The 70,541-nt window shown below is 40.5% G+C and overlaps 5 protein-coding genes across 9 annotated transcripts in view; 1 reads left to right on the top strand and 4 right to left on the bottom strand.

Annotated features, from left to right (window-relative positions):
• sla1a (Src like adaptor 1a) overlaps positions 1-501 on the bottom strand; it is a 5,926-nt gene extending 5,425 nt beyond the window's left edge. Inside the window, exon 1 of the mRNA XM_005932928.3 lies at positions 311-501. The gene's annotated coding sequence lies outside the window, so the exon portion shown is untranslated. The remainder of the gene's footprint in view (positions 1-310) is intronic.
• Positions 502-17,480: 16,979 nt separating this feature from the next.
• On the top strand, positions 17,481-24,368 carry ccn4a (cellular communication network factor 4a). Its single transcript, XM_005932925.3, has 5 exons — positions 17,481-18,091; positions 20,699-20,987; positions 21,961-22,215; positions 23,256-23,449; positions 23,536-24,368. Exons 1-5 carry the CDS (start codon positions 18,044-18,046, stop codon positions 23,833-23,835), a joined length of 1,086 nt encoding a protein of 361 aa, XP_005932987.1. The 5' UTR covers positions 17,481-18,043; the 3' UTR covers positions 23,836-24,368.
• On the bottom strand, positions 24,316-37,851 carry ndrg1a (N-myc downstream regulated 1a). Of its 3 annotated transcripts, XM_005932926.3 has the most exons (16): positions 37,692-37,851; positions 33,713-33,787; positions 33,167-33,202; positions 30,638-30,743; positions 30,109-30,229; positions 29,752-29,814; positions 29,588-29,648; positions 29,039-29,125; positions 28,855-28,911; positions 28,611-28,714; positions 28,334-28,390; positions 28,188-28,239; positions 27,747-27,794; positions 27,304-27,339; positions 26,910-26,961; positions 24,316-25,730 (listed from the first exon to the last, which is right to left on the bottom strand). In XM_005932926.3, the coding sequence occupies exons 2-16, from the start codon at positions 33,767-33,769 to the stop codon at positions 25,471-25,473; spliced, it is 1,197 nt and encodes a 398-aa protein (XP_005932988.1). In that variant the 5' UTR covers positions 33,770-33,787; positions 37,692-37,851; the 3' UTR covers positions 24,316-25,470. The 3 variants fall into 3 exon arrangements, with proteins under 3 accessions (XP_005932988.1, XP_005932989.1, XP_014192492.1); XM_005932927.3 differs by lacking the exons at positions 33,167-33,202; positions 33,713-33,787; positions 37,692-37,851 and adding an exon at positions 31,266-31,865; XM_014337006.2 differs by lacking the exons at positions 33,167-33,202; positions 33,713-33,787; positions 37,692-37,851 and adding an exon at positions 31,272-31,865.
• An 11,316-nt stretch (positions 37,852-49,167) lies between these two features.
• On the bottom strand, positions 49,168-52,900 carry si:rp71-45k5.2 (uncharacterized protein LOC560783 homolog). Of its 2 annotated transcripts, none has more exons than XM_005932924.3 (4): positions 52,756-52,900; positions 51,755-51,983; positions 51,554-51,646; positions 49,168-51,471 (listed from the first exon to the last, which is right to left on the bottom strand). In XM_005932924.3, the coding sequence occupies exons 2-4, from the start codon at positions 51,947-51,949 to the stop codon at positions 50,857-50,859; spliced, it is 903 nt and encodes a 300-aa protein (XP_005932986.1). In that variant the 5' UTR covers positions 51,950-51,983; positions 52,756-52,900; the 3' UTR covers positions 49,168-50,856. The 2 variants fall into 2 exon arrangements, with proteins under 2 accessions (XP_005932986.1, XP_042081148.1); XM_042225214.1 differs by having other exon boundaries at positions 52,524-52,899.
• Positions 52,901-63,408: 10,508 nt separating this feature from the next.
• LOC102314483 (catenin beta-1) overlaps positions 63,409-70,541 on the bottom strand; it is a 10,988-nt gene continuing 3,855 nt past the window's right edge. For both annotated transcript variants that reach the window (XM_005932922.3, XM_042225183.1), the window contains exons 6-17: positions 68,883-69,084; positions 68,625-68,769; positions 68,362-68,465; positions 68,103-68,237; positions 67,786-67,989; positions 67,468-67,626; positions 67,240-67,359; positions 66,725-66,875; positions 66,512-66,633; positions 66,306-66,366; positions 64,475-64,670; positions 63,409-64,373 (exon numbers count right to left, since the gene is read on the bottom strand). In XM_005932922.3, coding sequence (XP_005932984.1) covers positions 64,480-64,670; positions 66,306-66,366; positions 66,512-66,633; positions 66,725-66,875; positions 67,240-67,359; positions 67,468-67,626; positions 67,786-67,989; positions 68,103-68,237; positions 68,362-68,465; positions 68,625-68,769; positions 68,883-69,084 — 1,594 coding nt within the window. In that variant the 3' untranslated portion in view covers positions 63,409-64,373; positions 64,475-64,479. The remainder of the gene's footprint in view (positions 64,374-64,474; positions 64,671-66,305; positions 66,367-66,511; positions 66,634-66,724; positions 66,876-67,239; positions 67,360-67,467; positions 67,627-67,785; positions 67,990-68,102; positions 68,238-68,361; positions 68,466-68,624; positions 68,770-68,882; positions 69,085-70,541) is intronic.

Genomic DNA, 70,541 nt, shown 5'->3' with positions numbered 1-70,541 from the left:
GAGCTATATCTCAACTGACACGTTTGTTGCAAAATGGGGAAGCTGAGGCTAGATGTTATCGAACCTATTTTTCCATTGCAGCACCGAGCTTTGTGTACTAACTAACAGACTGTGAATTTAGATATTGCCACATCATATACCTAAACTTCAAATGATCTTACATAACGCATATTATGATTAATCCATGAAAGCATTTCGACAGATCCTGCCTGTATTTATAAGTCACAGTATGTAGCAAGACAGCTGGCTAGTATGAAGAAGCGACAGGTCCGCTTGAGCAGATGCAGCTCAGCAAAGTGTGAACACTTACTTGCAAAATTTGTGGCTCGTTGTTTCCGATGGCATCAAGGCCAGCGAGAGAGATGATGACCCAAACAGGGCATCGCGGCAGCAGCAGAATCTGGAACTAGAACGGCACCATCTTCACAAGAGTTTACAGGAATGACATGTCACCCACTGGGGTGACAGCTCTGCATCTGACTGCAAACTCACTTCCTGTAATGAAATGAGGAAGAGAGCAGGCAAGAGTGTTGTTGAGAAACACGGTGAAACATGCAAGAAGAGACTTCACAACAGCCTCGCTGTTAGGGAAACCAAAAGCGCCGCTGGGGTTTTTTGTTGTTGACATTTTGAATTTATAGGTGGGCTTTCTTTCATAATGTTTTGGTTTCACAAAGTCAGTGCTGATCGCCAATAGTGAGTGTGCTTTTCCCCCAAAATAACGATGACAGTAATAATCTGTTCAAATCATTCAAGCCCCATGGGGAACTTTCAAACTTGGTTAGGTAAAACCAGTAGTATTCAAAATGCTAAAATCATATCAGTGTAGTTCTCTTTTTGAAAACCCCTCAAGGGAAGATTAAGAATACTTTGACAGAATCAGCAAAACTACCCTTATTGTTCGTAGACTGTGGGAATTAAGTATCCAGAGAGAAACATCTGACTGTTAGGCAACACTGCTTTTACAACAACTGTCCATTTTTTCAAATCATATACAAAGTTTATAATAGCCTATAGCTTATATTCCATGTTACATGGAAAAAAAAAAAAAAAAAAAAAAAAAAAAAAAATATTTATTATATTATATATATATATATTTATTATAAGTTATATATATATATTATAATATAATATATATATATATTAAAATACACACAAGCTTCTCTGGAGTCATAGCAACACTTGTGACATCACTGCTTTTTCTTGCAGTCTCGAGGTGTTTGTCTCAGGCAGGAACTCATATTACCCTGTATGTTGAAAAGCGGCACTGAAGATGTGTTACAATGGTACCAAACATCCCAATGTGACAAACTGGGAACGTGAGGCTGCGGTAATGTATCCTTTTATTTCTGATCCCACAAATGGAACATGTGGGGTACCACAAAAATGCCAAAAAGTGCTTGGCAGGCCCCCGGCACTGGCAGAGCCCAGTATGTGTCTCCTATGTGCCTTAATTCAACCAACTAACTCTGGACAGCTATTTATAATCTCAGCTAATGTTTAAAAATGTAGTACAAAATATGGTTATGTAACTGTATTTTTCATATTAAAACCTGGATTATTATTCTTCAAAACTACGCTTTAGTGAAATCTTTAAAAGACTGAGTTAGTCTTTCCTTTTGGTTTTTGGTGGAAAGGGGGATAAGGTTAGCTCTGAGTGATAAAATTCCTAAGAGGAAGTACACAGAGTCATGCATCACATCATGTACCAACTGAACTGCGACTAAACCATGCTTTACGCAGTTCTGTTCTGTGTAGCAGCAGATACTGTGGCTTGGTGGCTACCGTGAGACTCCAGGACTCTAACAGCTGTGGTTGCCAGGAAGGAAGTCTCCACCAGCTTAGAATGAAAATAAATACCAGGTAGTTTGTGTGCTGACCAAATTTACTTTTATCTTTAGAATTTTTAGCACTTCTATGTAGGTTTTTTTTTTTTTTTAGCTTTCACAGGACAGTTATCTGTTATGCCATCTCTGTCCTATTCAGGCATTAACAGTCATATGTGGATGACTAAATAGAGAAGAAGGTTTAGCAGTGTGACATGCATCACATTTCACACTAAGCTAACTATAGCTGTACTATTAGAGTGTTTCCCGCTGTAAATGTGGCAGGGCGTAAAGTAGTGTAAAGAAATGTTGAAAAAGTTGGAAAAGTGATACTGATATGAAATGTTAGTTTAAAAAACAATTTGTATGAATGAAGCTGAAAAAGATGTAAGTAGTAAAAGATGTAAGTAGTAAAAGATGTATGTAGTATTAGAGCACACAAAGGTAATCGATAATTCTGTAAAGCCTGGAACATTTTCTTTTTTCTTTCATTACACAGACTTTCTACTTCTTCAGGTCCTGGTTGCTGTCTCTTGCAGTGCCAGGGCGATGTGTGTTTTTGAGTGAATCATACTTTCATCAGACATTACACACGTGAACCAGCGGGGCTGTCCACATTAGCCTCACTTCAATGAGCCTCTTTGTTACTTAAAGATCAGATATTTATTTCCCCTCTTCTTTAAGGCAATTCATTCTCCATCACATGTCATCCTTTTGAGATCTTTCTAGACTAAGTATTTGTTTACTTGGTCATTTAGACTAACAACAGTGTGTGGGCTAGTGCAGTTATTTAAAAACATAGGAAATGAAATTATAAGTGGGCATTACACCACCAAACGCTGTTATTGTTTCCATTACTTGTAAAACAATGACTTGAAACCCAGTCCTGTTTTTACTGAGATCTGCGTTCTATGATCTCTTATACATTGTTCTTTATTATTTATCCATACATCCAACCATTTATCTTCTCCTGCTTACCCAGTTACCAGTGGAGGAAATATACATAGATGGTGAAACACTTCATATGTATTGCAGGTGCTGCAGTTTAAGCAGAGAAGTCCAGGTTTTCCCCTCCATGGCGACTTCTTCCATCCCACTCAGGAGCACATAAAGGTCAGTTAAAATTCCAAGACAACTGCCTTGGTTCAGTTGGCTCGGGAAAATATTTCCTTTATTATACATTTCTTAAATAAAAAGACCTATTTCAAGATGTTGTCTGTGAAGTCATAAATATATCCTGTAGATCATTCATCGGATAATCCATTGTTTTACATTTATGTCTGTGAAGGTTCTCAGTCATCCAGGTCATTGCCTAGAACTGAAGAAGCTTCTCGGATGAGAGGTGAAATGTCTTAAAGCAACTTAAAGAAGTCCAGACGTTTTACATTTATCTGATTCAGCGTCATGGTGGAGGGGGATGGAACCTATCCCAGCTGTCAAGGGGCAAGAAGCAGGGTACATCCAGGACAGGTCACTGGTCTGATAGCACTCACATTTAGTGTCAGTTTAAAATCACTAATTAGTCTAAACCCACTAACTGCATGACTTTAGGAGGAACCCAGAGAACCCACACAGACACAAGGAGAACATATAAACTTCACACAGAAAGACCTTGGCCAGATGTTGGAGTCGAACCCTCCCCTCACCCGCCTGCTGTGAGGAAATAGTACTAACTACTGTGCAACCATTCTACACAGCTGTAAAGGCATATTTCCTAAAATATGCATATCAGCCCATCAGTACCCTTAGATCTGGGTCGTATAAAAAAACATGTCTTTATTCAAAAGCTGCATACAGCTGCTGTATGTAGAGGTGTCACACTGGCTGTGTTATTATCTTTTGCTGCCAGTCAGTTTCCCATCTTTGATAAAAGTAAAATAGTTTTCAAGTGATTGATGCACCAGTGCTGGTGCATAACGCGTGTTGGGGAAGTTGTGAGGTTTCGCTTTGAAGATGGTCGATGATTTGTAAGCACTGTTTTTATGGGGGTTTGGGGGAGAGAGTAACACCGTTTTTTTTTCCTACTCCGACTCTCATAAAGACAAAAGCTGTCTGTCTGTGGCTGACGCTGGCCTCTGCTGCCAGAGGCTACTGTGCTGCAGTCTGGATGTGTTTGAACATTTCAAGGAGAATTGACCGCCACGCCCTCTTTCTAAAGTTACTAAATTACTAGCTGTGAGGAATTCCCATCATATTTTTTTTCCTCTAAATCAAGACACACTCGGATGCCTTGAACCTCTTCTGTAATGAATCGCTCCACAGTTCCTCTTTTTCCTAAAAAACAATACACATTCCTCTTGTTTGGACACCGAGACTTGGTCTTTATGTGGTCGCTGTGTTCTCCCACAGTAATAAGCAGTATCTAAATACAGAAGCAAAACTGACCCCACTGGACTCTAAACCACAGAACTGACAGGAACGGGCGTGAACTGCTTACATTTGCTTCTGAATATATCTGAACATTTTTAATGTTTTTTGAGAACAGTTTTTATCCACAGGCTTTATATGTTTGTAGCACTTTTACGTTTTAAAAAACAAAATCCAAAATATGCGTGCAAAAAAAGCTAAAATCCTTCAGCAGTTAACCTGTTATTATTAATATAATGTAGTCACTGTATGTGGGTCATTCAGGCATCTGGAGCATCTTATCCACTAAACCGTCTGTGGGAGTAATCGTCCCTCCCTGCTTCTCCCATCTATTAATGCATTCCTCTGAACTTCCAATGATATTCCTTTGAATTTTGGCAGCAGTGTTATTTCTATTTGCTAATTTAACAAATCAAAACAATCGTATTGACCAAGAGTTTTCCCCAAAGTCTGTTTCAGCAGACCCGTTTTGGGGATTTTAATGGCAACATAATTGGACAAAATTGCATGCAGAAATGTGTTTTTGCAAACCACTGTATCATTATCATGGACTTTGTGACGAAAGAGGGCACAGAACTGAAAAGTCGCCCACTGTATAATCTCTCCTGGCTGCCAGTGAAGCAGAAACAGACTTCCACAGAGAATTAACAACAACAACGTTTTAGACATGAATGCCTCGCCGGTCCTTAAACATTAAGTCCAGTCAGCTACAATAAATGAAGCTTGACATGACGCCATAGGAAAGTATTACTCATGACAATTACATCACTAACATTACTATGAACTGTGACCACTATAAAGACAAAACGCTACTGGGAAATGTGGATGGCATTGTGTTAAGCAGAACTGTGGCTACCTTTTTACCTTTTGTCAAAATAACTGTATTATCTGAACTCAAATACTAAAACCAGTTTTACTGCAGGGTCAGCAAAGGCAGTTTTATTGGGGTTGGTTTCACATGCCTGTGTATGCGCACTATGTCTGTCTGTACAATGTATGCATGTGCATGCAAACCTGCTTGCCATCCAGTTTCCATGTCAGCACTGCCTATATCTAGTGATAAAAGCATGCAACTTGTGATGGCGTGTGATAGCACAGCTGATATCCTGTTTAATTTTACATTATCAGCAAGTGTTTGTTGATTTGTGAAACTGCATTTTCACTTATTTCTTATAGGGTGCCAGTTACAATTTTCCTTTCTTTTTGTTATATGTGCCGTATATATACAGTAAATACTTTGTGCATAGTTAAATGTTTATATAGTAAATGTGGTCAAAGTGTCAAATAATGAAGCCAGTGTATTTAAAATCATCCAAAAGCTTCTAGTTCAGATCCAAAGGTTCAGCTTTCATCATTTGACTTATATTGATATCTAGGAAATAGCCAGAAAACACAGCTGCTGCTGTAAATGTCATGAAAAACATTAAACTTATAAATTGAATACGTAATTTGTAAGTATTCTATTCGTTTTTTGTACCTAGGTCTAAATACATGATGACACATATCACAGATCGTAACTCCAGGCTGCTTCTTATGAAAATCTCGTCTCATTCTTTGTTACCTGAATATTTCATTCAGGTTATTTTCTTGAAGTTTCACAACGATTTTACAGGCTGAGTGAAACATGCTTCTGTTAACACTCACAAGCTACCAGGTTACCTGCTTGTTCATATCTCATGAGCCAATCACTTGGCAGCACCTGGGTACATTTAGGCACCCAGAGTCAGTCAAGGTGACCTGCTGAAGTTCAAACCTAGCTTTAGAATGGGAAAGAATGAATTTAAATGTGGCGTGTTTGTTGGTGTCAGACAGGCTCGTCTGAGTATTTCAGAAACTGATGATCTGCTGGGATTTTCCAACACAATTTTTCCTCAGAATTTTCTGAAAAAGAGAAAATACCCAGTGAGCAGCAGTTCTCTGGAAGAACATTTCTTGTTGATGCCAGAGGTCAGAGGAGACTGTTTCCAACTGAAAGAAAGGCAACAGTAACTTAAATAACCACTCATTATGAGAAAGGTAAACAGGGCTGAAACAGAAGACCATCTCTGAAGGCACAGCATGTCGACCCTTGAAGCAGATGGGTCACAGCGGTAGAAGACCACACCAGGTGCCACTCCTCCCAGTGAAGAACAGGAAACTGAGGCTATAAGTTGCTTGTCTGAGGAGTCTTAACTCCTGCAATAATGTTTAGGTGGCAGGGTCATAGTTTGACATATACAACATGAAAGCATGGATCCATTCTGTCTAGTGTCATCATCAGGCTGCTGTTTTTGGTATAATTATGTAGAGGATGTTTTTCTTGGCACACTTTCAGTCGCTTGGAACCAACTGAGCATCTTTTAAACACCATGGCCTACCTGTGCATTTTTGCTGACCGTGGTGGCTGCTTCCAATATAGTAGTGAGCACGAAGCTACTTAAATACCCTCCACAGTCACGAAATCTAAATCCAACAGAGCACCTTTGGACTGGTGGAACAGGAGGTGGAACTGGATGTGCAGCCAAAACATTTGCAGGACCTGTGTGATGCTATCATGTAAATATGGACCAACATCTCTGAGGTAAGTTTCCAGCAGCTTTTTGAATCTGTGCCATAAAGAATTAATACAGTTCTGAGGGCAAAACGTGGTCCAACTCAGCACTAGGAAAGTGTCGGTAATAAAGTGTCTGGTGAGTTTCTGTCTGAGTATAACAAGTAAAGTGATCAGCATAAAATCTCTTCAAGACAGTAAGGGTATCCAAGGTTTTCCAGGACAGATGTGACATTGTGCAAGCAAGTATGAGGTGCGGTCTTGCTGTAATCGTGCTATTAAATTAACAGTTCCACCTGCACTCTAATCCCTAAAGCTGTGCTCTGCAAATAGTAAAAGTGTTCCATCATTTAAGCTCTTTAAGCTCTGTAACCAGTGCTTCCATTAGGGTCACCTGTGTATTTTTATGTCAGCCACACCCTCCAGTTTCATGTGCACACTCACACATGCACACAGTGAGGATAATGCCAGTCTTCACGTGCAGGGTTGGGTAACTATTGGTTACTTTGCCAGCCAGCCCTGTCAAGCCCATAATGAGAGTCTGCATCAGTGGACTCACTCACTCCCTTCAGCAACGCAGATGGGAGTTTACAGTTTATCGCTGCATCATCATCTGTTACCCACTTATTACAGGGCTGTGGGCTGTTTTCGTGCCGCATGTCTTCGCTGTGCACCTGCAAAAGTATGTCCACCCACTGAAGGCACACTGCTGTTTCCAAGACATCTAAATCCCTAAAAGCCCCAGAGCCAGATCTGATGTGCAGCATGTGTTTAGTAACTTGAAACATATACTGAGTGATGTACAAATGTGTGGAATGTAATAATTGAGCAGATTTTGTCATCTAAGCGCTGTGATCTTTGCTATCTTGGGGTATATTTTTCGAGAGTGATGTTTGTAAAGACAAATAATAACAGTGAAATCACTGGTGGAAAGTGATCTTACTAGTTCAAGTAAAGAGAAGGAATATGAATGAACACAAACAGACACTGAGTCTTTTGGGGTTATGTTGAGTAGCAAATAAGTAGCTGATGATTGTACTTTTGAAGGAAAAGTTAAGCCAAGTGAGAGTTACATAATACAGGAAGCCCTCAAAATGTTTTTTCCACTGGCTGCTTTACAGATCATTGAGGACCTGCTGGTACTTCAGGCTGATTATTGGCTTTATTACTTTTCTGAGAAACAGTCCTCAGTGGAGCAGTGAAAATTTACTACCAACAGTTCTTTAATTTACACTCTACTTACTGTGCAGCCATGACTGTTAAAGCTTATCAGCCTATTAGAATATAGACCACATATGAACGCACAACACTGGTGTGCTTGATGTTAGACAGACTGTGATGCTTGGCACAAAGCAGACTAATATATGCATGAAATAAAAGTCTTTGTAACACTCAAGCCTTTGTAGACACAACCTAACAGTCTGCATTCTTTAAAGTGAATCTATACAGCTCTGGACAAAACATAATCCTATCTTAGAAATAAAAGGACACACATGTTTTCAGAAGGCTACATCCGTATTTCATATTGGTATGTTCAGTAGTTTGCCGTCGCTAATATTAGATACCGAGAAATCGAGAAAATTGCTATGTAGCTGACATTACTGAATTAGTTCTGCTTTTTAGAGTTTCTAACAGTATCCTGTTATTGCCACATGCTGGTTAGCTAATTGTGAACAGTTAAAAAGTTGCCTTTGCGCCCAATATAAAAGACCATTAGATGCCATCTGAATATGAAGCCGCGACTGACCAACGCACACTTGCATTATTTAATCAGAGCACAGGGTTGTATTGTATCTGTTATAATTATGTTCCTCAAGTTTTTTATTCAGCCTCCAAAATGAGGTATCTTTAGAGTTAGGTTTTGCAACATTAAACAGATGAGAAAGATGGCCGTGGTATTTTCAGTAATAAACAAAAACACTTGAGATGGTACTTCGGGGAGGGTCTGCCCTCAGGTCACAACTGTATGCAGACATTGTGTGCAGCTATTAACCGCTGTGCAGGAACATATTACATGGCTCTGTGTTGACACTCCTGAAGAGACGTCCACTTTTTGTTGTTTTCCACCCTGTGTGTAATTGGACCTCATTCCTTCCCATTACCAGCTTTACAGACCAGAATAGGGTAGAGGAAAAAATAGACTGGTGCTGTGTAATGCTCTGTCTTAAAAGGATCCAAAAAAAGAATCGCTGTTGTACCATCGCGGCTTTAACTGATCCCTGCAGGTTTTCGGTTGTGACTGCAGACAGATGTTGAAAGCGTGGTTTGAGTTGTGGTGGGTTTTCTGGGGATGTGCTCAGCTTTAAATCGTGTTTACGACTTCACTTTGCTTTTGAGAAAATCCATTCACCTCACGACGGTTCCAAGATTCCTCTAACCTTTTGAATTTCTCTAAACCCTTGCAATGAGGTTTTACAGGTTTTAAACCCTTTCAAATGTTAGACCCAGTGCATGGTGTCATTTCAACAGTAACACAATGCATTTCCATTTTAAGCCATTCATTATTCAGAAACCATTAGTTTGATAGGGTCAGAGTGAGTGGTAAATAGCCAAATAAATGTGAATTACTGAATCCACAGCATTTTATAGCCCATTTGGTGTTAGCTGAACTCTGTGTGCGCGCGCGTGTGTGTACACACATAGGAGGTATCAATAGATCGACATCTGGTGAAAAATCTAAGCAAAGGCCTGATCTCTATAACCAGCACAGAAAAAATGAGGACTTCAAAATCACATATCCCGAGGCCAGCCAGCCCTTTTGAGATAAGGGATCAGTCAGGATTAACACTCCAAGACAAAGCATTCCAAGGGCGGGCTTGGCCCATACGTTAAGAAATGCCAAGACTTCAACAAAATGTTCATTTATGACCAAGGCATATCCCAAAACAGCATCATGTTTGTGTTTTTCAAGCATAGAAGTCAAAGTCTGCACAGAGCTAAAGGAAACATAAGCCAGTGTTTGGTTTGAATTGCAGCCAAAGTCATAGTGAGCTGAAATGTGTATGCCTCACTGGGCTGCTTATTGCTGATCTACACACAGATACTATAAAAGACGACTTTTGTTTAAAGTGGTGATCTTGAGAGCAGTCGGCATCATAAAGCATCCTAAATCCACCTCTCGCCGGCCAAAAACCAAACAAATGAACAAAGCACTGCAGCAGCTGGGTGCAGGCACATTGTCTCACAAACCTACAGTGCAACGAGAAAGTATTCACCCCCTTCCTGATTTCGTAGTTTTTTTCTATACTTGTCACACTGACATGTTTCAGATCGTCAAACAAATTCTTCGGAAAACTAGCCACACCCAGGCCTGATTACTACCAGAGCTGGTGAATCAAGATATCACTTAAACAGAACCCGTGTGACAAAGCGAAGCAAGCTAAAAGATCTCAGCACATCATGACACAATTTAAAGAAACAGCTAAGAAATAAAGTCACTGACTGAGTCAGTGTATATACTGATTGATTTTGCGCACATTCATGCATTCATATGTTCATACATTCAGTTGCACATAAACACTCTTGGGACCACTATGTATTGCTTATAGGTTGGCAAAATATCCACAAGATGTAAACAGAGAGCATGTTTGGGCTTGGATTTGAGACAAATACAAGGTTGAATGGATGTGTGAAATTGCATCATACACTGACTGCATCCATCCCTTTAAACCTTATTTGCTTTCAAGTTGCTCTGTATTTTTAGGCTTTAACAAGTCAGTGTTAAGAAGACAAATACGTTTTTAAAACATTGTTGAAAACATTAGTCTAACATCCCATTTCATCTGTCGCCATCTTGTTTTTAAGGGTGAGCTGACTTAAATTAAAGCATCTCTCGCCAAAGCAACGTGTGAATCACAAGGAAGCTGCACCCCAGAGTATGCCCTTCTTTATCTTTTTTTTCACACTAAATGAGACCATAATTTACAAAATGAGTGTCGTGCTGCATTGAAGGAGAAGACTTGAAATGAACATTTGAGATCGTAAACTCGTGAAGAAAACGTTTAAATCAAGAAGAGAAGTAGGATTGTTTTACCGCAGACTGTTATGCAACCAGATGACCTGCCTCCTGCTGGATATTATGAAGAACGCATGTTTCAAGGTCTGCATTAACTAGCTTCACTTTTTATACCACGTCCACCTTGTGCTTACAGTCTCATAGCCATTTTCCACTAGTACCTACTCAGCTAGACATGATCAGTCTTGCTGGTTTTCCTTTACAGTCAAGAACCACCTGATGTGCACAGGGTCGTTATAACAATGCGGTCGAAAGTCCCATGACATCATTTTAAAAATGGCGGGTTTTGATTTTGGGAAGGAGTCTTTCATGACTCATTGAGTGACGCCACTGACTAGCCAATCAGTGGCATGCAGTCTACTGACATCATGTTTTCGGATCGCCTGAGATCACTTGGAAGCCCAGCCGAGTAGGTACTAAAAAAATCTCCTTGAAAAGCATTCAGTTCATCCAAAATGCTACAGCAAGAGTACTGACAGGGACTAGAAAGAGAGAGCATATTTCTCCTACATTGGCTTCCCTTGATTGGCCCCCTGTTAAATCCAGAATTGAATTCAAAATCCTCCTTCTCACATTGAAGATCTTGAATAATCAGGCCCCATCTTATCTTAATGACCTTGTAGTATCATATCACCCCATCAGAGCACTTCGCTGTCGCACTGCAGGCTTACCTGTTGTTCCTAGAGTATTTAAAAGTAGAATGGGAGGGAGAGCCTTCAGTTTTTAGGCCCCTCTTCTGTGGGAGCAGCTTCCAGTTTGGATTCAGGAGACAGAGACTATCTCTACTTTTAAGATTAGGCTTAAATTGTTCCTTTTTGCTTAAGCATATAGTTAGGGCTGGACCAGGTGACCCTGAATCCTCCCTTAGTTATGCTGCAATAGATGAAGGCTGCTGGGGGATTTCCATGATGCATTAACTATTTCTTCTTCAGTCACCTTTTTCACTCACTGTGTGTTCATAGACCTCTCTGCATTGTTATTAATCTCTGTCTCTCTTCCACAGCATGCCTTTTATTCTGTCTTCCTTCTCTCACCCCAGCTGGTCACATCAGATGGCCGCCCCTCCCTGAGCCTGGTTCTGCCGGAGGTTTCTTCCTGTTAAAAGGGAGTTTTTCCTTCCCACTGTCGCCAAAGTGCTTGCTCATATGGGGTCATATGATTGATGGTTTTTCTCTGTATGTATTATTGTAGGGTCTACCTTCCAATATAAAGCACCTTGAGGCGACTGTTGTTGTGATTTGGCGCTGTATAAATAAAACTGAATTGAATAAAAAAGTACCTGATGGTTCACCTAATGGAAAACCCTAAAAACAGAGGTGAGCCGTGCCGTGCCGAGACAACCCCAATGGAAAAGGGCTAAATGTGATGAACATATACTTAAGTGAGAAGATGAAAAACAATCAACAATCAATAAAATAAAATCTTAAAATGGGTCTCAAACCTGAGAGCTACAAATTTTTTCTCTTTTTGTTTCCATGCAGCATGTCGATTATTATAATATGTTGAATAATCTGTTATAGTCTAACTGGGTAGTTACAACATTAAGATTTTTGATAGTGCTTCAGTAGAGTGATAAGTCTGCTCTCGCTGGGTGAAACTGTGGAAGTAAACTGCTAGAAATCAGCGATCAAAATTAAAAGCCTTTAGTATAAATAATTTTAACCTTAAGGAAATTTGTATAAAAGCCCAGTTACACGAGTGGAAATGCAGCGTGTGTTTGCACATACAGGCTAGCATTTCACTATTCATCTGAAGTCAATTATACGGAGTCAGCAGCACTGGATTGAAATCTAAAATCAAAGATGCTTTTGGCACAGCTGTGACTTAATAGCCTATCCACTTAACAACAAAAACAGGCCTGAATGGAAAGTCAGCTTTCATATAAATGTCTGTATTCATCATTTTAATTCACTAAAGACAGTATCATTTATAAAGTTGTGCAATCTGACGAGAATAAGACCAGTGTGTGCAATTCACCCATTAAATTAAGAGTTAATTAGCTGAATTGGATGTGGAATAATTTGAGCTTAGTTTCGATTTGACCAGTACACATGTGCTGCTGGTTTTTCTTGGAAGGTCAACAGCCGTCAATTATCCCGCATTAGCCGGTAAACAGTGTTCACAAATGCCTCCATCGTGAGCAATCGTTGCCTATTAAACTGCCCCAACCTTATGTGAGACTCTTGGAGCTCAGCAGATGTTTTCCTCAGTCCAGCAGTCTCAGACCACAGCTATATAAAGACAGTATAATTACTGGACCAGTCTGAGCATGGCGTGCCATGCCCTTTTTCTGGCAAACACACACACATATACACAAATCCCCTGTACACTTTAAGCAAGACCTACATATGGTTCACAAAATTCAAGCTACGTGATATTGGCTTGCTGTAGGGATCAGTTTTAGGGCCTTGATAACAAATTGAAGTGACATCCACTGCTGCTAGCCGCTGCTGTTTCTGTTGGTTCTCTCGATTTTTGTAACCTGGCACCTTGTACGATCATGTTGGTTTGCGATATATCGATGCAGAAGCTCAGAGACTCACACTTTACAGGGGAGATGTTGCAACAGTTTGAAAAGATGAGACATTGTGGAAAATTCCTTCTGCTCATATACCAGTGCTGATGTGTCAGTGCTGCCTGATACCTGTCGCTCAGGAGAATACTGCAGCGAGTGTGTGCAGCATGCAAAGCGACGATTGCGGTGGGTATGCTGGGGCCCTTATCGCTCACTATTTCCCAGGGTAGGGGATGTTGAGAGCAACGAGAGAGGAAACATAAGTGCAGCAAGCGGTGCTATGGGCCAAAAACCAAACTGACTGGAAACTACGCTGATAAATTCAGTCGGGCTTCAGTCCAGGTGTTCTCATTTCAAAGCACCTTGTGACTGGTTCTTTTCTTTAAAAGCTTTATATAAATAACTTGTGCTTAGTTACTTTTACTTATAGTGCTAGGTGGTTATCGTGACAGCTTCAGGTGATAATCGTACATATTGCACCTTTGAAGTGCCAGCGGAAAGAAAAACAAAATCTCAGCCTGTTGTTTAAAAAGCACATTTGTTCAGAATGATCATCTCTTTTTTCTTATTTGATTTTATTTATTGCTGCTAAAGTTACTCTAACTTTAATGACCTCTTAACCTTTTTTTTGAAAGTGCAGTCTGTATGTCTTTGATTTTGAGGCCAGTAGCTACAAAGGAAAATGTTCCCACACATGTACTGTACCACGAAAGAACTTTTTTATGCATCACCTTAGCGGTGTCTGTTCGCCTCGAGGTGTTGTAAACTCATTCTCCCGTTCTAAGGAGGATTACCGACTCCACTTGACTTTGAAGCTGTAAGATTTCCAAAACATGGTTTGACCTCAAGGCTTCTCTGGGAGTTGAGGGGATTTTAATGAGGGGATTTTCGGTTTGACCAGCTATGCAGGACTTGAGTGGTAGATGGTCAGTTTCTATAATCAGGTCATCTGTCACACTTTTTTTTTACCTGAACTACCTCACCCACATGACACTTGGGGTAGTAATAGAGGGCATAATGTGGGTCAGCAATAGTTTAATGCAATTTGTGTTCGGAGATGTTTCTGTCAAGGATTTCAATACACAATGACACAAACTGAGACTGAATTTGTATGAATGGCTGACAGAAATGTGTCTGCATGTTGGGATTAAAGCAATAATGCCACATTTGGATTACATTAAAGACTTGAAACACTAGGAAACAGCTTGACTTGCTCTGAAGCCTTTAAGGCGGTGACGTCCACTTATAAAGCTTTTAAAGCAGCTCTTTCTTCAGTTATTTATCCTTATTAAGGCAAAGCTCTTGGCAAAAATACACATATCACATTTTTAGAATTGTACAGTTTTATAAATGCAGGTTTGATCTGGGTGTGGCTCACAAATAAAGGCTGTTACTTGTAAAATGTTTGAGATCCCCCGCCTCTTAGCACCATCTGAGTCATTGAACACCTATAATTCAAGTGAGCCGAGAACACGGAGCTACATTGAAAACAGAGCAGCCGTCACCTCAGACCTGGTTTTCATTTTTAGCTATTTCTGTTCAATTGACCTCAACATGCAAAAATAAGTAGCACACTACTGAGCTCATACTACTCAAACATCTAATTATTCTTGCTGTTGGTCCGTTTATAGGTTAGTTACCATATCAGAACCGAAAATAGAAGACAAATGCAAACATGAAACATGAGAGCACGAACAAGCTACGGCTCGTTTTCTTTCTCTGAATTGTTTCAGAAGAGGTTTTGCATTGTTCAAAGAGAAAGCTGGAACACTGAGTAAAATGGAAATATTAACAAATCGTTTAGACCCTAAAGGTGGCATTGTGGTTGTATCACAGCAAGAAGGTTCTTGGTTTGTAGGGAGGTTAGGTTAACTGGTAATTTTAAACTGGCTGTAGGTGTAGATGTGAGTGTGAATGGCTGTAAATGTCTTCCTGTGTTATCACTGCGTTAGTGATAGACTTCTAACCCTATCCAGGATACACTCTGCCACTAGCACAGCGTCTGTTGAGATAAAGTCATGTGAAAGTGAAAGACGCCTTTTCAGATCTAAGGTTTCCTTATTAGGACATTAAGAACTTATGTCCTAGAGTAACACATGAAATTTTACACTGTCATTATACAGTGAGAAAGACTATTCATAACTAGAAAATACTGAAGACAGCTGTCAGTCGTCCCAGCAAATTCATCTCAAGGTCAGAGCGTGTCACGCTAAGAGAAGCTCCAACGCACCTAAAATCTACATGTTTAATGTTAAACTTCATCACAGTACGATTAGAAAACGCCTGAACAAGTTTTGCTTGCTTGCAAGTGTTTGCAGAGGAAAGCATCTTCTCTCTTAAAAGAACCTGGCAGCAGTGCTTACGTTTGCAAAACTACTTCTGAGCAAACCACAACACTTCTGGAGCAACGTCCTTTGGACAGACCAGACCAAAGTGGAGACCAAGTGTTTGGTCATAATGCACAGTGCTGCATTAAGCAAAAGACAAACACAGAACATCAGTACAAAGATCAAGACATAAACGGTGAAGCACGGTGGTGGACGGGTGATAATTCGGGCACCTTGCTGTCACTGAATCAACCATGAAAAGAATCAAAGTGTTGCAATGACCCTGTCATAGTGCAGACCTCAACCCAATTGCTCAAACGCTGATGCGAGACCTTGACAGAGCTGCGCATAAACAAATGCCCACAAACCTCAAAAACTGAAGCAACGTTGTAAAGAACAACTGACCAAAATTATTTCTCAATGATTTGAGAGACTGTCGAAGTCACACTGGAAATGATTACTTTAACTTATTGCTGAGAAAAGTGGTTCTACGAGGTCCTGAATCATGCCACACACTTTGTCACACACTGCTTCTTCATCGTCTTTTTTGTTCAATAAATAACATCATATATAATAAAGTTTGTATTTAAATAATTTCGAAACCTGAGAGGGACCAGAGGATTATTTTGTTTTATTAACCATGGAATTGAAAGAGGGTGCACGTTCTTTCCTCACATGACTGTAGCCTCAGTAGCTTTGCTATAGTTCACTGATAGAAATCACTGATAAAAGCCTGACTTAAAAATGCAGAATCTAAACCTAGTGGAAAACCTCAGCATGGCTCTGTCTGTGTTTTATATGCAGGTGTGGTTTATATATGTAATTTTCTTTTCTTTTTCTGGTACATTTTTAGCTGACCTTTATGGATGGAGCAAAAGCTGCGTTCGCTGAAAATGGTTCCTAAAAGTGACCATGAACCCACACAGTGTCTACTTTAATTGACTGCCACCTAAAGGCAATAATTAATATCAGCACTAGTTTCTCACAGTGTTGAATTCCCCCATCATTACTCATGAAAGATTTTACCTCACAGCTTTCAAAGAGGAAAAAAAAAGACAAAAGTAATGTCTTAGGAAACGAAAGAAATGAAAAGATACACAATCTTAGATGATGGGGGAAAAATCTTTGATAACAACTGAAATTGGAGGTTGGAGGTTAACGGGCTTCAGCCCTGCTTCAGCAGGAGTAAGGATGAGAAGGTGGGGAGACCAGCAGAGATGGAAAGTAAAGAGAAGCTGAGTTTTAGAGTAAGGAAAGAAGAGAGAGACGGAGAGCATTGTGCTGTGGATGGGGCGGGTCATCCTGGTCAGGGCAAAGAGGAAAGCCTGCTCAGATCAGCCCAGAAGCTGACAGCTCTCTGACAGGGATTAGACGACTGCCTGTAAATAATAGGGGTTCAGACCTGGGGCACTTTGCTCTTTGACAAAGTGTTCATTTCTCATCCATCACTCTTTCCTTCTCTCTGTTGCCTGTGGGGTCGAATTCTCACAGACGTTTGGTTATTCTGGGTGAGACTCAGCAGACTAAAAGCAAAAGGTGCTGTGGTAAAAGGTGCAGCACTACTCAAATACAAGAGAGTTTCCATATGGCGCATTTGGTGCTCACCTGCATCTCCTCAATGTGACACATTCAAATTTCCAGAAAAATGAAAGGAAAGCAAAGTAGCAGACTGTGAGATAGATGACATCATTTGATTTAAACTAAACATCTGGAGGCCAGGCACAGTCGGAGCCTTAAAATAGACACAATGGGCGAGAGGTAGGTGACCTGCTGTAGTTACAGTGGTGTTAAAAGAAAATGCTCTCATGCAATGACAGGCGCATGATAAATAATTCCAAATATGTTTGCTGAAGTAAATAAGTTCAGAGGAAGCCAAATCGGGAGCATTACACAAAGTCCAGGCCTCAGTGTAAACTACATGATTGTATTTGTAATGTCTGTGTATGTGAGGCCTATCTTAATAGGAGACTCACATGCAACAAAGACAGTAACTTGAATCTCTATTTTGCATGTGCAGAATGACCCATTAACTACACTGAAATCCTCAAAGGAACTTATTATGACTTGTGGAGTAGAGGGCAATGATTCTGTAGCCTACGTAAGCATACGCGCACTGCTTTTCAGACTGACTTGGAAATATCTGGAGCCTTTAAATTAAGCAGCAGTAACAGGAGTGTCAGAGTCCTTCCAGAGACTATTCCAGACACGCCCTAACCACCACAGCTGCCAGCGCTCTGGAGAAGAGGAGGTTCGGGTGAAAGTGGAGCTGAGGGGAAGAGAGGAAACCTGAGGGCAGGCTATGCGGGCCCGGACTCTTATTAACAGGCTGTCAGCGCAAACCGAAGGGCGCCGAGATGTCAGCGAGGGGACGAGGATGTAGCACACCTGAGGAGAGCGGCGTGTGGCGCGTTTGAGAGACGGAACTAATTCTGGATTCAATGCGTGTGCAGTTCCTCACCAGTGATGAGTTGGCTCCTGTTGTGGATTGTAACAGCAGCCGGGATTCAACAGGTGGGATGGAGGACAGATTTCCCAAAGTACCTTTTTGTCTTTTGTTTTTCTTTCTTTCTTTTAACGTCCAGGTTGCATGTAACTCAGACGTTTAATGCAAGTTGCAGAAGACATAGGGGGTTATTTTAAAGTTAGAAAGGTAGGCTGAGATACACTATACGACAAGTTCGTTTAAACGTAATAAACGAAATCAGTGTTTCCTCCGTTTTAGGCCCCCCCCCCCATTTATTCGTCAGGTTGTGGCAAAAAAAAAAAAAAAGAAAGAAAAAAAAGAGAGAAAAAAATAGTTTTTTTTAACCTTTGGCTGAATAAATATTTCCATTAAAATCTGCTTAAAAACTGATTGTTGTCCTTTATTATCCTATTATCCTTTATTTATTATTATCCATTATCTGGCTTTAATTTTGCACTGTGGGATGCTCAGAGTTGTGTCTAGGCTCGTTCGGATATATTGTAGTGCCACCTGGTGGATATTTGGGGGTACTCATGTGCTTTCTTGTATCCCACTGCCTCCTCAGAGCCTTTCTACTCATAAAGACACCAGTTTGTGGTCTAACCTCAGAAACTGAGTGTTTAAATTAATGATATTTTGTGTTAAACACGTTAAACACGGCGATATTCTTAGTTTTTGTAAGATTTGGGTTATTCAGCATCAATGTCAAATATACCCCTAAACAGTGTGGTTGTGAATAGTCAGTATTAAATATATTCACATTATTGCATAATAAACTCATGTGGTTTGGAGGGAAATAACAACAACGCCTGAGTGATAGTTTCCCCTGGGAAAAGTCCTTTCTCCTCTGCTCTGAGGAAGGGTAAATCAAGCCAACACCTCCCCGCGGGTCATCTGACCTGACTGCAGGCTGACAGGAAGAAGAGATTAAACCAGGAGTGGAGCCAGGGTCATCAGCACTTGTAATCTCTTTGTAACCAGCTGCCACAAAAATATGACAAGTATTTGAGGTCACGTTAGAAAGCATTCAAAAAGGGGGGAAAAAGATGATGATGATAACCACAAATAGCTCACTAAATAATCTCTTGGTATTGTTAAATGTCCTACATGCAAAATGTGTTCGTCAGAGATAAATGATTTCAATAAGATGTTTGTATCAATCCCAGCCCAGCTTTTATAATTAATTTATGAAGCACTCACATCTTGATTTCCATGATCTCCTTTTTCTGTGTCAGGGTGATGATTTCCTTAGCGGGAACAATATGTATGCCACTTTGCAAATTAGCCTCATGGCTGCAGAATAAATTAAGTCTTTTGATAAAACAGCTTTGTGGCACGACTGTGACTAAAAGTCGTTCCTCTGCATTATCTTTAATATGACCATAATTCTACTGAAGTGCTGAGAACAAGCCAAGGAAAACGGATCCACCGTGCTTAAGATGATTAAGCATCTTTTCACACAGTTAACCGCGGACAGAGTGTGCACGCACGTGTATCTTTCAAGCTCCCCATTTAAGAGCTCTGCTATAAGTATTTATGGCTGTAGAGACAATACTGGAGCTAATTTTATATGTTTCACTTCTCGCCCAGCCCCGACCACATACTGTACTTGTAATTAGGATGGACACGGTATCTGCTTCAGCTGAAGTCTTATTCATAAAGAGCCTTTGTGGTTTATTATTGCTACAAAACTGACTCATCTGCGTTTGAAGTTTTGCTCGATTTGCATCATAAATGCAACATGACTTCACTTTCCCTGAGAGGGAAGTTTCGGTTTCTGTCACACGAAGTAACAACCTGGAGATCATTTCCTGCTCCTTTCTCAAGCACACCATGCTCTCAAAACAAAAAGAATTCAGTTCAGACTCAACCATTTATTATTTTTTACAAAAAACAACAACAAAAAACATTCACATTCCTAAACTTTCATCAGTTGAGGCTCATGTATTCTCTGTCCAAAGCTAACCTCTAAGCTCTGGGCTGTTAATGTGCCTTATGTGCAGCGTTGCTGTGAGAGCATCTGCTTTTAAGAGCTGCAAAGCTCTTTACTGTGTGATCTTGGCTACACAGAGCAGATTGTAAGAGTCATAATGCCAAGGGAGATGAAATTCATTTCATTGGCAGGATTTTTATAACTGTAAGTAGCACAGTTCTTGTTTGAAATATGGCGACGGAAACCAGTGTTAATGCATAAGACACCAGGGCGCGATGGTGATTTAATAAGATTATCTCCACTGGGTGTTTAATTCATTTTTAAAGTCTTATTTAATTTATTGCACAGCACGAACACATGTTAGCACTGAAGCAGAAGTGTACAAGTAAGGGATTTTAAACCTTTCAAGTCCATTACTTGCTGAGACATGGTTACCAAAGAGGGCTAGATGAAAAAAAAAATCATGATTAAGGGCATTAAAAATATTGCCTCCACACAAGGGGTCAAATACCTTTTGTGCAATAAAAAAAATTCCGGACAAACAGGTTGAAAGAGTAGCTGCAGATGACTTATTTTGTGCAATCACTGTAACAAAGGCTCAGGCTTGATGATGTGACATAAGCTGTACGCATGATGTGAAAGCTATTGGACATATTAGATTAATAAAATATAGAGTATATGAACTGGGAATCTCATTTTCTTTCCCCTTTCCTCTCTGCAGGCCTACTCCCTGAATTCCACCACCATGCGGCCTGCCACAGCTGTCACATCCCCATTTGTAGACCTGTACAACCGCACACAGTACTGCAAGTGGCCCTGCGAGTGTCCAGAGACCCCCCCTAAGTGCCCGCCAGGTGTAAGCCTCCTCATGGATGGCTGCGACTGCTGCAAGACCTGCGCCCGGCAGGTGGGCGAGGTGTGCAACGAGGCAGACATGTGTGACTACCACAAGGGACTGTACTGCGACTACAGCTCAGACAAGCCTAGGTACGAAAAAGGAGTGTGTGCATGTAAGTGTCACTCACCAAAACAAACTACCGCTGTACACCGCATCAAAAGTTCATTTTTGTAATGTTGCAAGTCACGTTCATTGTCCAAACTGCACACAAACTGCAGCACAGCACAGACTTGAGTAGAGAATATTAGAAAAAGCTATTTTTGGTTTGGTTTCATGGCACAGGCAGCATGTGCACATTATTCAACAAAGAGCACAGAGCACACGTGGAAGAGAATTACTGACCTCAGTCTAGGGACATATCTGCAAGTTTTATATCCAAGTCTCCAACATGCAAATAACTTTTTGTGTTATTCATGTTTTCATGTTTTCATTTTATTATTTTGCCTTTGTTCTACATCCTTGCAGACTGTGCAGACTTAATCGTTGCCTGATGTCGAGATCAAATCTATCCCAGATATTGCACAGCACTAGCTTCTAATGTAATTATTGCATTACATGTTTTTTGTACTTTAATACGTCTATGTGTTGTTATTTTCATACCATTTATCATTTTAGTTTCACTCACACCATTTTTTCCCCTTTTTTAATTATTCTCTTTTGTTCATTCGCTGCTTGTTGTGCTCACTTTTAAGGACTTTATTTTTTGGAATAAGCTGTGGAGAAATGAAACACTTACCTCCCACTAAATGATGTCTGCTGCTAAAAAAAATAGTAAAAACAGACCTATGGTGTCACAGATTTTCCATCTCTAATAGAAGGTTCCTTTAAAACCTACCTACACATGACCTGATGACAGTTTGAAGATGGAATAAGAAAATAAAAAATGGAGACTAATATAACAGTTTTCAAACATTTCTGAAGTGCAAAATGTTTCATTTATCGATTGCTTTTATTTTCCAAGCTCTGCAAGACAAATGTCCTCCTAATAATGGCGGACGCAGTTCAGCAGCAACGCGCAAGTCCAAGCTTTTGTGTGTTTTCCCTGCTTTTATAATATATTCCTGCTTGTCATCCCTCTCTGCCAGACATGGTGGGAATCGGCTGCGAGCACAATGGCGTGATCTACCGTAACGGGGAGAGTTTCCAGCCCAACTGTAAATACCAGTGCGTGTGTGTTAACGGGGCTATTGGCTGTGTGGGGCTGTGCACAGAGTCTCAGCCTCCCCGTGTTTGGTGCCAGACCCCACGACGAATCAAAGTCCGGGGACAGTGCTGCGAGCAGTGGATCTGTGACGAGCCCAGGAGAGGGCGCAAGACAGCGCTGCGACATGCAGTCGAGGGTAGGAAGCTTTGGATAAAAAATATTGTATGTTTTAACCCCTAAATCTAATGTTCAGAGTTGATGGCTGAGAGGTCATTTAAATGGAAGGGAATGCTTCAAGTACAAATATAGTGAACAAATTACTAGGAAGCCCTCAGTATTCTTAAAAATGTGAGGATTTTACATGACTAATTGGAGCTCTCTTGGACAGTATTGTTTGCACAGAAATGTAGACATACATACAGTACACCGTGAATATTTCTGATATTGAGTGGTGTTATTTACACCAGTATAAGTCTTTAGAAGTAACAGAATCTGCTCTGTTTGAAACTGCATCTCACAAAGTAGCTGTGCAAGTAAAGCTGGTAGTCCAGACGCATCGTGAAGTATGTGTTTGTCGTAAGCGTGTGAGTGACAAATCGATCCTTTCCTGTGGAAGCCAGTGGAGGCAAGAATGTGAATGAAGATCTCTTTGTGTTGCGTAAGGAAACAAATTAGATCCAGACTTCTAGGCAGACACAATTTAACAGTTTGGATTAAAAACAGATGCGACACGAGGGGAGACAGTCATACTGTGCTTCTCGTGTTCTCTCCGACATTACATGTGCAGGATCTGAATGATCTGAATGTTAAACAAGTATATTCATGTTGCTAAAAGACAACTTTAAAACGAGGATATATGATTGGTTGAGTGGAATTGTTCTCCTGAAATTCCTTAATTGATCCGTTTATTTATTGATCCAGTTATTATAAAGCTGTTGCATCTTTTATCACTGCTCTGTATTATGCTGGGGTCTGCCGGGGAGCCATGCTGCTAAATTTAACCGCAGTTGGAAAAACAATCCTTGTTTTGACTTTTTTTTTTTTGTCCCTAAAAACCAAACAATTGATTGAAATATTGTGAATTTTTAATTTCATTAAAACTTTAATTAAAACTGTCTATATTTAACTCTTGGTTTGCCAAATGGAGTAGAGTTGTAGCGACCTGGAGCACTTTGACAATGAAATGGCGCTGAATGTAATGTAGTTGCACACCTCTCTGTCTATGCTGCTGTCTAGTTTTCCCAGCCGAGACCACGAGCTGGCACAAAAACTGCATTACCCAGACTACCTCATGGAGCCCGTGCTCAAAGACCTGCGGCCGCGGCCTGTCCATGAGGATCTCCAATGCCAATGAGCGATGCGAGCTGTTTAAAGAGTCTCGTCTCTGTAACCTGCGGCCGTGCGAGGTCGACATCACCAAACACATCAAGGTAGTAGTCTCACAAACACGCACAATAACTGATCAAACTGAAATGGTTTTTATATTTAAAATCTTCCTGTTTCTTTGCTCCCTCAGCCAGGGAAGAAATGTCTTAATATCTACAGGGAAGATCAGCCAACAAACCTCACCATCTCCGGCTGCACCAGCAAGAAAGCGTACCGGCCCAAATACTGCGGTGTCTGCACCGACGAACGCTGCTGCATCCCCTACAAATCCAAAACCATTGACGTGGAGTTTGAGTGTCCCAACGGGACGGGATTCACCTGGAAGATGTTGTGGGTTCAGGCCTGCTTCTGCAACCTCAGCTGCAGAAGCCCCAATGACATCTTTGCTGACCTGGAGAATTATTACGGTTATCCAGAGGTTATGAACTAAGCAGCGACCTGTCGGTTTGTCCCATCTGTAAAGAGCTTTAGAACTTTTTCCTGACTTTCATTTCCTATGCAGTTTTTTTCCTTTCCTTTTTTAGTCCAATCATGTACAAGGGATTTTGTTCTGTTTTCTTTTTCCTATTGGAAAAATCTGTAAATATCACATATGTGTATTCATAAAGCATGGTGTGCTTTTGAAGACTATTTAAAGAAGTGTTTGCAAATGAAAATATTCAACAAAGCATGTGAAATACTGAAGGTTTAATTTATTTATGAGGCTTTTGGCATATGTACTGGCATGCTATGTTTTTTGGACGACGTCTCACAAGGACATTGCTTGCCTGCCTTTAAACTCTCATATCAACGGAGGTTGTAGGTTTTTCTTCATCTATTTCATTAAATTCTCCCTATAAGTGTTAAGAGATGAACAAAGATCCCCAAGACTACATATTCATATGAAATAAGGATAATCAGGGAAGCTCTGTTACACATTTTTTTGTCATTTTTTAATAAATACAAACGGTTATGTCATTTTAATGCTTTTCTACAGCATTAGAAGGTTGTGTATTTACAAAGCTGTATGTACGTGTTCTACAGAGCCAAATGTTTTTGTAGTGCAAGTAAAATACAGAAGAAAGAGTAGAAAGTATCAGGTAAGTTCTATGGCTATCCTCGTGTTTACATGTGGACCTCTCTTTTATCACTCACTCAAGAATCCACACACAGGAGCAGCACAATCTAACAAAGGTGAACAATTTCATGGCACATTGATTGCATAGAAATCATCATAAAAATCATTAAGCGAGAACCGTTTTTGATCCATTAATAAACCATGTGATCCTGAAGCTTTAGCATTGGTTTTTCAGTGTTTTGATTGACGACAAAGCATACAATTTAGATTAATTTTAAATTCACCTGCAAACTGCTATTTCAACAATCTTTTGGGGGAAAGAAAATTCACAGGGGGGGGAAATAAATGACATTTGCAAGGTCAAACAATTTGCTGTGCATGATATACTTTGAGTCTGCCCTTTCAATTTTCAAAGATATACGTGTAGTGCCTCCCCATTCACTCTCCACATCTACAAGTCTGCTCCTACATACGAACAATAACTCATACATGAAAAATAAACGGATAAATGATCGAACAATTACAGTGAGAACACATTTACAGTCGGGTAAATTTGAGAAAGCTGCGTCAGTAGGGTAAAAATGGACCAAAAAAAATGAGGTTGGAGGGAAAGATGAAGGGGAGGTTATTTTTTTTTTTGTATGCGAGATTATGAGGGATATATTACAAGCTGGTGTACTCTTAGCCACAGCTTTCTCCGACATTCTCTGCTTCGATGTCCCCAAATGCTGCGTTGCCTCCAATTACACTATGGCCCCAAACATTTTCTGCTTGCAATCAATAAACACGACCTCAACCTTCTTACTCAAACATATTTCCAAACTAGGGCAACTCATCTGCACTGAGAAATCTGCAGGTGAGTGTGTATTGTGCGTTTTTTTTATTTCTTTTTTTCCCCTCTCTTTTAAACAATTGCAGGTACATGGGCCAGGTGTGAATTAGAGGTAGCGCAGCAGAGACTGAAGGGGATCCTTGAGAGGTTTGGATGTCTGCTGAGTGGAGGGTTATTTAGCAGGACACTTCGGCGGACTTGCTCACGCCTTGGTCCACGTTGTTGTTGGCCGTGGTGTCCATGGAGCTGTCTGTGTGGGAGCGGCCGTGCGGATTCTCAGTCGTGTGGCTGCGGCTGCGGCTGCCCTCGTTGGTGTGGGAGCGGGAGCGGTTTCCCTCGCTGGTGTGGGAGCGGGAGCGGTTGCCGTCGAACGAGGTGACGCTAGAGCCAGAGGCAGTGCGGGAGCGAACAAGGCGGGTCATGCTGGCAGCAGGCACTGAGGGAAGAGGAAAAGAATTTACTGACGTCCACTTTCCCATTGCTCACTACCTTTCATCACAACCTTCAAGAAGATTTGCAGAATTTTGTAATAAATGTATGGCGAGCATATAAATTGCCACAGGTTGTTACAATGAAAGCAAGCCATCCAAACAGATGCAGACAATTAAAATTGGTTCTACTGTCATCAGCAAATGCAAACGTGTCAGTCAAATGAAAGTTCACACGGACACCATTTAAACTAAACAGCGAATACTTTATGCATGAGAGCAGTAGTGCAAAGTTGTCAAATTCAATTCGACCTTCAGCAGGCTGTCTTGACCATGTCTACATGCCCAAATTAACTGAACTGTTCCTGTGTGATTGGCTGATTAGTTATTAAATCAGCTGAATGGCTGTGTATAATAAAGTTGCCAGTGGGTGCACATATGGTCTGTCCTTTGAGCATTAGTTACATCATAGTGAGTACATGCCCTAATCAATCATAAACACAAGGGGTGCGAAGGCTGTGTTGGGGCATTATTATAATCACCTTATATTTGTGTGTACATTGGTACAGTCAAGCATTCCTGTTCCCAAATTCATTAATCACATTACAGTCAGAAATCAAACAACTGAGTCACCTGCAAGAGTTACACAAGATCCTAAAGTATCTGAATAATCAAACATGCTTTGAACTCACTTTGTGGAGCGCATTTGACCAATTGCAAAAATTCTCAAAGGGGGCATTCTCAGTGCAGTTCATCATAAATAATTAATTTTGGCACGCAAAGAGACAAGAATGTGACACTCGAGTGCTCAGATCTTGTGCATGTCCTTCTTAGGGTAGCTGTTTGTGCTGATGCGTGGGAATATGTAAGGTTTAATGTGCTATTCTAAACTAGAAATTATATTACTGGTCTCAGCAACGTAATGAGGAGCCTAACAAAATTAATTAGTGCATTAATGTTTTCAGAGTGTTTGATTTTCAACACTGGATGAGGTGAACTCGAAGGCTAAGAGATCTTTCTCTCACCACAAGGTGGCAGAATATACATCTTTTACAGAATTAAATCTGTAAGCAAGGGTGATGGCAGGCATTTTTTTCTGTGTCGTTTTTATTTTCATGCACGTTGGAAGAAGAAACTTTAATCTGAACATATCTCAGTAAAACAAAGTGAAAGTATGTGATACTTACTGTATCCCATGCCCTGAATGAAGTACTTGAACGCCTCGGTCAGCTTGCCAGGCTGCAGAGAAGAACATAAAGATAATCAGTCCTCTTGTCAGTAATTATTATATTTGTTTGCATAACATTGACAGGTTAAAGCTCTCAGCCAGCAGCTTACTTCCCAGGGTTTGTGATATGACAGCTGTTATGAACAGGTGCTGTGCAGTTTGGAGGATTACAACCTGACAACTGTGGTTCATGTCTGGTACTTGTTAATGCTCTTAAGTGCCACCCTCCTACACCATCCACCCCTCCACCTGACCCCGTGTGCTGATTATCCAGCCCTGTCCAGCCTGCTCTACAGCATCAATGTCTCTCATGTCATTTCCCCCTCCCTATTTTCTTTCTCACACATACACACCTGGTCAATCTGGGGCATGCCACCGCAGTCGGCCATCTGGGGAGAAGAGTAAAAGAACACAAAATTAGAATTTTGCATGTTGTCACTTGTGTATTCGTGCAGCATCGTGCACACTCCATAACCCCCCACAGCGCTCATTAAGTCCAATTTGAACACGCAGAACCGTTAACCCCAGTAAAAGGCACCACTTTAAGTCAAACAGCCATTTGATTTGAGATGCGGTTCATAAAAAGCTCGCCACAGGCCAGCTGAAGTAGGTCAGTGAGCTCTGGGGAAACGTTCAGCTGTCATACCACTGGTTAATATATCACCAGGTAAATGCTGAGCCAATGGAATCTTATCAGCAGATGAGTTTTCATCAAGGTGGTTATAATCTGGATGAGAATAGGAGACAGGAGGTGTGGGGTAAAGGCCACAACAGAGGGAATGAGTGGGGCCCTCACCTTAAGAAGGGTGGCCTTTGTGGGGTCCAGCTTAGTGTTGCACTCAACCTGCAGGAACAAACGCAAAACATTTATTAGGCAAATGATGTGTGATGACCAACAAGTTTTTAATGTTGTGTGCTTAATCCAGTTATTCCTATGGATAATATATACTAACAAATCCGTTTTGGATTTGGGACCCGTTTGCAGCTGAAAGCAGCAGCAGTCACACAAATCTCTTAACTTTAACAGATTAAAGCTGATCTGCATCACTCCGTTTCTGTTTCCAATTCGGTTCTTGCCTAAGACATGCTAAACTGTTGTCCTTAAGCACTTAGCCTTGCATATCTCTTGGGCTTAAGCAGACGACTGAAGCGAATGGAAAACACGTCCAGCACAAGTTGAACCGTGTTAACGGCAGTGGGAAGTCTAATCATTAGCACTTGAGCCATGTGAACTCACCACGGCCTCCACGGCAGGAGAGCTATCGCCAACCACCAGCAGAGAAGGGCACCTGGATAAAGGACACACAACCACACAGTGAATGTTTCCGTGTTAGAAATAACATTGTTTCATTTAAGCTGATGCCGTTTTTGAGAACAACTTACTTGAGGGTTCTGGCATGGCTTCCAGGGACTGGCCTCTCAATTTCCAGATCCCTTCGACTGTAGACAGACACATCTGTTAGTGCGCAGAACACGCTACTTTCGGCTGTTCCCTAATTTTTGCACCCGATGGCCTCCCTGACTCAACTCCACAGGGATCGGTATCTCAAATGTGTACAGCACTACACTAAGGAGCCACCACACTTTCCATTAGAGTGTATGAACTCAAACACCAAGATTATATCATGAAACATTTACATAAACTAGATGTTGTGCTTACCTTTCATAGGACTTGACAAAGAGATGCAGGTTAAACAGGTTCATGTCATTCATGATGTGGTGGCGGTATGTGGCAATTAGATCATGGTTGTGGTGAATTTCCTCCTGCGGTACCCAAAACAAAAGATGTGTTAAACCCACGACCTACAAATGAATCTAACTAAAATCCTAGTTTCAGTTTACAGAGGTACTTTAAGCGTAATGAAGATATTAATTAATTTAATAATGAGAATTTGAATCTTTACCTTTCCAAACAGGTGGGTGATGATCATGTCGGGCTCTGCGTGAGTCCAGCCACTGATCTAAAAAACAGAAAAAGCTATGTTTAGCTTTAATGGTTCTGCAAATCCAAAAGTCAAAGTTACCACAGTTTTTGGAAATGGTTTGAACAGTTGTAGGTGCTCATATGTGTGTTTATACGCGCATTACCTTGTGTGCAGCCCAGTCCATCCATCCCTCAGCACACGAGTTGATGTTGATGAGAACAAGGCCTTCTACCATATTTGGGTAGTCCAGCTAAAAGATACATAAATGAACTTTAGAAATAAACCACGACACATTTCACTAAATATGTGCCCCACAACCGATTTAAAAAAATATTTTGTATAGCCCATCTATTTATTTATTGTTTCCCAATTTGGTGAGGGTTAGGTTTTAATCTAAAGCTCTTTAATGTTATATCGTGCCCTGTTGAACAATATAGAACTAGTTAAAGTAAAGGCTGCAAAGAGTTAAATGTTGCATCTTTGCCAGCTTTGTGTCAGCGGGGAGGGGGGCTTACTATTGAGCACAGTGTTAGTGGTGAGCTGATCTTGTACATTCCTGAGGCTTTCATGGCTCTGCAGGCTCAAGCAATAAGCGGCAGTGTGTTGCCAAAAATCAGCCAAGAGCAGAAACCCATTAGCCAGCTCTGCTAATCCAAGATTGATTAATACTGAAAATATTAAGTGTGACTGAGAGAGCGTGGGGTAAACTCACAGCAAATCTGGACAGAATGTAGGCCCCGGCTCCCATGCCCATGCCAATCACACTTTTCAGGCTAGAGTGCACAAAAGTAGAGGGGTACTGTTAGAACAACCGGTTAGAAAGTGTCTCAAATATAAAGGGTGAAGTGTCAGGCTGGGAACTGGAGCTCAATTTACCCAAAATGCTTTAAGACCAGTGGGAGAGACTCAGCGAGTTGGTCCATAGAAGGGTACTCATATCTGGGGAAACAAAAAGAGTATTGTTACAGACACTATCTAATCAGCAATGGTCTTATATTACCGTTATCAACTCCTGACAGCAGTTTGTGTTCAGCTAATCTTAACATAAGGCAAAGTCTCACCATTAAAGCAGAGATTAGGCTGAACAAGAGATAATACTTGTCAAATTAGGTCACCTTAAGCACATTCACAGTGATCTACCTGTTGATTCTGAGGTCACAGACTGCTTGACATACATTAAGTGTCTCTCTGTTTGTGACTGTGTGCGCACATGCATGTGTGCATCTGGCTCACCCAGTGGAAAAGGTGTTTGCTCCTTCATGCTGCCCCGGGGCATCGACGTGACACACAGCAAAGTGCTGCATGATTTCCGCCATGTCCTCATGGTCGAAGAGCGTGTTCCAGCAGGTTTTGTCTGGAAAACAGTGAAAAGATGGTGGAGTTGGATGAGTGGTTCTTAATAGAGGGGGAAAGAAGAACTCAAACCGCCTGAATAGATGAGCAAATCTCAGGTTTGGAGGTGCCGTGAGCAATCTTCTTACAAAATCTGACTTCATTACAAAAAAAAGAAAAAAGAAATCATGGAAGACTCCACGAGGAGTCTCCACACCTCCTCCTACAGATACACAAACATGACCGAGCGTAAAATGATAGCATGGATACAAGGGTTATAAGTCCAGCTTAGATACTTAGATAGACTTAATATAAAGGTAGTTCAAAGAAACTAATTTCATTTTAATTGGTATGATCATTCAAAACACACAAGGCCTTCGGTACCACAGCACGTTTCACCAAGATAAAGGAAATAATGAGGTAGGCTTACAGTTCAGGCCGACGTCATGGAAGGTGAGAATGACTGGTCTGTCCCCCTTGGGAACCCCCTTCATTGTACAGTGAATTCTTCCATTAGGAGTCTCCACATCGTGCTCCTATAGATACACAAACATGACCATACTTTTATAGCTCCAGGTTACAAAAGATACATAAATATATTTATATATATTTCTTTAAAGTTACTCCTTGATGCTGGTGCAACAGGGCTGCATAGTCAATATGACAACGTAAAGCTGTTGCAGTAATATTTGAAATACTTTTGTTAAATACAACCTCCAATAATTAGCCTGTTTTTTTGATGGAAAATCTAAATGATAGGCTCTTCACCAGGAATAATTTACCCAACCATGCCGCAGAGGTTTATCATTCCATTAAATATATTAGTTTTCTATCTACTTTACCAACTGAAAAGTAAGCAAAGCCATTTCAAAAGGCTGGCCACTTTAAAACACAACACATTTTTTCCACATGAGCCACAAAAGAAGAATATTTTTTTCCCCGTTTAGCACCTGTGCAACAACTCCAACTTTAGTATCGATTGTCCAGCAGGCAGCATAATCCCACAAATCCGCTGGAAACTACAGCAAACATTTTAATAAAGCTTTTAGTCTACTCACGCTCACTTCAATCTCAGCGACAATCATTTCCACATCAGGATCCTCCAGAACCATGTTTGCAGGAATAGAGTTAAACACTGCTTGCTACTAAAAACTGTAGATACAGTGGCTCTCTGAGCTATAGATCCAAGAGCTGGTAAGCCTCTGAAGTCGTTCAGCCCTTCAGTGAGAACTGCATTTTATACCCCTGCTGCTTACCAGTTGGCCTAAGCTCCTGGCCTCCCATGGTGCCTTGCAGGCTGGTCAAAACAAGCTAATTCTAGATGAAGATATCCTTAAATTGGATCAGCCAATGTCAGAGAGGGGCATCAGCTACTGCGCTGACATGATAAGTATGAGCATGCGATGAGTGGCAAAACATGATGAATAAATGAGGCAGCAGCTATTATTCAGTAATATTTAGGGGAGAAGATTTACAAAAACAAAGACTTAACTTAGTGTTGGTAATTAAATATAGATCCTGCACGATATACGGCAGCAAACAGTCTTTCGAGACTAAACTGAGCCCTTTTGATGAAAATCTTTGATTTGTTTCTAAATTACACATTCAGTACTTGGTTAAAACTCACCCATAATACATTAAAAATTTAGTTAAATAGTGAAACGAAGTTTTAAAAATTTCTCCAAACATAAATACTGCCATAATCCATGAATAAATCAGTTTTAAGAACTAGACTAAAAAAAAACATTTAACTCCTTTAAAAAAAAAGTTTTTTTTCTATAAAATCTAAATATGTAGAGTGATTATTAGCTAAAAATTGCTTTTACATTGTCATTCATTTCTTTATTTCTACTAATTTTAAACTTAAACTGTTTATATGAAGGTTTATTATTAACCAACAGCAGCTCTATGGTGATCCATCAGCAGGTCAAGGGTATGTCACGAGACAACCTATTAGGTAGTTTGTTTTTTACCCCCAAACCAGTTCTAACTGCATGGGATCTACTTGTCAGGAACATCCAGCAAGGAGGTAAAACCTATTTACGAAATGTAATGTACAGGATTCACCACAGCTCGCTCCACCCACGCTTTGCAGGGCACACTCAAACGTGGAGACTACGCAGTGGAGATAATCCTGCAAGGCAGCGAGCATGTGTCTGTGTGTACAGAGTGTTCATAAGCACACACGCACATCTGTGAAACTTACAGTGGAATTTCTTTTTTGTGTATGTGTGTGTGTCCAGGTGTCATGAATGCATTCGCTAATAAAAATCAGGGAATATCATCAGAGCCAACTAATCCTGCGCGACTGACTGTTGGAAGCTTAGTCCCCACAGAGACATCAAACACTTGCCCTGGATACTTTAGGTCAACCAATCTGTCAGTGTCACAGCAAAGAAAGTCAGAAGGACTCTGATGGAGCTCAGACTCTCAGTAAAAGAACCCCATCCACACACTGCCTGAGCACAAAACCCTTAAATTCACATGAAGTTTGAAGAAAAGATTTTTTTAAGTTGAAACCAATGCACTTCTCACACCTACTGTTATTTAAAAACAACACAGATTCAAGAGGCAGCAAATGTTTTCTGACTATAAGGAGCTCTGTACAGGGTGTTAGGATCGCCCCCAGACTCAGCAGCACCAAAACACATGTGGTTTCTCCCGATAGGCTGCATCATCAAATCCAGTTCAACATGCGTTTCATCACTTCCTGTAGCTGACTCAGTTAGTGGAACCCTAATTAGGTTTCTGTCCTAATAAAATCACAGCAGATAAAAGGTCACTGAGGTAGTGCCACAGCTATGTTAATAATTATCAAAGTATTTCATTTTATCAGCCACTAGATGGTACTATTCAAGGTAAAGTTATGAGATACCAAGCAGTGGATTTAACTGCTAAAACAAAATGTTGCAACTTGTCAGAATGATAAAGTGTTTAATGTGTGTTTATGCAAACATACCTTGGTTACAAGCTGCTGCACAGCCTCTCTCAAGCCCTGGAAAGAGAGAAAAGAGGAATGAAAACATAAAAGATAACATGATTACGGTGCAACAAGCTATAATCTAATATCCTGAAGTCGGTTCCCATCACTGAACCCAACCCGAATCAAGTATAATTTTGACTGCACAGTCAACATAATGCATCAAACATGAAGAACATTCTGTGAAATTATGTGAAAGCGAATCATACTGTGGTATTCTGGTGCATATGCATGATTTTCTTATTGCACTAGTTCCATTTTTCTAACACACAGCCGACCACAGACAGCTTAATTGTCTTTTAGTGTGCATATTTTGGAAATCTGTGTATAGAAATTTATGAAGTGTTCAGTGATTACGTTCTCATATAAAAGCACCAATATCCCAAAAGTTATATCTAAAGAAAAGTCAAGCTAAGAGGCACAAATAAATCAGCAAAAAGCATACAAAGCTTGACAGCATAGAACTCCAACAGCTTAAGATTTATCTGAGAGTCACCGTTAAACAAAACTTTGCACAAAACATACCGGCAGCTCCCTGTCAACCAGCAGGGGTTTGGACTCAACAACCTGGATATCATCCATTTCAAAGAGCTGCAGAGCCTGGGAGAGATCGGAGCAATTAGTTAATGACTGGTTCAGCATATTTCTGTGTACGAGGATCAAGGTTTTTATATGCATTACTGTATTTTAAAATGAAAGAGTGATTAAAGGCCTGTTAAAGTACAGTTTTGTCCCTTTCTTTTGCTCCTAAGCGTCTTTAAGGGGACTGCTGGGAGACTTTTGTCAGAATTGAGGAGTTGCAGACAATAGAATGAGGCCTGCTTGAACTTTGGCTGGGTGTGTTTCTCCACACGAAAGTAAAGAGGGCTTAAGTTTAATATAGTCCAAGACACACTCGCAACATGCAGAGGCTTGCAGCAGTTATCTGCAGTAACATGCGGCTCACTTAACGGACCACACCTGCGAACCGCCTACATGAGAAACACGTGGATAACCTGAAAGACAGGGCGCAAGGTGGCTGACAGGCACAAAGCAAGGTTTGGCTGTGAGGGGAAGAGGAAGTGTGATTTTTGGGTAATTCTCACCCTGCTGAAAGATTTAAAAGAAAAAAAAGATCTACTACACATGCACTTTGAAGATTGGACTCAAGTTAATTATCCACTGAACTTAGAGCTGAAAAAGACCCTCCCTAAATCCAGGTTTCGGGATTGGGAAGACATTTCATAAAAGGACATCAAAGTGGGGCTTAATGACAACATTAAAAGGAAAAGAAAGATGAAGAGTTGTACAGAAGGGCAGAAAACTGGAAGAGAAGCCAGGCTGTGCAGATCATGATGCTGTGTTGGAATAGAGCATGTAGGCTGTGACTCTGCATGCAAATCAAATTAGCCAGTTAAGAGAGCCCTTTGTCCACTGGCCGCAGCAGGCCAGGGGCTTGCCCACTTCTCTCCCACAGCTGAAGCGGGGGGGCCATGATGACCAAGACACACATCCATATACAGGAAGCAACTGACACCCTGGTTCCCATCTAAACTTCCCAGCTTCTTTTCAGCGCCCTGCTTGCGCTTCCTGTCACTTTCTGTGTTTATCTTGGTTTCTGTTTGGGTGAAGTCTCTCCGTTTGCCATTTCCAGGCTTTGACAATGTCTTTTGTGCTCTCGTGCCTCTCTTTGTCTTAACCAACATCCCCAGCAAAAATAGAAAATAGAAGAAAAAAAACGTAATCAACCTTCAGAATTGCAGAGTGCTCATCAGAGCAAGTTTGCCATTTAGAGGAAGCAACTCATGTTTCAGATATGGGTGTCTGGCAGAATACGCCCTGGGTACACACAAACACCTGTATGCCTGTGTTTCTCTGATGGGGAGAACACACACCAGCGCCAGGCAGCTCTCACAGCGCCGCAGAGGAAGAGGAGTATCAAACAACAGGTTCGTTTGTTCACTGCGGCCCTTCCAAAAACATGGCTGCGGTTACACTGCAGGAGCTTTGTTGAAGAGGACAAGAGAGCAGCCCCCGCTGAGATTCCACAGCCATGTAACAGAAACCATGTTTATGATTTTCATAATATCGAAAGAAAAAGAAAATGCTCAGGCCATTTTTGATTATATAATTTGAAAAAAATGGAGGGGGGGGGGGGGGGTTTTATTTCCCATGTCAACATGAGCAAACCTCTCGGCCTGTTTTCTGTTTTTAAGCCTTTTTTTGCAAACAGCAAAAATAAAACCAGACAAGTTCACCCATATGGAAAAGTAACATTTATCATATCTGGTGTCTCTTTTTCTTTTTGTAAATCTTATGGGACTTACAGGTGTGCTGTACTTTGATTTACTCACTTTGGTGAGTAAATGACAACGTGGGACCAAATGGAAAACAACAGAAACTAAATTAATGAAATAAAAGCGCGCATCTCTTTTCAAGCTTGGCTACCAGTCACTACCTGCCAGCATGTCGACATCAGAGAGAAGCTCTGACAGAGCAGCAGGCTAAGACAACTAGGTCACCTGCTGTTTACACCTGTGGTGTTAGCCAAGCTGAGCTAATGTTTCACCTCTTTGAGAGGAGTGCAGAAAGGGGAAGTGTTAGTTTACCCACGCCAGATTCTGAGCCTAAGCAACACGATAGGAGTGCTGCAGCTGTGACATGTTTTATGAAATGATTTCAAACGACTGTCATGGAAAGAGATAAATATTCAACAGTGGCCCATTACACTTAAAATGTATTTATAATGTCGATGAATAACATGAGATGGAGTGAATAACACTGAACGCAAGGCTGCTCTGCTGCTCTTAATATTGTGGCACACCGAGCACAATCGCTTCCTCAAATTTGGCCACATTGGGTAAAAGACTATTCTCAGATTTTAAGATGAGCGTGTTCCCTCACAGGAATTTTGCTGCAGCACGGTGCCTTCTTTAAAACCGGCCTCAGCACAAAGAGGTGCCAGTGGCAGCAGTTGTCCCTGCATGCAAAGGCTCCTGTTAGAAAGATGTCATTGCAGAAGGAAAGAAACGAAACAAAAGCGGTAACTGAAACGGCTTCGGCTTGGCAGAAGTGAGACTGTTATGCAATCTTAAACAGGAAACAGTGGGAGGATATACGTTTCTAAGAGATGATCCTAAAAGTGTAGCTCAGAAAAAAAAACAAAAAAAAAAAAACACAAACTCGAAATTATTTGAAGCATTTTTATTTGTTGACAGTTTGACTTCATGTCAAGGTTTTAGTTTTTCAAGCTTCGACACCGACTGGTTTCGATGACTGATTAGGGCAGTTGTTGGCTTTCTGAATATTAAAAAATATCACCTGACAATGAGATGCTGCGGTTTGAGCTTTAGAGGAAAACAACAACTCTGGCTCAGGTCTACGTAAAACATCAGCGCTTGTTTTCCACAGTAAATCCAGGAGATGGGGTGCGCTGCTTTAAGCCACAACATCCAAGTTACAAAACAAGCATGGGCTCAAACTCTCTTTGTTCACTGACAGAAAGAAGCATATGTAGTGATTAGATTTGGATAGAGTCTCAATTTCAGAGAGCCAGAATCAAGGGCAGGTCATCCCTTCACTCCTCTGCCTCCATATACTTTTAAATCCACGAGCCTGCTGCATCCATCTGCAGAAACAATGATTGCTTCCCTAATCTTTGGGAACTCGCTTAATCTGTCAAATCCCTGGTTCTGAAATATCAGCAGAGCAGCAGCAGGCCTGCTGGACTAAGCTCATACAGACCTACATTTTCACTGTAAGAGATAGCAAATTGTGGGCGTCTTCCTCTCTATAGTGAAGTTGGTGAGGAGGGGTCACGCAGATCTGATGGGGATCAGTCTTGTTTTTCTAGCAAAGATTTATTTATTTATGCATTTTGGAACACTTGCTGTTAATACCTTAAGTCAATAAAGAAAATGTTTAATACTTCGATCAGCATCAGCCACAGCCCAGTCTCTCTCCCTCCTCCAGCCCCCACCCTCGTGCATGTTTGTTTGTTTGTTTGTTTGTTACATTAATACCAAGGCTAGAAAGCAAAGAGGATTTGTTATGCAACTATCTGGCCTCACGATGAGTGCAACATTTGACATAAAACTGCATGTTTCCCGTGTGCTCGCGTGCCACCAGTGTCACGTGTGCCATGAACGTTGATCTGCGAAGATCTTTTACACTTTGCACACATGGCACCTTCCTTGCTATGAAACACATTCCACAGATTATTTGATCTTTTTTGAGAAACATGCCCAAAAGTGCGAGAAAGCTCTCTCGGAAAATGCACGTGGACATGTAATAGAAAGCATTTTTTAAATGTGCAAAAATAAAAATGTGGTTCCAGTTTCTATAAAGGGGTTAGAAAAAGGAAAGAAATAATGCAGCCTTAGTTTCTTATTTTAGTTGTGTTTCAGCGGTTGCGCACAGACAACGTCAATAACGGGGAAACTGAGTAGGAAGTGAGCGCACAGTTCCTTGGAACCCATAAAAAAGGAATTCATAGTAGAGTTCATAATTCCAAAAAGAAACCTACCTGTTGGTTTAGCAGATGATTGTCCTGAAATGAAAACTTCCTGAAGTGATGGAGAAAAAAAGTCCTCAAAACTTTTGCAATCTCTCTCTCTCTCTCTCTCCTTCTTTCTCTTTGAAACAGCAGCGTTGCTTTGTTTACGTGTTGCGCCAGGCGGATGTATGAGGGAATTTTATAAAGCTTGGGGGCGTGCAGCCCGGCCCACTTTCCCCACCGCCGCCTCTATTGGGCAACACCAGCTGTGGGATTTGAGAATGCAGCTTTCCGGCGGTTGCATGACCAGGAAGCTGTGACTCTCGGGTGAGATGCACGAAAAAAGAACGCCCACCCGATTTATCCCCGGTGACAGCCGACTTTATTTTAGGACTTTTGTCTTCCTATTTTTAGGAATTTGGGGGGCTACCCCGCAGCTCAAATGTTAAAGTGACTGTGTGATATTTTATCTCCCTCTGATCTGTCCTTTGTATACATTCTTACTACGTGCATTGCAACTTCTAAAGACCCACGTTGTCCTGTTCTGTCAAGTGCGCCCCTTTTCTCCGCTGTGCAAAGATTCTAACATGCATGCTTATATTTTATTTTTCTTAGACCAACCTACAAATTATCTCTACTGTAGCTAAGCGAGTGTTTCCACATTCTTGCAGTCGCAGCATGTGACCGTTTTTTAAGATGTGTCTGAGCCATTGTCCGCCGAGTTAGGAAGGCAGCCAGGCCTGCAACCTTGATTTGAGGCCAAGAGGAGATAAGTCTGTACAAAGGGAAGCCCTTCCCTCGCGTTAGATCATAACGCCTTTCCTTGATAACGCATGGATGTTGACTAATCAAAGCTGGTCTGTCCTATATAATCAATAGCATAGGTGGAGGATGTTTTTTTTTTCTGTGTGAGTAGATGTGGAGATGTTACTTCAAGAAACTGCGTGAAACATCTTTTAAGCCCCCGATACAAATGATTTCAGACACATCTGGTGTGAAGTCTGTCTTTAAAGGTTTTTCATTCATGGAGCATAGTTAAACGTGGAGGGGTCTTTTTTCGTGTGTGGAAATTTCCACATCTGCAAAACTGTGACTGCTATACTGTGGATCTGCTAATAAGTGCTAGTATTGGCAATGACTGTGTGAAAGGTCCTTGTCAGGATACAATAGCACTACTGTGGACTTGTAATGTGAGGCCCTCAATAGGAACACATCGGATAATAGGCGCATTGGAGGGGGGGAAAATATGAGCACTATGCTAATTTCAGGTCAGTCACTTACACTGCAAGACACCACCAAAAGTGCTGATGGGCATAGTTCAAACAAGCAAAATATATACCCGACACCTTAATGTGTATAAACAGAATGCAGCATTTCCTGTATCTGTGGAGCATCTTCCTAGTTCTGTATCTTCATCCCACTTATTATTTTGAAGCACTGACAACCTTTGAAAGACTGCTGTGAGCGATTTAGTGCAGCATATGTAGGTCGTGGTGTCTCGGTACACGATAAAACCAGTGGACTTTCACCTGGCTGTGTTTGTGGGAGCAGCTGGTGACTTCTTTCGGCAATATAAATGAAATAAAACTCTTCCAGCACATCCTGCAACCATCCACGGGTTGTTTGGAAGAATTAAGGTAATTAAGATGAATGGGTTTTTTTTTAAACAAAACAAAACACTTGTTTTAACAGTCAGGTTCACTCTCTTTCCATTTTGCTGTTTGTGTTGAGTGAGTTTGTGTTCGTTCATTCTTTTTACACAGTGTTGAGGAAAGAACAATAAAACTTGAGATAGTCTAAGGGGACAGAGTGTAAGGCCTGTCATAAAGCAAAAGACTGATATGGGAATAAATAACGTAAACAAAGGAGCACTCAAGGATGTTAGATCTTTCTATTCTTGTTTCTCTTTTACTTTTAGCTCTATTTCTAATACAGTAGGACTATACAGTAGTGTCATAGGGGAAATCTGTTTTGTGCCCTCTGTCTTTTTGCAAGGCTTTAATGGGTCAACGGGTTGAAGAGTACTTGATCTCTCAGTTCATGGCTGCTGTTCAGTGCAAACAGAGCAGAAAGTTAGCTTTCTGTACTGAAAGTCAAAGATCGCCCTGACAGCTGTCGGTCAGCAGAAGTGTATTTACACCATACACAGCATGACTGTAGGCTGTTTCCTCACATCTGTTTTTCCTCTGCTTTATTCATTTCGCACACCTAAACCAGGTTGTTTGCATGACTCTGAGCTAGATTCAACTGGTCATGAAAATTGAGATGATGCAACAAGCATGAAAAAAAAAAGGTGATTCAGACACACATGACATGTGTTTGTAGGTCACGTAGTAAGAGACTGTGAATGTGTGAGTAATGCATTATATTTTGGAGAATAATGGGTGTGGACTCGAGCGGTAAATGTTTATAAACTTTTTCTAAAATGATCAAAGTGGAAAAGTGACTTTTCAAAGTTACCAGTAGGGTGCAGATGAATCATTAAACGCAGTGTGCTGGCTACCTTTGCCTCTCGTGGGTCAAGGAGAGCTTTAAAAGAATAGTTCAATATTTGTGGAAAATACACCTGAAATAAAAAAATGAAAAGATTCCACTTCAAATGTTCTGCATTTGAAGCTACGATCACTTTGGTAGCTTAGCATAAAGACTGAAAACACAGGGAAATGACTGACATACACTGCCATTAAAGTACGTATTTGCACATTTCAGTTCATATTTGGTCCACTTTTCTTTGCATAGTTGTTTTATTTTAGCCACACTTTAGGATTTCTGATCATAAACATCCTGTTAATGGTCATAGCAAAGCGTTTAAATTTGGTTTAAATCTAGACTTTGAATAGGCCACACTCACTGCTTTTGAGTGGACTTGAGGCTGAGTTTCAGATTAGTGATCATCAGATCAAGTGCTTTTGAATTCAGGGCATGAACTAATAGCTGCATATACCACCACCATGTTTAGCTGTTATGATGTTCTTTTCATGAATTGCTGTGTTAGTTTTATGCCAGGTGTAAGAGGACTTGAATCTCACAAAAAGTTAAACTTTTGTCTCATCTGCATATCTGCACAGGCTTTTCCACTTTTTTGGGGGAGAGATTTGAGACGAGCCTTTGTGTCCTTCTTGGTCACCTTGTTCTCTCTCGTGGATGCCACTTTTCCCCAGTATCTTTCTTATTGTTGAATCATGAACTCTGACCTTTACTGTTCTTTAGATGTTGTTCTTGGCTCTTTTGTGACCTTCTGGATGAGTCATCAATGCACTCTTAGAGTAACCGGTAGGCTGTCAACTCCCACAAGATTCACCACTGTTCCAACGTTTCGCCACTGGTGGATAATGGCTCTCACTGTGGTTCACTGGAGTCCCAGAAACTTGGAAATGGCTTTGTGTTGCTTTTTCAGATCTTACAGCGTACCTTACTTAGTCACACAGATGCTTTTCAAGTGATTTGTTGATTCAACAGGTATGACAGTAATCAAGTCTGGATGTGTTTAGTGAAACTGAACTCAGCTTCCATGATAATTGACACAATCGCTCCCTGTCTAATATTAACATTTGTTTAAAGATTTGAAGCATTTAAGTGTAAAAAAATGAGCAGACTTGCTTTGTGTGGTTATCGTTTTAGTCCTTTAAAGAGAGCATCCACATGTTTAGTGAATTTGTGCAATTGCTATCACACATCACACGCCAACAAACAAAACAAACTGTTGCATTTTATTTGATTGTAAAGAGATGTTATCAGTAGTCATGTTCTCATCTCTTGAATCATAAATTTGAGCCTGACCTGTATTCAATATTGATTGACTCAATAAGGTGCAGTAAGTGCTCTGATAAGACCGTCCTCTTGATGTTGATAAGGTTGTTACTGAGTGACTAACCAAGGCAAACGTTCCTGATATATAGAATCAGGGAACATTAACATCCTAATAGCACTGTTTGTCTCTGCCTGTGACCTCCTGGGGGCAAAAGTTAAACCTTGCCCACTGAAGTATGCCTTTGTCTTCAGGTATTTATAATTGTCAGCAAATTTTATTGCAGCTTAAGAGAGAGAAGGAGCAGTCTTCTTACACGAAAGCCGTTTGTCAGACATTGTTGAAAGTAGTTTAGTCACATAGAGAAAGCCACAACCAGACAGTCAGCTGACTCATTCTCAAAGGAGTGGGACAAACCACAATGTTTGTCCCACTCTTAAAAATGGAATCAGCAACCTTTGGCTTTTATCTACACAAGCCGAAAGCACAAGACTGGTAACATATCAAGTTTAACAAATAACCAGTTATGTGCACTGCCCTTTAAAGTCAACCATAATTTCATTAAATTATTAACAAAAGGCAAAACAGTGGCCACCCAACTATGCAGCTCATTTAAAAATCGTTTATATGAAGCACGTACCTGAGTACACTTGGTTCATACAGAACAAGATGCAAACAGTGAGCGTAATTGAGCTAACCCTAATCCCCTCAAAGCCACAGTCACTGTTCGTCAAGCTCTCCATCATAGGCCTAATATCTTTATCGCCAGCACCAAGTTTAGACACAGTAAACATGCCAGGGCACAGTGGGTACTGATGACACAGCTAAACAAAGCTGCAGTAACACTCTCAGTGGGTTTTCACACAGTGCCACACTTAAATCGCAGTTGTGTACAGGCTTAGGATTGGTGCAACCCCTTTAAAGCGTCTCTGTTGCCTCTTGCGCTCTATTACATGGCGTCTCTCCCACAAATGTAACTTTTTCAGGAATGTGGAAATCCCACCTAATTCTTCTTCTATTTTTTTTTTTTACAGTGAATCTTGGCAGCAGCATCACATTCCAGCAACAGCCACATATCAGCCTCGACTGACAAAGTTGGACCGCTCGCTAAAGTGGAAACTGCACCTTAACCAGCCTGTGTTTTGGTTCCTGAGTAAAATATGTGAGGTCAGAATGCCAGGATATTAGCTGGCAGGCAAGACTGCACCCCACTAAAGGGATGCATGCGGACTGTTGGGCAGATATTCATTCCACTGCACAATTTAATTACTTAGTAAGTTTGCAAGTATTGTTGGAGGTAATGGCTGGAGTAATATCTTTTAATGGGAGGGTCTGTGGTCTGTGGCATACTGAGGGGCGACTGTGATAACAGCCCCTGCTGTGTTGCGGGTGGGTTTCAGCTCTAACTTGCCCTTCACACAGGAAAAGTTGATGCGCAACAGGAAAACTGTGTTTATATATAAACAGCGTGCACGGCTGCTTGGATAACTGGGTTGTGGTTACGGTGGTGTCCAGCAATATAGATAAGGAAAGGATGGATGGGTGTAGCTGTTGATATAGGCATCAGTAGAATGGAAAGTAGGTGAGGGTCACTGGTGTGGGAATTAAAGAAATTATGGACTGCACTGACTCAAAATTGTGACTATTTAGAGAACGCACCTCATTCACCTCATGTCAAAAGTCAGAGCCGTGTTCACTATCTACCACCATTGGAAATAGTGGACATGGCTATATAGTTTCAAGGCTGTATAGGATGTAAAAGCTAAACCCAAAGTGGTCTTCCAACTCACACCTTTAAGGCTAGTCTAGTCTTGTCAGGCAACCAGTGGCAATTGCAGGAAATTTCGACTCCTCTTTAAGAAACATGTGGGGATTTTGTTATCTTCTGACAAAGCCGGGCGAAATGTCTGGCTGCTTTGATATATATTTTAAAAAAACATCTACAAGAGATGCAATGACACTCTCACCCATCTTGCGGCATGAAAACAAAGAATATATTTCCCAACTAGCCAAACAGCTTTACAGGGTACTTAAAAGTTGATGGAAAACCTTTAAAAGGAGACTCTTGCATGGCTCTGTGTCTCTGAAGGTTGTTTTGGTTAAGCACGTGCCCTCACGCGTAATGGAAAATTTACAATTGATTAACTCGGCGCTGGCTAAATTACACATGACTACTTGAAGGAGAAAATTGTCTGCCATGTTTTCAGATCAATGATTGTCAGTTCTGGAGTGGGTAAACCAAGGAGAATGAGGAGGTGACCCAAATAGCCCAGATGTTAATGATCCCTTGTTAGGCACACGGTGAGGATAAACAAACACCGCCCTTGAAAAAAGCAGGTCATGTATTGCCAAAATATGACCGCTGTAAATCAAAGGTCAGTGCTATGCTCAGTACTGTTGATAAAAGTTATTTTAAAAGTACTATGAGGTGCAAAGGACTTGAACGTGCAATTAGCACATGGAATGGGGACTTTGTCTGAAGGTTCTCGGTTATCCAGGTCACTGTAGTTTAAGGAGATTGGAAAGAAAAGCGTCTGGACTTCTTTAAGTTTCTTGAAGACATTTCACCTCTCATCCGAGAAGCTTCTTCAGTTCTAAGAGCAACTGGTGGAGAGCTCTCCACCAGCTGGCACCAGTTGGACTTTCTTTCCAAGCTCCTGAGACAATGGGGACATTGGTTTTTCTGCTAATATGCCCCTTGCTACAGGTATCCTCCCCAGAGCCTTTTCTCTGATAAATCAAATTTTTTTAAAAACAAAGACCCATGGAGTCATGCTTTACTTCTGCACTGGATCCACCAAACTGTAAAGTCAGACCTCAACGACTAAACTGAAACTGAAAAAGTAAAGAGGAGAAAAGTCCTGAAAAGCAGTAACACTAACACAAACATGTTCGTATAGCACGTCCCCCATGTGTTCATGAGAAAACTTTGAACTCACATAATATGTGACCTGACCCACTTGCCCACCCACCGTGGCACTCTCCACTGCTGCTGTGTGCAAGTCTGACTGAAGACATGAAAATCATTGACATGAATAAAAGGAACTTGTGTTTGAACAACATAATGCTGTAACTTTTTTTTTTACCACACTCATGAAGCCATGAAGTTATGCATGTAATGATTTCAAGGAGAAAAATGTCAAATTTGGATTCATCACCCAATCAGATCTGTTGCCACTGATTTTCAGTCCAGTTCTTGTATAATGTGGAATACCTCTGCCTTTATTCCCTGTTTCCCTTCCTCAAGAATGGCATCTTTACAGCCGTCCACTGAGACCATTTTATTTATGTAGCTCAAAATCACAACCACAGTGGGCACTTTTATTGTAGGGCAAAGACCCTAAGAAATGGGGCTTCAGTGAACAGCAGATGGCTCATGTGAACAGCATTTCTTAGGTCCCATGTCAGATGTTTGTTGGATTTTTTTCCCACTTTCTTATGGACATGACTTTCAGATACTGTTCATCTGTTGTAGGTAGTTTTTCAGGCCTAACAATTCTTCTTTTGTCCTCCACCTGTGTAGTTTCCTCATTATTTAAGCACAAACTCCACATCGTGCCAAGTTTGGGTTTTTTTTTATGTTGTTGTTGTTTTTGGCTAACAGCTCTTTAAGGATCATCTTGCTGGTTGCAAAAATACTATTTTATGCCTCTTAAACAATATATTTCTCATTTTTGTCAACAAAAAAACAGATTAGTAGAAAAACGTTTCTGAAAATACAGTTTAAAACTTGTCTTTTGCTTGTTATGTTGTCGTGTGTATCACAGTGCTGGTTGGTTCCTTGAGTTGGGTGCCCTTTTCATGCTTGAATGGTTCAAAGGTCAGGGTCGATTGGCTTACCAAACAAAAACAACATACCTCTGAAATGGTCAGGTACAAGGACGGGACTGAAAAGCAGCCAATGTCGAAATAAAAAAACTTTGAAAGACCTTCAGAAATCCTGAAGAACTATTGCTCAAGACAAGAAATAAAGCACTACTCAAGACTTTCACAACTTCCTGTAGTGCTAAACACTGTATTTCGTCACCGCTTTTCACACAATTCACACAGAAAAATGAAAGATTAGGAATATTTCTTTTAATAAAATGTAGGTTAAGGCCTATTGTTTACATCTTTTTAAACGTCTGCGTAATTCTGTGTAGTCCATACAAACAAAGCTTGTGCTTGCTTCACTTTCACAAGAATCAGTGCACAACATAAACAAACAGTCACAGGTTAAACAGGGGCATGACCAAAATATCCGCATATGGGTGTTTTGTTTTGTTTTCTACCCTGTCTGCAGCGCATCTCCGCGGGCTGATCCGACAGGATGACAAAGTGCTTCGAGGGTGACGCCAGCTGCTGTGGGCGGAGCTAGGCGTGACCCCAGACAAGGAAGACGAGTGCGACGTGACTGCCCAGCGCTGTGAAAGGATGTCTACGTTGTGCATATTTATCCTCTTACGTCAGAGTGACACACCTTCAGGAAACCTCAGTAGCTGCTTAGTCGGGACGACGAGCAGGTTCAGAGGACTCATTAGCTGCTCTCTGCTAAACTTCAGAGAGGTTCGAAAACGGGCGAAGCTCCAGGAAAAGGCGACGCAAACCTCGAGGATTTTTTAGTCCCACACGTGTGAAATCAGTGATAGTGACAGGGGTGTAATGTAGCCTCACCTAACCTCAACTTTGAAACAGCCTATCTCATGTAAAGATGCTATGATTTATTATTATAAACCATGGGTGTCAAAAATAAGGCCCAGGGTCCAGAATCAACCCTGCAAAAACTCCAGTCTGGCCCCTTTGCATTGCATTGCACTGTATTTTCTTTCTTGGGTTTTACAGCTTTTGCTACATTGATACTACACTGAAGTAATAAGTAACAGAAAACAATAACATTTCTGTATTTATTTATTTTTTATTATTTCTCACAACACTATAGTGCTGGTACATGTCTTTCATTTACTAAAGAAGCATTTCTTTATTATCTAGAGAAACTAGTATTAACTAATAAAAAATAATATTAACTCAGCAATTAGTTAATGTCTTTAAACTTATAGAAAGGGGGGTTTTGCTGGCTTTGAGGTTACAGTTATGATTTGTTGCTATATAAATGAAATAAAGTGAGCTGAAGTGAAATGAATTGGTCCGACCTGCTTGGGTTGTAGTTGGCCCACAGTGAAAAATTAGTTTGACACACTATTACAGACAAACCAGTGAAAACCCCCAAAATAAAAACAAACAGCTGACTATTACAGAGCCATTTGAATGGTGTGACTGATCTGCCCAGTTAAGTAGGTTTAGTAGTCTTTAATGGAAAAACTAAGGCATTAAGCAATAATGACAGTAAAATATTTGTGTAATACACTAGAGGCAGGCAGTCTTATGAGAGGATGTGGATGTATGAGGGCTAATATTAGCTCATTTTTCCCTAGTGGAGCGGCCATGTGTCCTGGCCTACTTGTAAACAAGCGGCAGAAAAACCGTGTGGAGATTAATCTGGTGCATCCTCACACACAGACATGCAGTTTGGTTTTGTTAGTGAAACAAATCTTCACAGCTTGGTGGGATTGGTATGTGTGTGTGATCCGATATGTTACGTTAGTGTAAAGTAAGGAAGTCCTCGACACCCAGAGATCAACGTATCAGTACTAGTTTAATATGCCGGTGAGGATTCTCTGCACGATATAGCGTTCAGGGGATTAAAGCTTGAACCAGTTTACTCAATCAGTAAACAGAAACCTGCAAGTTAATCTTTCACAGTCGACGAGCTGACGAGTTCCAGTTTCCTCTCACTGTGCACTTATAACAAATCTTGCCACTCCTTTTGTGTTTTGTTTTGTTTTTTTTGTTTGATATTCATATGAAACTTTGTCTTTTGCTGTAAAATCCGGAGCTTAAAAACACAAAGTGCACAAAATGAAGCATAAATTAGAGAAGAGATGTGAGGCAGTGAAGAAAGAGAAATGCTGTTTTGTCTCCCGTCCCTCTGTGTGTCACTCAGTCACATGCTTAGTGATTCTGTCTGACTGCCAGGCTCATTCTCTGAGTGTAATCTCTGTTGACCAGTCAGAGGAGGGAGCGAGGGCAAAAAAAAAAAGATGGAGGACTGTGTCGCAATCTAGGTCGTCCACTAGTAATCCCACAGGGTGGAGGTTCTGTTGTGGGCATTCACTGCCAAATGCTGAGCTCAGCCAACTCCTCTTCCTTGTGCCTCTGTTCGCTAAATTCTTGTCTCATGACAGACCTCCCTCAGTTTGCCCTCGACTCACATGCTCCGATGATATCTGCTAGAAATTCCTCAAGTAGGGGGTATTAGTTGATCATTCAGTCCATCTGATAAGTTTGTAATTCAAAAGGGCTGTGTAAGCCCTAAAACAGAGTTCTTGCCAAGCTGATGATTCAGGATGGAGATACAAAGGTGTGAAAAAGTATATAATACCCTTCCTGATTAGTATTTTATTTAATATTTCTCAAGTTTCATATCAACATACCCATTTAAAAATTAGACAAAGGCAACCTTAGTAATAAAAAAATGCAATTTTGAAATGATGCTTTCATTTACTTATTGAACCCGAAGAGTAATAACTGGTTGCGCCAGCCTTGGCAGCAAGAACTGCAATCCAACATCTGTGATAACTGACACCGATGTTTCACATCGCTGTGGAGGAATTCTGGTCCACTCTTCTTTGCAGCTACATTGGAGGGTTTGGTGCATGAACATCTGTTTAAGGTCATATTAAAGCATTTTGATTGCATTTAAATCTGGCCTTTGACTAGGCCACTCCAAAACCTTTGTTTTGTTAGCGCTGAGCCCTTTAGAGGTGGACTTGCTGGTGCGTTTCAGATCACTTTTCTGCTGCATGACCAAGGTGCTCTTGGCATTCAGGGTATGAATCCATAGCCAGATATTCATGGTACCATCAATTACTGCAAGTCATCCTGAAGCAGCAAAGCAGCTCCAGACCCTCACACGACCACCGTGATGTTCTTTTCATGAAATGCTGTGTTAGTTTTATTTCAGATGTAACGAGACTCAAACCTTCCAAAAGGTTCCGCTTTTGTCTCTCCACAAAGTAAAGAGTCTTGGTGTTCATCAAGATGTTTTTTGGCAAACAAATAATGGAATTCTCCCATTATTGTTATTTTTTGCCCAGTCTGTTTCTTATTGATGAATCATGAGCACTGCACTGACCTTAACGGAGGTGTTGTCCTGGCTTCTTTTGTGACCTCATGGATGAGTATTCAATGTGCTCTTGGAGTAATTTAGCAGGCCGGCTAATCCCAGGAAGATTCACCACCATTCCAAGTTTTTTCAATTGGTGAATAATGACTCTCACTCTGGTTCACTGGAGTTCCAAAGGCTTTATAACCCTTTTCATAGATGTCAATGATTGAGTTTGTTTAGATCAAGTTTGATGTGTTGCTTTTTGAGATCTTTTGTCATGCTTTGTCAGACAGGTTCAGATTTGGCAATAATCAAGACTGCGTGTTTTCCAGTGAAATTGGTTTCTTGCATTCCAAGAAATGTGATTAATCATCATTTCATCATTCATCGTTTAACAGGGAGACAGTACTTTTTAACACAGGGCCAGTTAGGTTTGGATCGCTTTTTTCATTTTAAAATTGTGACAAATATGCAAAAAACTAAATCAAAATCAGGAAGAGGACAAATACTTGTTTACTGTTTTACTTTAAAGGCTATGTCGTAAATGTTCTTCATTTGAAGAGGATGCAGTTTTTTATTGTTGACCTGATATTAAATGTTTTCTGTGTCAGGAATCTGCACAATTCTTGTGTTCCGTCATAGTTTACAGCAAAAACCTAAATGTCGAAATAAAAACATCACCTTCACTACCTTCATGGTTCCATGTGGGCTTTCTTCAGTTAAAACTCAAAACATTTCTGGCAATCTCAACTGCTTGCACATCCTTTTACAGTCACGCTTCACCTGTTCCCAGAAAAAGCTGTTTGGAAGCATCACGTTTGAGAGGGTCACGCAGCACCCGTCCTGCCTGGGCTCATGACTTGCATAATCTGCACGACTTGGTGTCCTTACAGTAGGACATGGTGGTGGAGACTGAAATACTGTCCTGCTTGACCTTCAGTTTCCATCACTAGTACAAGGATTGTGTACCCTTGAGCATTTGTACTGCACGGTTTGTGTCAAAACAATGTAGAGTAGGACACTCATAATCCCCGATTCTTTGCTTTTTATGTTCTATTGTACATGTCTGAACTAAAATCCACTCTGCAGCCCACAGCCTGTTTGAAGCTGCAGGGTCAGGGTGAATAATGGCAAAGGGTGGATCTCTTTCCTTACCGCACTGAAAAGTATGCAAGCTGCTTGCATCATGTTGTATGCATTGATTATGTTTCGGTGATTTGTGACCGAAACACTGTTTTTCTCAAGTTCCCTCCATTAAAAGGTATAAAGCTTGACATCTGACACATGGACACCTGCTGCAATGTAATGCATTTTCAGAGTGCAGATGCAAGGGGCTGCACCTGCCCTTTTGGCCCATTCCAGAACTCTTGCCTGACGTGGACGCTAATTCACAAGTCCAAACTGACCTAAGCATGCGCTCGGCTAAAGGAGAGGTTCTCAGTCCCAGACCTCAGTGACCTGATTGCTGGCTACTGACATGACTGCACAGGGCACATGCTTTCACGTTATGGTCTTTTTCCCTCTCTAAAAAAAAAAAAGGGAAAAAAAAAAACATTTCAAAGCATACTACTCTAGCAACCTCCAGTGTTAACCATGCTAATCACATTGCCGGCTAGGTTATGGTTCAGCAAGGTGCAGGTCATGTGTGCTGAAAATAGAAAAGCAAACAGATTTCATGCGCTGCATATTTGCCCAACTCAACCAACTCTGCAACCTCTGGGAACAAATGAAAGACCTGATATCTTGCATGATTAATTGTATCTAGATTTTTCCCCACTTACAGACATTAAATTTTTCACAACCTAACAAAGCATTGTCTATGCATTCTGTTAGAGTATCTTCTGTAGTGTAATAAAGACTGTTGTAATGGTCAGCAAAACTGCATTAAACACCACAAAATGGACAAATATATAGGTATAAAAAACCCCACTTGTTGATTTTAATACAAGGTAGTGCGTTTGGGAGTTCAAAGTAAAACTCTACTGCCCCTTTGTGGTCAGTCTGTAGTGACTTCAGACACATGTATAAAACGTAGTGGCCGCAATCACAAAAAACCGTGATAAGCCACAATATATATATATATATATTTTTTAACTCCAGGAAACATCAGTATTTTCCCTAAACCATCAATTATCTACAACTAAAAAGTCTACAGCCAAAAATAAAGACATATTACAAACACTCGACATTAAACTACATGCCCACTTTGATATAAAGCTATATTTCTGTTTTTTTCCAATAAAACTAGCATATCCCCTTCAAAACATGAAAGTGTAGTTTAATAGGAAGATTTTTTTTAACTATCAAAAACGGGGAACACCGGGGGTAAGTGCTGGAAGGGTGTAAGTGAGGCCACTGCTCTGCGGGCTGGTGAACAAAGGGACAGCTCCCGGGTGAACCTGGAGCGAGGGAACAGAATACACAGGTATCCGTTTGACGGGTGTAGTAGTTCCATCAGCAGTGGCCCAGTGGTGTGTGCTGCCCCCTCCCGTGCAGACAGGAGAACATCCAGCTGAAGCTTGTAGGATGAGATGCTGATCTGTGTCCCAGCCGAAGCACCTTTTTGTCCCAGTTCGTCGCTGTGTAGGCTGAGTAAAGTGCTCCACCCGGACTGGCAGACTGAGTGTGGGAGTGTAGGCTTGAGCAGAGGTGAAGTCTCTCTTCAGGATTGAGTCAATAGAGAAAGGGCCATTAAACTTCACCTCAGGTTTGATCTGAGCAGTACTGCGTGGTGCGGGCTCTAGAGAGTGGAGAGGCCTAGGCGGACAGCTCAGGTTCTTGGTCTCCAGTCTGGAGGCCAGAACAGGGAAGAGATGGAGAATTTCCAAGAAGTGTTCATGCACCATCTCTGTTGTTATCTGTCTGCAGTCCAGCATCCAGTACACAAGCTCACGGTTCATTGTGCCCAGAACTAGAATCTGAAAAGCAAACAGTACACATGAGTTATATTTACAGCCCTTTGTGTGTTTGATTTAAATAAATTTTGGAAAAGATGCTTACCTTGACGAAACATTTGTAACCTGTTAAATACCAACTGATGTTGTTGTAAGCATTCCTTTCATCCTTATCAATCACTGAAATCTTGTTTTTCATCTATAAGAACATCAAGTGGAAGGCTTTAAAATGGAAACTTGTGTTTCATATTGGGTGTTTGCATTTATCATAACAGCAGCAACAATAAACACCACACTTATTTCTTACCTGAGTAAGAGTCAGCATCTTATGTGGAGAATACTGGAGAAGGATGGCAAGCTTAGCCAGGTAAGTGGTATTTTTGCTACAGAACGCACTCAGAGGGTTAGATAGATCAGTCAGAGATTTGTCATCTCCAGACTTCTCATCTTTGTCCTGCATCTTCTTTGGAGAGTCAAGTCGAGTCCCCTTCAGTGTCGTCATAAACTTTACCAGTTTGCACCTGAAGCGGTCAGCTCTGGAACAAAAAGGGGATTTCAGGGTGGACAACTTCAGGCAAATGAGCATGTTTTTATAAGATGATAAACCAGGTCCACAAGTGCTGGAGTCTGGCTCCATGCTGAATGTTTCAATGAAGTTTATTAAACTTCATTGAAACATTCATAAACATTTAATATTAAACTTTTCATTTACAGAACTGTTAAAACTTCAGACCTCAACCAAATCAGCAAAATTAGACTAAAAAGAAAACACAATTTTTTGCCATTAGTGTAGCACTGAAATTGTGCAAATAACTCAAATTCTTCTTGATAAGAAAAAACTAACTTTAAGTAATTTGTCTTGTTTTGAGGAATGTTTAATTTTGCAATGACTTAAGTGTCCAGTAACATGAACTTAAAACCTGGCAAAAATGTGTTGAGTAAATTAAATTGTGAACAGAAACTGTATTGAAATGCTCTGGTTAGATTGTAACACTCTTTTTGTCTTCGCCACGTTGCGTCGCCTCAGAAGTAGCCAACCTTTTAATTAAATACAAACCTAGCAGCACAGAACTCACTTTGAAAGTTGTTTCAACGTAGAGGAACAGCCTTCCAGCAGCTGAAGGTTAATTTCAGAAAATCTTCCCCTCACCTATAGTCGTTTCCCCTTACACTTAGTTTAGTTTCTAAAGTTGATTTGAGACACACCACATGCACGCTGGTGGTTCAATTACACAGAATACATAATCGAGTAAAGTTGTCAAACCAATAAGCAATCTATTCACATGCTAACAGTACAACTTACTGCACCTCTCATTTAAAGTCAAACCAGCAGCCTTTTGCTCCACAGTCGTTATTTAAATCAACGACCCCTTTTCAGATTCCTCCACCCATAACCTGCACTGAAAGCAGGATTACAGCTTTACTCTGGTGGATGGTTGTAAGGCTGCAACCCTGACCCATGTGTTTTCACTTGTCTCTGATTAAAGGTGTGCTATTCAGCTGCTCTGGGGTCTGGTCCAAGGAACAGACTCACCAAGGGATCTGTAAAAGCCCGCTAACCCTCAAGATTTCCACATGTATTTTAGAAAAGATAAAAAAGATAATTTGGAGAAAACAAGCTTAGGTTAGACTGAAACAGTCACAATTACATGAAGGACAGCATCATACACAGACCAATTCTGATACAGCTATTCAGAGAGGGACTGAAGCATTGGGGGAAACAATAAGAGGCAATAAAATATGTCCTTCTGTTGTGAAAGAGCAATAAAAAAGGGTTTCTACTAATACAAAGTGCAAATTCTCAGCTGACTAATTCATGACATTTCTTAGAGTTATTCCTTTATTAATAACAAAGAAGGTTTTTAAGACAGACTCATCTTCACTGGTATAACCTGAGGTCATTGTTTCAGGTATTTCATAGTCATACATCCTTGTCCACACAACCCAGCCAAGGTGCTGATTGTGGTTAATTTGAATAAATATACACTGAATTTAGATCTGAATTTAGGTGAAAATGTTTATCCAGGAGCTACTTGTACCATATTCAATTAAATGTAGCTTTATTTATCATAGCAATAACAGAAAGAAGCTAAAAAGGACAAAACTCTGGGGAACTTTGTGACTACCGCATTTCTTTTAACACCCACAGTGTTTCCTAATCGCTGCACCAAATCTTTGTGATTGGTGGAATCAAGTGCTGCACTGAGGTCTAACAGGACAAGCACAAAGTTGAGTCCACTGTTAAAGCCCATAGGAATATAACTTGTAACCTTTATTAGTGCTGTTTCTGGGGTGTTGATTCATTTCAGCTAACATATATTCATCCAGCTATTACAAGGTCTCTGAAAGGCCAAGTAAATCACTGTGTTGATCAATTATTAAATCATATTAACACAAACTTAGACTGTGTCACGGTCCTGGGTCATTTGACCCAGTGTATTACGTTTTCTTATATTTTGATATTCATTGTTTATGTATAAGTCTCATTTAGTAATCTAAGCTCATTTCTATTTTGCCTTCCTTGCCCTGTTCTAGTTTATTATCTATTAGATTCTCCTTGTGTCTTCACCCCTTGTGTTTATGTCTTCCGTGCCCTTCCTGTGTTTCAGTAATGTCGTTGTCTCCCATCTTCTCCTCTTGCTTACATGTTTTCCCTCGTGCTCCTTTCCGCCCGTCATGTGTGTTTTTCCGCAGCTATGTTCTGTTTTGGTTATGTCTGTCTCATCTCCAGTACCGTTGTTTCCTCTGTGTGTTTATAGTGCATGTTTTAGTCTGCCATGTGTTTCATGTCTGCGTGTTCCATGTTGTCTGCCTCTCATTATGTTTCCTGTTTTATTGTGAAGAATCTGGTGTTTCCATGTTCAGTTTCTAGTTTCACTTCCACTGTGGCATCATTATGTTCAAGCTAATCAGCTGTTTCCACCGTGTTTCCACTTCCCCTGATCACCTAAATGTGTGTATTTAGTCCTTGTCTGTTTGTCCTGCTATTCTGCCATGCTCTCCAGGGTTTTCATGTATTCATGCTAAGTCGTCACATTTCAGGTTTTTCCTGTCAGGATTTCCATGTTCATGGTTTTTTATGTTTAGCCTTAATCTAAACTGGGTGAACTAAGTGTTTAGTTTTGCCTTTGCAACTTGTTTCATGCAGCTAAAACCAGCCTTTAATAAATGGCTTGCTTTCAGTTAATTTTAAGTTTGTTTCTACACTTTGTTTTGTCTGTATTTGCGTCCTCTATTCTCCACTCCACACAGTCTGCATCTACTGACTGTAACATAATTTTTAATACTCCACCTTTAATTTATTTAGGTGTAGTTCGGGGTATTATGAGTCTTTCTTTGTGAATTTTGAATGTTTAATTTGTTTTGCCTTTTGTTTCTATGGTGTAGTCTCTATGGTGATGAGGTTTGGGGACAATGACAGGAGGAGAGAGAAATATTATATTAGATAATATTCTAAATGTCAAAGATAATAAATTGAATGGATTGCACAGCAGTGCACCATTTAGCACTGTTGCCACATGTTGGGAAGGTTCCAGGTTAAAACCTTAAGGCAGTCTGTGTTGTGTTGACATGTATAATAGGTTATTTGTTAATTCAAGATTTGTGAAAAATAGTGTGAAATGTTGTCTGTCTCCTTGTCTCGGCTCTGTAAAGGTATGGAAACTGCCCTGGAAGTAGCACCCCTCTCACACAGTGACAATAGGGATAAGCAGATGACTGTTATAATTATTAGTATTAGGAAAAGTTATTTAATAGTGTTAACATAATCTTTGTCATCTAACATGAATTCATGTAGAAATAAAAACTGTGTTAGTGCTGAAGAAATCTTTTGAGTGCACTGACCTAAATGTGTCAGAGGCCCAGACTTTCTTCCCACCCGAGTCGTAAACCGCTGGAATGTAACTTTATACTCTTTCTAGTCACATTCAAATTAGACACACTGTTTGTGATAGTGAGCCATTTTAACTAATGAATAGCAGTGACAGCGATATCACCTCACCCACACAGCCTCGGTCTTCCAGTGATTTTTCTATTTGTTAACGAGGAGGGTTGTTTAAGCCTCTAAAGATGTAGCCTTCAGCAAACTTTGATTCAAACATCCATCATAGACGGTCTCTACTTGATGTCTTGAACAAGAAGGCCTCAAATCAGTAAGAAAATTAAGAAATCTCCTAAAGCATGAACATGGACATCCTGATGGCCTTATTCACATTTAGGATTACCGCAGTGGCTGCTCCTCCAACATTAACGACTCATCTTCACATGAAAAGGCGATCGTCAGGAACACCCTAATGAATTGTTCCAGCAAGACATATAGCCTGGGCTGACCACTTCAGGGACACATCATCACCAAGTGAGGACTGCGACAACACTCTCCTGTGCAGAGCTTTACTCTTCAGCAAACGAGATGGAGAACCAGACAGGGAACTTGGGCAGTCCGTTGTCTCTCTCGGATCCGGCCAGCAGTGCTCAGAAGGCTCTGCTCAGCAACACCACCACCTACCTGGCTAAGATTGCCATTGTTCTTCATGATGCTCCAGACAAGATGCTCACCTTTACTCAGGTAACAAAGATTCAGAATTACAAAAGCTATTTGCACTCTGCACCCTTTTTTTCTTCGCTATCATGTTGATTGCTGCTGTACACGGCCTGTGTGTGCTGATGTAAGCAGGAAACAGAAGGGTGGTTGCTTGCAACCAGCAGTAGGAAATGCTATAAAAAAGAGAGTGCAATGGCAAGAAACTAGACCAGAAATTTGTTTGCTTCAAAATGAAAGTAGAACTGGAAATAGGCAAAGAGTAGCAATAAAGCTGCATGTAAATAAAACAGACGAGAGGTCGTGGATTGGCTTTTTTTCCCTCCCAATCAGTCAGACAGGAAGGGTCATTTTTTTTCTAAATACCTCATGAGGAGAATCTAAAAACATAAGATAGTGGGGATTTGAAATTGCTATGCTCAACAGTAATGTCAAGCACTAACCTGCATTGTGATGTATGTGCAGCTGATGGACAAGCTGACCCTGTTCTTCTCTGAGGATCAAAAATCTATTGAGAACAACGTCAGAGTTTGTTTATCAACAAACAAATGTTTTGTCAAGGTAAGATTTTACATATTTAATAAATGATGTTGTAAGAACTACTTCGAGAAGCAAGTTTCTGTTCAGTTGACTGAGATTTTTTTTTCAGGTTCCAATTGTGCCATATTCACTCAATAGTAAGAGAAACTACTGGAAGTTGGACTTGACTCAGATCACAGCGAAGATGATGCGCCGGCACTTCAGAGGCATCCTGCAGCTCTTCCCCGATCTGGCCTGCAAGATGCAAAAGGAGAACCTGAGCAAACAATCGCAGCATTGCGCAACTTCCAGCTCCCATGAACTTGAAGCTCGCAGATCTGTTCGTATCCAGCGTGAGGTGAAGTTCAGAGGTCCTTTCTCCATTGATTCCCTCCTAAAAACTGATGAACACTCTGCTCAGAACCCCGGAGCTTCTCCTCTCTCTGGTGTTCCTCTCAGAGTGGAACAGCCGCCTTATTATACACCGTCCAAACAAGCTGGAACAAAGAGAAGCTTCAGCTGCGACTCTCAGGAGTCTCTCGCCCTAAAAACTGCAGCTGTAACTTCCCCCATCTACTTAGCTGATGGCAGAGGTTATTTTGGATGTGGAGCTGTTCACCCCATCAAGACGATGCCTACTTACCCTGAGCCCACAGCCTTCCCCAGACCCAGTGCCTCTTATTACGCCACCCCACATGGCAGTTATGCAACATCTGTACCAGCATTCATGCATGATGCTCGAGGTTTTTGGTTGTAATCCTTCTCCCCACCCTCTGTTTCTCCCTCCCTACATCTCTCCTCTTCTGTGCTCAGTCATTTGTAGATGCCTCTGGATTTACGGTTACCAGCAAACCACTCACCTGGAATATTTAAGAAACAGTTTCTCCCCTTGATTTTCACTAGGTTGTTCTGCCCTCTCTAGCGGTCACGTTTGAAGCTAGGACAGGGACAGGAAAAAGGCAACTTCTCGTCTCCAGGAAGCTCCCGGTGTGTTGCCTGCTCAGTAGGATTTACCCAGTACCCACTTCGACTTAATTCGACTTTGATTCAGAAACCTTGGATTTCTTCCCTGCCAGCCCCGTCATCCGTGAGCCTTGTAGCTCTGAAGGTAACCCCTTTGCCAAATTTCCATGTTGTAAAAAATCCTTTGAACTGCTCCTGTCTGTGTTTAGATCTTTCTGCCCTTATGAAATCATCACATTCTCAAGATTGTGCCCTGAACTCTGCCTCTCTTGATGTATGCGTACCTGATGCAGAGGATTGTGGGTACAATTCTCAGGAAAAGGCAGGATAAGCTAGCTGGACATTGTGGTAGCGGGCATATTTTACTGAATTGTAAATACTATGTTGTGTTACTATATTTTTTTGTTCTTCACTGTACAAGTTACAAAGTATAATTATTAGGGGAATTGTAAACCATTGTTTTGAACATGGCATGTGTAGTGTACGGGAATGCCCAGCTCCCTAGAATGTCCTATGGAGAATAGTGATTGAGAATAGTGGGCGTATTAAAGGGAAGGTGCTTGGGTAACAAAAGGCCATCCACCAGGTGTAGCAGGCTTTTGTCTTGCTCAGCGTACGGGTTGATTCAACACAGTCCTCTAAGCTATGTGCAGTAAATGTCTCTTCTAAGGCTACATGAGTCACTATAGGTGATTAACTGATAACTTGGGGGCTGTATGATTTTCTTGAAGGTATGTCATAAACTTTAAGGAAAAAAAACAAGACAAACTAGTGTCAGTAACGTACCATTGTGTTTGTATTTATACAGATCAATGTTAAAGCACTCGGGAGTCTTGACCTGTAGCTGCCTGAACTATGGGGAGTTTGTTAATTATTGAACATGTTTGATGCATTAATGCAATTCAAATTCAATTTTTTTTTTTCATGTTTGTTGTGTTAATGCTGTGCATGATTCTAACTGTTGTTTCTTTTGAAATTCCAGTCAAGTGTCGAATATTTTCCACTGGAATTTTTTTTAACTGTTTCTTTTTCCTTTTTTTCTGTGTTATTTTAGTGATTGTGCCAGTGATATTTTAACCCTGGCCATGCTGTCCCTTGTAGGTTACTGAAGTAAATGAAGTAGCTGAATTGTGTGCAGTAGAGTGGGATCACAGAATTAGAGTGTAGTAACTGAATAGTGCTCCACACTGTGCTGCAACCTCTGTCTGTCTCCTTGTTTCTTAACTGAACTTTTTAGTCGAACCAACATGTGTTTTTTGTTGGGGGTTTTTTTTGTTTGTTTTTTTAAAAAAAAAATTCATTGATATTTTTTTGCATAGTTAATAAAGCTGCTTGTAATAGCAACTGTAGATTTCCAAATGCAGTGTTTGTCTTAATTTCAAAAAAGAAGTCACCTCTTGGCAGGGCCACACATGCATCATTCTTCTGCCAACCATTGCAGCACCACTAAGCTCTCTGGACTCCCAGAGCTATCTGTTCAGTTCAGTGGTCCTTTTCTCCAACGACTCTGCTCAGGACACCAGAGCTTGTCTTCGCTCCAGTGTTCCCCTCAGAGTGGAGCAGCAGCCTTATGCATCCTACACACAGGTCCCAACAAAGGGAAGTCTCCTGGCCCTTCCTCCTGCAGACTATAAGTGGAAAACCTTAGTCTACACAGCAGGGGTTCAGCTAATCCAGAGTCTCAAGAGGATACCTGTGTACCCTGAGCCCAGTGTCTTCCCCAGAGCCCGCGCCCCTTATTTCACCAATCCACACAGCAGCTATACAACTCTGTACTAACAATTACCCAGGATGCTTTAGTCTCTTTAGTGTTTATGTCTGCAATTCCCTCACTCTTTATCATTATTACATACTTCAGCTTCTCTATACAGCATGCACAATTCACATACTTCCTCCTAAAGTTATCCCTTTGACCTTGACTCTCTGCATCACGGATACCTGGAAGGTGTGCTTATGACTACACTTTAAAATACACAATATCTTAGGCTTCTCAGCATATAAATCCTTTTATTTTGCTGACAGAGTGACAACATGCACCCCACCCCCAAATTTTATTTTTTTGAAAACAGACATCACAAGGATTTAGACTGATTACAAGACTCAAGAGAGGAGACACAGCAGGTACCAGGCATTAGTCCAATGATGACAGACTGGCTGATTAGCGGCTCAGAGTTGGTCCATCAAAGTGGGCTGAGTGCAAGCGTGAACAGTATGGAGGGCCACAAGTGCCAAAAGAATATAAATAAATACATCATTAAATACTAAATGTGCCATTAATAAATTAAAATTGAAAATAACTAATTAAATATAGAAATGATTAAATATGAATTAATTTCATTTTTGCAATATTTGAGAACTTGTTTCCAATTCTATTCATCAATAACATATCTAAATATTTATTTAATTTTTTTTTTTTATTATTTTTGGTACTCAATACTTAAAAAAGGACCTTCTGTGTGTGTTTGAAGTTGGATAACGCTGGTAAACTCGCACTTTTTAAGCCCAAAACTAACTAACAAAATGAAATAACCATACTATTTTTTAATAAAGAAGAAATATTTACTGATCCAAAGACAGGTTTTATCTATCTCGGTATCACCAGTACTGGTTTTATTTTGTTGTATTTATCCGCGACACCTTAAAGGCCGGTCCCTGAAATTATTGTCGGACATAAACGGGTTTGTGGTGCAAAAACACTCTAGTCTGAATGAATGAATTGACTTTGGACTCCTGAAGGCCACAAGGATGATTGTCAAATTGTGGAGAAAAATTGAGGTATCTTTTAGGAATAGATGAAAGTGTTAACTTGTTGTATTACACTGGATAAAATTGACTTATATAATCAGAGAGCTACTTATTACTTTTAGCAAATTTTCAGATTTTCAGAGGTAACTGCTGTGTGTGGGTTGGAGAAATGCAGAGGGCAATGGAGGGGGAGGGGTCCGGGCACAGGCGTCCCCTTGGTGGGCTCCACAGCTTCACAGCAATGGGTTCCTTGTTGTGTCCTTCCATCTGCTGAGGGAATAAGGTTCACTTATTCCCTCAGCAAACTTTCCCGGCTGAAGTTTGAAGGAGCAGAGGCTCCTCAGAGTCCCAGATGAAGCGCCACGCTGCCCCGACTTGTCTGTGTGTGGGCCTCGAACAGAGCTTGCTTTGAAGTAACAATGCTGTGATCTTTGCTGTGATCTGACTAGGAGTGACTGGAGTCAAGTTTCCCACAGCTCTCTCCAGTGATTTTTGGGAGCACTATACCTGGGGGGCGGGGGGAGATCCAGTATACTTCAGCTAATACAACCGGGTCTTGGTTTTGTTGTTGTTGTTTTTTAAGCAGTTTAAATAAGAGTTAATATAGTATAAAAAAATAGATAAACAGATAGAGACTCTAAGACGCATTATCAGAGATTAGCAGCTTCATCTTGTCTACTACAAAATACCAGACTGAAAATGAAAGCCTTGAAATAGTTCTTAAAGATAACTGAGATAATTAAAAGTTTCTTTTAACTCCCACCAGAGTTAAAGTTTGCATCGAGCCTGCAGCATTTTGGAAGGCTTCCAGGTGGGGGGGGTGCTCTCTCTGAGCAGACTTAGCTGATACACCAGAGCTCCAAACTTCCTTATCTGCATCATGTTTCTTGAAGAGTGTAATTCCACAGAGTACTGCAATTACAACCTTGCTCAGTGTGCTGATGTGGACCTTACGCAGTAAACTGTGCGTATGTCCTTTGGAACAACAGGGGGATGTTAAAGCTTGGAGACGGCTCAACATTCCCATGTTTTTTTTTGTCAATTTAAGTTACTTGTAAATAGAAATGATGTGATTGGAGTTCCACCTCCATTAATTATAAAAGAACAAGTCTCTGTTCTGTTCATATTTTATATTTACTTAATATGCACGTTGGAAAAAGCCAGTGTGGTGGTTTAAAAAAATGCATCAACATTTAACAGAAACAAAACAGGTGACAAAGCCATTATGAGCCACTTGACTAGATCTATTATTGTCACAGGGTTAACAACTCTGCAATAAACCCCATGGCTGATTTTTTGGGTTGTTACTGCCACATAGTACCTGAGCAAACACGCTATGTTACATTTTCTCTCTCTCTGTCACACACACATGCAGACACACACACTGTGTAAGTGCAAAAAATAACATTGTATAGGAATAATTAATATCAATATCATCACTCCAGCTTTCAAGCAGCACCATGGACAGCAGGGGTCGGGGAAATGGACTAAGTTGCTTAGGTAATGACCTCAAAACAGATTTAGCCTCTCGAAAGTAACAAAGACAAGTGTAATGTTTGTAACCATATAGGACAAAAGAAAGACACCCATTAACAACAGGTCCTCACAGACTGCCTGGACGTGGTCGCCGTATAACAAGCTCACTCATCAATCGTTTTCAGTGGGCCAGGGTCTACATATATCACATGCATATTACAGTACGAGTGCGTATTTTCAACATATAAATGTAACGGTGTTTCAATCCTTTAGAAAAACAAAGACAAAAGCCGTCAGAGCTTCACATTTCTGGCCTTTGCTCGGCAAAGTCACTGGCAGCACTGCTTAGATCCACAGTCCAGGCAGTATACTCATCTTATAAAGTGTTTTGTAGTTGATGTCAACAGGTTCCCACAGTTTCCATAAATCACAGCAGGGTCAGGAAGTACAAGTGAGCTATCTTGGTGTTCATGATTTAAAAAGATGCCCACTGTCATTTTTTTAATCAGTGGAATGTAACATAATAGAGAACATTTTTGCAGCTGAAATGTAATTCATAAGGAAAACATGCACTACATAAATAAGGTTAAGCTTTCACAAGAGAGAACTATGAATTAAACATATAGTGGAACTTTATAATCTGTCCAGTTTTAGGTGATGCAGTCAGTATATACATGCTTTGTCTAGGGGCACATTTGATATGTAGATTGGGTTCTTCCTGTTTTTGGGCGTTGGAGCTTTAGCACAGCTGCCACTTCAGAAGTTAAGCCTTTGATTATGTAGATGACCCCACCCAAGGATTCAGACGTTCTCACTATCAGTACATTTCCATTAACATGGAATACACATTACAATACAATTTCAATTCAACGTTTGGCTACTTCAGGGTTCGTAAAGACAGACTTGAAAAACACTGACTTTAGTCAGAGAATAAAAAGCACAGTGCATTATTCTTTAACAACTATGTTCAAACCACTAAAGCAGACCATTAAGTCGCTCCTTTGTTAGTTTTCTTCAGTGTCAAAAGCTCACAGAAAGCATCACCCTTCCTATTGAGAAGTGAACTTCAAACATCTTTCCTCCATAATCCACCTTAAACTGCTCACTGAGCAGGGCTTTGTCATGTCTTACTCTGTGACCAGTTTATATTGATACTTTGGTTTTCTTTGCTTTTCAACTCATCAGTGCTCTTACAAAATTGTTGGCTGCATGTGAAAAGAGTTTCTATTGTGATAACTGTCCTACCTTTGCCGTTTAATATATGCGAGGGCTGCTTTTACAGGCTGACAACATGAGCTCATCAATTGTGTTATATACCAACTAACAAGTGAAACGCACAAGAGGGGGGAGAGAGGAAAAAAAAAAAAAAAAACTTCATTTCAGCTCATTTAATGAAAAAGGGACCATCTTTAACCAACAATATTAGCAACTGCTAATACTACAGTAGGGTAATAGCCTCAATTCTCATGAATGTGCATTCAAAAGGGATTTTTGGTAATCTATAGTACTGCTTATAACATAGTACACCTTTAAATTCAATGTGGGCCAGACGTTAGCACATCTGCATTTAATAAAAAAAAACCAAAAAAAAAAAAAAAACCACATTTGCAAATAAGTGCTGATTACTGTGATTATCCAACGGACATCATTTGACGATGGTAGTCTTAACAATTGACAAAAAACATGATGCTCTAAAGTTTAAGAAACTGAACAGACACCAGTTGAAATAAAATGTCATTTTATTGTTCAGCCGTGTCACAACCTCGTCTCCAAAATAAGCACAGCAGGACTACAACTGTTCATCAACCTAGCTACCTTTGATAGCACATAAAACCAGGTTTTATAAGACCACCAACGATAGCGTTAAACTTTTCTATCAGACAACCAATGATAGCATACAAAATAGTTGTTAACCTACCAGTGATACTGTATATAAAACACTTGTCTCTAAATTTATCCCCAACCCACCCTCAATTTCACCCGCATCCCTCTTTAGAACATTTGTGACACCGACATATTTTATGCTTAAACAAGCACATAAAGAATGCATAATTCTCCATTTTCGAGATTATAAAAAAAAACTACACAATGTTACACTTTAAGTCAGAGTACAATTCAACTGATTATTAGTGTTCTACACATTCGACCATAAACCAAAGGAACATTGTATAATATCACTATAACTTAACACTACATGTAATATACGTTTAAAAAAAAAAAAAATTACAAATGATTAGCATTGAAAAGGAAATGAAGATGGCTAGTGAAGGCAAGCTGGGTCAGTACCATAACAGAATGAGTAATACAAAAAAGAAATAAAAAATGTATAAGAAAAATAGAAACAAAATTTAAAAAAAAAAAAACTGATAATACAGGCAAGGCTAAAACAATTGTGTTTCAAACTTTAAAATCCATCTCTGTTGCACTCATCCATAATGGTAACCTGCTCCAAGACCTCCAATGAGTGATTCCACATCTGATCCTTTAACCCTTCTCCACCCCCCCACACACACACACACACACTTTCAACTTGCTTAAACATTCCTGTGGCAACCATCTTAGTTTTCTTGTGTCAGGCACTTTCTAATACCCCTTACTCCTCTCTTTACCTTTAACACACAGGCCAATCATAATGCTGCTTCAGAAAATACAGGCCAATCACAATGCAGGTTCTATCAGAATACAACTGCAAAAAAAAAGAAGCATAGGACAAAGATGATATATTAATATCGTCCTGGTGATATAAGAAGAAGCTTTACTGCTAACTGATAATCAAGTCCAACTTACCAATTCTACAGGTCTGTGTCAAACCAGGCCAGCTGGTTGCTGTCCATTAGGTCCTGGGTGTGGCCGAGGTCTGGCAATGGATCAGTGTGGTGACCCAGGTCGGGCAGAGTGTCAGCATGGTAGTCGGCACCTTCCATCATAGGGTCTAACAGGGTGTCCTGACCGTAAGCTGGTGGGTAGGCCCGGTAGGCTGCATCTGAAAAGCAAAAGAGAAAAGTACAGTAAGTGATAAAGGGTCCAAAGTATAAACACACTGCAGTTTAGTCGTTTTACTCTTAAACAGCAAAATGAACAGCCAACAGTGGTAAATATCAGCATGTGATCTTGAAAAAATGATGAAGTGATGCACAAATCATTTTGATCATTAAAAATAAATAAAAATAAAAAATTGTGGGTTGTAGTGTATAGTCACACTTCAAATTAATAAAAGCCTTTATGCAGTGTCTTCAAACCAAAATCTAAATATTAGTGCAGTAACAATTAAGTTCTTGATAGTGTCTTGTTTACTTTGAAGACTGATCAGTGCCAGGCACACTTACTAGTCACAGAGGGCTCAAATTAAAGGTAGCCCCTCGTTTCTCCACTCACGTCAAAGCAGATTTTAACGGCTAAAACGTGAAACACTAATTTAAGGTTTGTGTTACACTATTTAGCTATAAGGCGATTTAACCACAGATAGGTCCTATAATACTATGTTGCTCCCTGGTCTGGAATATGCAGACCGTGCAGCTTTAGTCAGATATAACCCTCAATTATCACCTGGCAATTGTATAAATACTCAGTTACTGCAGAGTGGGGCTTAACAAACCAGCGGCTGACATCACAGAGGTCACGTCCCTCTTTTATACAACTTATTTAACACGATTTGGTAGATGTGGTTAAATGGCACTGTGGGACATAAGCAAATCTTATAATACATTAAAAATGTATTTATTTCTTTGTCCACCAACTCTTGTTAGATCAGGAGCTGAGCAAACGCAAGTTATAACTATCAAATATTACAGCATCATGCTGCCCAGCAAGGACCCTGCAATGGGATAAAATGACCAATTTAAGCATTTATGCACCAGTAACACCTTATAAAAGCAATTTATTTTTATTTTGTAGATACAAAATAACATCTGATTTATTCCCAGATGTGATGCCATCAACCTGCTGGGCAACCACCTATCAAGGGGATTATATACACACCTTTTTTTTTTTTAATTTAAAATTCTCAGTGAGATTAAGTATCATTTGCAAACAGCATGATCAGTCCAAACAATACTCTAGCATGGGTATGTGTGATAAATATCATGCTACTTTAAGGCCACCTTGTTTCTTATCAGCTTTTTTTTGTCATGTGTCACTTGTTAAATTGTGCATTTAAATAATCTTGTTTTGAACTTCTGTCAAAGCACTTTATCTTTTCTGCCCTTCAAATTTTACTGACACACCTCAAGCATATATGCATTGCACAAAAGCAAAAAACAGAAACGGGGGGGGGGTCAAATCATTTTTGATCGTTTACAAGAACAGTTATTATGCAATCTTATTGCTTTTGGTCCGTTTACAAAAAAACAAACAAAGAACAAAAACTATTTTCTTAGTCCAGGTTTGAGTGCCACTAATACTGGGTAAGCATTTCTAGAAATAACCAATGGTTAGAAATAACAATTACATTTTTAGTTAAGCAAATAGTACAAGTACAATTTCAATATGCACATGCATGCTGCAATTATAAGATTAAGTTTTGGAAGAAAAAAAATTGCTATTAATCACAGCAAGTTATCAACTTACAGAGCTGCACATAAGAAATAAACACATAAATGAACAAAAATGAAGTACTCACCATCCTGCCTATAAGCAAGAGGGTCTCCCTGTGCACCTATATCCAATCCCAGGTCTCCGGTCTATAGAAAGATTAAGAATTGAGTGAGTTGTACAATTTGAGGTAAACCAGCAAAAATAGATTGAGGCAAATTGATCATAAATTGCCTCATTTTCTTGTTTCAATGGGGAAAAATGCAAAAGTTAAAGATATTAATGTACACGTACATCATTCCAGGCCATAGGCTCAGTTCTGAACAAAGAGCTAGTCAGCTCCACAGAAAGGCGTTTCTTGTAGTCCTGGGGCTTATCCTCAGACATGCGGAACAGGACAGCTGCAGCATAGGTTGCTACAAGAAGAATGCACAGCAACAGTCAGAGATTTCAAGCTACCACTAGCAAAAATGTGTACAGTTTGTATTTTGTTCCTTGCACACTCACCAACTCCCTCATTACGGGAGTGCAGCAGCTCAGTGAGAGGTGCAGTGGCTCCTTCAGCTTCGATTGCCTCAGCAGCTTCTTTATCCTGGGCCAGTTCACACAGCACACCTGCTGCCACACGCTGGATATTCTCCACTGGAGAATAAAGCAACTGAAAACAAAAGCAGACAATGAACAACATAGTTAATACAATTAGTGTAAGTAGTGGACAAATGGTGCAAAAAACAAAAAAAACAAACAAACTAACGAGACTATAGGGACAGAACTAAGGGATTATAGCAATGATAAGTTTTTAAAAAAAAAAAAAAAAAAAAAAAAAACACCAAACAAACCCCTGTCCCAGCTTCTTTTTTTTTCCCTCTTTTTTTTTTTTAATTAAAATAAATTAAATCTGGCATCAGGTTCAAAATAAGTATTTTGGAAATTTTTAAGTGTCACAAACAAACTTAACATTTATTTTTAAAAACAAAACAAAACACTGGGCGTGGAACTGGAAGTTGGGGTTTTATCCTCACCTGGACAAAAAGTGGAATGGTGTTGAGCCCTCTGATGACGATTCTGTTGTGCACATCTCGGGCCAAGATGTGCAGAGCTCCTGTGCAACCTTCCACTATTTCCTCCATGCGCACACCCTCCTGTATGATTCAAGTTTTCATGAGATGAAAAGGAGAAAGGGAGAAAAATAAAAAAATAAAAACACATTCTTGATGTTCAGATAAAGAAAACATCAGCTTGTTACACACCACAAACTGCTGCTGGTTGCCTCCCATGCTAGTGCGCCTCTGGGTGTCCTGATGAGCTCTGACAAGCAGCTGTACCAGTCGAGGGATAGCGCCTTGCTCCCGCAAAGCACTGTGGTTGGCTGGGCAGAGAGCCAGGTTGCGAATCAGACCAACTGTGGCCTATAAGGGAAGGAATATTTGGCATATTTAGAGTTGGAATATATCTTCATGAATTCTGAGAGTGATTTTACCAGTCATCTGGAAATATGTAAAAGTAAAGGAATAACGACCTTGATTAAAGGCCAATCTGGAAATATGTAAAAGTAAAGGAATAACGACCTTGATTAAAGGCCAGTGGGATGGAGGGTGCAGCAATTTGACCACCACAGGCAGGCCATAGTGTAGGCGAACAGCATTCTGGGCCATCTCAGCATCCTGATGGCGGGAAGTCAGGTGACGAAGTGCACAGACCGCAGGCTCTGTGATGTCCTCTCTGTCACCAGCTCGAAGTACTGTTCGCACTAAAGCCTCAATGCCACCAACCTAACATAAGGGGGGGAGGGGGGTTAGTGGCAGATAAAGATTTTTTTCTTTTTTAAATTCATTTCCACACCACAGCATTTTTATATTTTCTAAGAAGCTGTGCGTTTACTTACCTGACAGACCATGAGTTTGTTACTATAATTGTTGCAGGTTAGGTTGGAGAGGATGCCTGCGGCACATGTTACGACATTGATGTCATCACTGCCCAGCAGCTGGACTAGAGTGCCCAAGAGACCTTCCATCCCCTCCTAGAGAGCAGAGGACAGGACAGAAAAGACATCTAAATAAAGTAGACTATCAGAATTTATGAGTTTTATTCAAGAAGTTACATTAAGTGGGATTCTTTTAAGGAGGCGGCCCTTGTATGTTTACCTGTTTAGTGGCAGCATCTGAAAGATTCCTCAGAGTCCAGAGGCAGTTCTGGACCAGACGCTGGCTGGGGTCTGTCAGATGAAGTCCCAAAGCCTGCATGCCTCCTACAAACAAGGTCAGACAACATTTTACTATTAGAAGCCCTTCTGCACTGAAGAAAAGCATAACAGTAAACAAGCGAGACCTGTAATAATGCCCACAGTTGTACTGCAATGATTTAAATACAGCATACATTTTTAAATTTGTATTTATTTTTTACATACCAGCCTCTACAATGGCAGGCTTGTTGCTTGAGCAGACTGAGAGAACCTTGAGCACCCTGCTTGTGGTCCACAGCAGTTTCTCATATGTGAAAGTCCTCATGATGTTGACCAGAGCCTGGGGTCCACCGCTGGCCAGAATGATCAGCTAAGAATAAAGACAAGTTTATGTTTATACTGGCATACAAACTGCTGGTTGTTTTAGCAGACAAGTACGAAGACAATGTACTCAAGTTGATAAATTAGTCAGAGCTCCAATACCTTGCTTTCCTGATTGCCATATGCCAAGATCTGCAGGCAGTCAGTAGTGATGGCCAGAAACTTGACATTAGTGTTGGACAACAGTGCCACCATTTTCTGCAATCCTCCAGCTAGGCGCACTGCCATTTTTGCCCCTTCCTGATGCAACAACAGGTTGTGGAGTGTGGTGATAGCATAGAACAAAACGCTGTCCACCGGTGAACTAAAGGAGAGGGGAAAATAAAGGAAAAGTAGTTATGGAAAAGTTGACTCATCTTCAAAGAATCTACGTAACAGTAAAATGCAAACAAGCATGCCACACATTCACACACAGAGTGCAAGTTTGTCATACACAGGGCATTATGACTCGGCTTAGATGCCAATAAAATCAAAAAAATTAAAAGAAAAAAATAAATAAGATACACCAAGTGCCATTACACATTTTGAGTTGTTTGCATAAGCAACAGATGCAAGACCACATTTTATGAATAATTGAAATTGTTTTAACTATAACTTCCAAAGATTATACAACCATTAATAGTGCAATTCAACAGCAGTTTTATTAAGTCTCCAAAGCCTATTAATTGTCCAGTTAAGTTTAGCAATTGGAAATGACTCAGCACAAAAAAACAAAACATTATTTTACCAGGACTCACATCTACTGTAAAGCCATTTGCAAATTAATGCTGATACTTAAGAGAACTGAACCAGTACATCACTTTTCCCTTTCTGTTCTCATCTCTCATCCAATCTCAAGGCAACATTTACATAATTTCAAGAGCAATAAAAGCAGTACAGAGAAATGCTCACTGCAAAATGGATAAAAACCTCACGGTCAAACCATTAAATCCCTAAAAACTTTAAAATGGTACCTATATGCAAGTTTATTCAGCAGTTTTACAAAAAGGTGGCAGTTCCTTTCTTCTTGATGTACTGCTCCATCTTTCACTTAAACCATTAGTAATATGATTCCAGGAACAAATTCAAACACATGTGCGCCATCCAACAGGCTGTAACTTGCCAGAGATCCAACTGTTTTGGCTGTGCGTTTAGGCTTTTCATGAAGAAACGCAAACACTAAAAGAAAGGAAGGAGGGCAGACATTTCAACTGAGTTGCAGGACCTTTTCTTTTGAAATTTGTCTGGTTGTGAATGTCTGGATTGGCTATATTGTAACACAACCAACATTTGTCAATCTGTTTAGCCCACATCAAAGTACGCGTGCTAAACTGTACATAGTTATGGAAAATTATAATAGTGTCAACATTTTCAGTGTATTTGCTTGGTCATAATTGATAAGACTTACAGCAGAACACACTGTTGCATTGTACAGACTTGCACAGCAGACTGTGGAAAGCTCAAGCATCTGAGAACAGATGATCTTAAAATAAAGATATTCTGCAAATAACTTTAGTCGTACAGGACTGAAGTAATCATCTAAAACGATACCAAGCAGACATTACAAGCTATAAAGCAGCACTACATAGCACATTGGGTAGCACTTTGTAATGTCTCACTACTAAGCATTAGTAAGGTATTAGGGATCACTAAATCCATCATTTATATATCACTACATCTCCTTAGAATGTAATTTATAAATACAGATGTAATTGTACTGATACATACAAGTACTACCCATCTGTTAATGTACACTATACAGCAATCGCTGCTATTAATCAG

The sequence above is a fragment of the Haplochromis burtoni genome, unplaced genomic scaffold, assembly GCF_018398535.1.
Source record: "Haplochromis burtoni strain Fernald_Lab_line unplaced genomic scaffold, NCSU_Asbu1 Contig_163, whole genome shotgun sequence".
In the NCBI taxonomy this organism is placed as follows: Eukaryota; Metazoa; Chordata; class Actinopteri; order Cichliformes; family Cichlidae; genus Haplochromis; species Haplochromis burtoni.
This window is presented reverse-complemented; position numbering and strand designations above follow the sequence as displayed.

Excerpts from the sequence above, each read along its gene's own strand:
- ccn4a (XM_005932925.3), top strand. The coding sequence starts at position 18,044 with ATGAGTTGGCTCCTGTTGTGGATTGTAACAGCAGCCGGGATTCAACAG. Across the intron at positions 18,092-20,698 it reads CAGCAGCCGGGATTCAACAG|GCCTACTCCCTGAATTCCAC; the intron begins GTGGGATGGAGG and ends TCCTCTCTGCAG. Across the intron at positions 20,988-21,960 it reads CGAAAAAGGAGTGTGTGCAT|ACATGGTGGGAATCGGCTGC; the intron begins GTAAGTGTCACT and ends CCTCTCTGCCAG.
- ndrg1a (XM_005932926.3), bottom strand. The coding sequence starts at position 33,769 with ATGGATGATATCCAGGTTGTTGAGTCCAAACCCCTGCTGGTTGACAGG. Across the intron at positions 29,126-29,587 it reads ACATTCTGTCCAGATTTGCT|CTGGACTACCCAAATATGGT; the intron begins GTGAGTTTACCC and ends TGTATCTTTTAG. Across the intron at positions 28,715-28,854 it reads TCACCCACCTGTTTGGAAAG|GAGGAAATTCACCACAACCA; the intron begins GTAAAGATTCAA and ends TGGGTACCGCAG.
- si:rp71-45k5.2 (XM_005932924.3), bottom strand. The coding sequence starts at position 51,949 with ATGACGACACTGAAGGGGACTCGACTTGACTCTCCAAAGAAGATGCAG. Across the intron at positions 51,647-51,754 it reads AGATGCTGACTCTTACTCAG|ATGAAAAACAAGATTTCAGT; the intron begins GTAAGAAATAAG and ends ATGTTCTTATAG. Across the intron at positions 51,472-51,553 it reads GTTACAAATGTTTCGTCAAG|ATTCTAGTTCTGGGCACAAT; the intron begins GTAAGCATCTTT and ends TTTGCTTTTCAG.